Source organism: Abramis brama (assembly GCF_963993115.1).
Source record: "Abramis brama genome assembly, chromosome: 4".
Classification (NCBI taxonomy): Eukaryota; Metazoa; Chordata; class Actinopteri; order Cypriniformes; family Leuciscidae; genus Abramis; species Abramis brama.
Genome location: NC_139966.1, coordinates 26,344,851 through 26,405,798, shown reverse-complemented (window position 1 = coordinate 26,405,798; position 60,948 = coordinate 26,344,851). Strand labels below are relative to the sequence as shown.

General features: G+C 37.7%; 1 pseudogene across 1 annotated transcript; it reads right to left on the bottom strand.

Moving 5' to 3' along the window:
• Positions 1 to 365: 365 nt before the first annotated feature.
• Positions 366 to 42,398, bottom strand: LOC311080535 (NLR family CARD domain-containing protein 3-like; annotated as a pseudogene). Its single transcript, XR_014609581.1, has 8 exons — positions 42,342 to 42,398; positions 25,562 to 25,889; positions 25,347 to 25,409; positions 20,455 to 22,207; positions 19,007 to 19,259; positions 9,057 to 9,230; positions 4,682 to 4,728; positions 366 to 1,551 (listed from the first exon to the last, which is right to left on the bottom strand). The product of XR_014609581.1 is annotated as an NLR family CARD domain-containing protein 3-like (transcript).
• Between the last annotated feature and the right edge of the window lie 18,550 nt (positions 42,399 to 60,948).

Below are 60,948 nucleotides of genomic sequence, written 5' to 3'. Positions count from 1 at the left end.
GCCCCCACAGTCACCAGATCTCAACCCAATAGAGCATCTTTGGGATGTGGTGGAACGGGAGCTTCGTGCCCTGGATGTGCATCCCACAAATCTCCATCAACTGCAAGATGCTATCCTATCAATATGGGCCAACATTTCTAAAGAATGCTTTCAGCACCTTGTTGAATCAATGCCACGTAGAATTAAGGCAGTTCTGAAGGCGAAAGGAGGTCAAACACAGTATTAGTATGGTGTTCCTAATAATCCTTTAGGTGAGTATATATATATATATATATATATGTGTATATATATATATGTATGTGTAACGTCAACGGGTTGAAGAAGACGAAGGTCAAGCGAAGATACAAGCGAAGGTCAAGCGAAGATACAAAATACTCAATATTTATTTCCATAGGCAAAATCCAAACAAACACGAAACTATGAGGCGCCACGTAGGATTTAAATCAAACTTCGCTTATCAATACATACATAACACGTGCATATACACCTATAAATTACTCGCATATACATGTATACTATTGGATGTTCAAAATACATATATGAAATACACGTGCACACTAATATGAAATCCATACCAATACATATTATGTTAGTAATGAATGCATATACATATAAACTTGACGCACGCATACACCTATAAACACTCGCACATACATATAAACTTCCATGCATATACACCTATAAACACTCGCACATACATAAAAACTCGATGCGCGCATACACATCCATAGAACACTCGCGCATACATACAAAATAAAACGTGGATGTGTGCTTTAGTTGTGTATATATGTATACTTTTCAGTGCAAACGGAAGTGTGTAAAAGTCATTTTTTTGTCATTTTGATAGTTTGTTTTCCAATTTGAAATGAAATACGCATAAACGAGAAAACGGCCCCTTATTCGTTTTTTTTTTTTTTTTTTTTTAAAGCCTAAAGCCTCTTACGTTGTTGATTTATATTTCAAACAACAATTCGACATTTGCTCGCAATGTTTTTCTGATTCATCAACACAGTTTCACTGACGATCTTGTATAAACCCTAAACCCAGGATAGAGCGGTTGAATGAATGTGGTCTGGACTGTGTGGATGAGGCTCATTGTGTCAGAAACGCTGTAGAAGGACAGAGTTCCTGCACTGTGATCCACATACACTCCTATTCTACTGTGATCCACATACACTCCTATTCTACTGTTGATGGGCTTTACAGGGAGTTTAGTCTCTATCGTATTGTGAATGAATGAGTAACTGGAGCAAGAACAGTCCAAACTCCAGGACTGATCATTATATCCAAACACACACTCAATACCTGATCCCTTCCTGCTGATGCTCTTATATGACACTGATATACACACACCAATATCTCCACTCCACTCAATCTCCCAGTAAAAGCGTCCACACACACACTCTCTACACAACACCTGACGCACATCAAATCTGTCTGGATGATCAGGATACGGCTGCTCTGTGAAAGTGTTAGTAATCACTCTGTTCCCCTCAGACAGACGGAGGTGTTTATTCACTGTGTTCAGATCCAGAGTGAACTGATGGGAATCTGATGGAGAGAAAACACATCAGAATCAAGAATTATGAATCTGTCTGATATTTTATTATAGCTGATCTCTTCATGTTCAATATATCAGCAGTGTCTCAGTACAGTTTACCAGATATGTGTGTGAATGCATTGTACTTAGTTACACTTTATAATAACTTTCATTAATAAATCATTAACAAACATTATACAATGCTTATATATATATATATATATATATATATATATATATATATATATATATATATATATATATATTCAATTAGCTAGAAATATTAGATGAGTGCTTGTTCTTGTTTACAAATTAACTTAATCTGTTAAGTAAATTTACATAATAAGTAAATTAAAATGCTTACAAATGTTATTAAACTTTCCATTCATATGATCATACACTTCTTGAAAATCTACAAATGCCATTAAACTTCATATATTAACTAATGCACTTTTTTACATTTACAAAAGTACAAATGCAAAAAGGTATTTGGTAGCTATGAGTGATGTGCTTACGAGTTATTGAATAATATGGTCAAATTAAGAATGTGTGTGTAACGATGAGGCAGGAACGAAGCGGAGAGAGAATCCACATGCAAGCACTACTTTAATGAAACAGACAGGAAATCCAGGGCAAACAATGGAACACAGAACTCAGGACAGGAACATGGAATCAGCTACAACGACCAACAAACAACAACTGAAGCACAGAGGTTTAAATACACAGGCAAACAAGCTAAACAAGATAACAAGGGGGCGTGGTTAATCAGAAAAGAAAAACTACAAAAGACTACAAAACATGGCACAGGACAGGAAATAACAAAAGTCCACACAAGACAAGAGGAACACAAGACCGAAATCATGACAGTGTGAAGTGCTTTTACTAATTAAGCAAATTTTTTCACAATATTTGTTATATAAAAAATATAAAAAAAGAGCATTCTGTAATAAATTACCTTAAGTTTAAAGATAGCATTCAAATATACATTACCAAATAAACTTTTAATCATTGTATAATTTCTTTTAAAATAATTTGTAGATTTTCAGTCTTGATCGTGTGAATTGAAAGTTTAATGGGCTTTGTAAACATTTAAATTTACATTAAATAATGATCTGTTAATCATTGTATAAAGTTTAATAAGTTCATTAATAAACAATAACAACATTACAACACATTATCTCATATTTCTAGCCATGTGAATATATATTAACTAATGATGTATTGAGCATTATATGTTTGTTAATGATTTACTAATGAAAGTTATTACAGTGTTACAATGTGAGTGTGTTTGTGTAACGTCAGCGGGTTGAAGAAGAAGAAGGTCGTCCAGCGAAGATACAAAATACTCAATATTTATTTCCATAGGCAGAATCCAAACAAACTCGAAACAGTGTGCGTGCACAGAGTGCTAACTACACAAACAATAACCAGCAATGAAAAGGAGTGAGAGGGGAACTTAAACACACAGATAATGACGATGATGATGATGAGGGTGATGAGGAGCAGGTGCAGGTGATGATGACAGAGGATTCTGGGAAGTGTAGTGAAGACACAGATGATGAAGAAGGCGGTGAATGTGACATAACGAATGTGGGGTGGGCATCCTTGAGTCAGTGACCGGTGGGAGAACAGGGACAGGACAGACAGGAGACTCCAGGATGGTATCGCTGACCGTGGCGGAGCAGGCTGAGGAGGAGACCATGACGGTGCCGGTTGAGCAGGGGGCCACGGCGGTGCAGACTGAGCAGGGGGCCATGGCGGTGAAGACCCTTCGGGCGGCCACGGTGGTGAAGACCCTTCGGGCGGCCATGACGGTGAGGACCCTTCGGGCGGCCATGGCGGTGAGGACCCTTCGGGTGGCCATGGCGGAGAGGACTTTTCTGGTGGCCGTGGGCCCTTGGGTGGCCACGGCGAGGACCTATGGCCCCCCCCCCAAAAAAAATTCTTGGGGAGAGTGACGGCGTCAAGACAAGCCTCTGGGACAGGCTCTGGAACAGGATCTGGGACCGGGACAGGCACAGTCTCTGGCTGGGCAGACGGGACGAGCGGAGAGGGCTCTGTGCTGGACGGGACGAGCGTAGAGGGCTCTGTGCTGGACGGGACCAGCGGTGAGGGCTCTGTGCTGGACGGGACCAGCGGTGAAGGCTCTGGGCTGGACGGGACCAGCGGCGAAGAGGGCTTTGAGCTGGGTGGGACCAGCGGCGAAGAGGGCTTTGAGCTGGGCGGGACCAGCTGTGAAGAGGGCTTTGAGCTGGGCGGGACCAACGGCGAAGGGAGCTTCAAGCTCGGCGGGATAAAAGAAAACAAAAGCTCTGCGGGCATGCCGCTGTCAGTCTCTAGCTCGGCGGGCATGATGCTCACTGTCACAGGCGCGGCGGGCATGACGCTCACTGTCTCAGGTCTCAAGCATACTGCCTTGGGCTCGGCAGATCTGGCATGAAGTGCGGGCTCGGCTGGACTATAGGTGAGGATGGATGGCGTGGCGAAGATGGCTGGAGACGGTGGCGTTCCGGACCAGGACGCAACACTCACCAGACACTGGAACACAGTCTCTCTCCAAGATAGTCCGGTGGTGTCTGGGAGGTCGAGGGGACGATGGAATGTGATCCCGATCCGGAACAGGGTGCTGAGGGGTTTCATCCTCCAGGGAACTGCTGAGGGCGAGATGAAAAAACTTTCTGGAGAAGTCCAGGATATCGTGGTTCCCCTGAGCCAGGTTGATGAACTGGATGCGTTCCTCCATATTTGTGGCTGGTTATTCTGTAACGTCAACGGGTGGATGAAGACGAAGGTCAAGCGAAGATACAAAATACTCAATATTTATTTCCATAGGCAGAATCCAAACAAACTCGAAACAGTGCGCGTGCACAGAGTGCTAACTACACAAACAATAACCAGCAATGAAAAGGAGTGAGAGGGGAACTTAAATACACAGATAATGACAAAGACAACAGGTGACGGTGATGATGATGAGGGTGATGAGGAGCAGGTGCAGGTGATGATGACAGAGGATTCTGGGATGTGTAGTGAAGACACAGACGATGAAGAAGGTGGTGAATGTGACAGTTTGTGAGTGAGAGAGAGTGGGAGTTTGTGTGTGTGTGTGTGTGTGTGTGTGTGTGTGTGTGTGTGTGTACATACACTTGTGTAGTCCTGCTGTAATCCTGATCTCTCCTCCATGATCCACACTACAAAACACACAGTGTCACAGTTAATCAGTAAACACTCACACATAAGCACACACAGATTTATCTATATTAGTGACCCTTCCATTGTCTTTATATCAGGTTAGTAATAGACACACAGCAGTGCAGGGCTGTAGGCGATTTATCACGTTATATTTTCAATTATGATTTCTAATTTCATCTGTAAGTTGCAGTTGGCGGTCAGTTTGAGCGTAAATGTATGTTTTTGACTAACTGTTTCACTTTTGATGTGATTTCTAGCAAGAAATGAGTACTGTAGTAATGAAATATTGTCTTAGTTTATCATCACAGCTCTGTCGATTTAGTTGTACATCATTAGACAGTCATAGGCCTTTATCACAGCGGAATTGGTTAGTATCGATTCTTCCGGTTAAGTTTATTTCATTTCATTCACCTAGTTGAATAAACCTCTTAAAATAAGCATCCACAGGATAATTTCAAAATCCAGACATTTTCAGAGACAGGATAAGAGATATTCTGATGATTACACTGATGAATACATAAGCCGATCTGAGAAAGTGATTATTTCAGTCAAATTCATTTAAAAATGTAAATTCAACAGTTATGAAATATGATTAGTAAGAGAAAAACACTGTTAATGAGAAGTCGAGCACTGGACTGCAGTAGGTTAGTTGCGAAATAAATAAATAATTCAGAATGAACATTCGGAAGTGAACATTTCAGCAGGTTAAAGATAAAAGAAACTCCTCAGTTTCGAAATGAATACTGCACACAAGCGTATTATCCCGCATACTATTTTAAAAGAAGGACCATCCTGCAGTATCAGTCACACCCATGCTTTCCTCAATAGTTGTTGTGTCGGAAAGTCATGAAAACTGAGGTACGGGTGTCGTTTGTTTAGAATTAGAGCAGCCGGGAACGCTTCAGTAACACCGGCGAGAGGATTCATCCATTAGTTTCGATTGTGTTGTGATGGGACCAGAAGAAGTGATACACTGCTTCACTTACCAAATATGGGAAGTGTGATAAAGGTCTATTCTGCCACAGAAGCCTGTCTAAAGTCTGTTTCGCCCTCTAACATATTTTCATAACAATATATTATTGTACAGTGCTAACTGACATAGCCTTTAAATAAAATTAGTAAATTATATTTTCTGCCTTATTCTGTGATAAAAAAATTACATTGTATAAAATTCATGATGATTTAATGCAGAAATGTTTGTAGTACATATAATTGTCATTAGAAACAAAATAAATAGAATATAGTCTTTCTTAGCCACTTAAAAGCAAGAGATAATAAAAATAAAACCTGTCAATCAGACAAAGCTCAGAATAAACTGGTATTACACTGGACACTGTCCTCCTAACTTTTGAAATGATGGCTATGCCTCTGATGGTTGACCTTGACATAAAATTAATACACATTAAATTAATAAGAATTATTATATGAAGCAGCACAACTGTTTTTAACATTGATACTAATCAGAAAAATATCTTGAGCATCAAATCAGAATGATTTCTGAAGGATCATGTGACACTGAAGACGTTAATGATGCAGAAAATTCAACTTTGATCACAGGAAAAAGTTACATTTTAATATATACTGAACAAAATTATATACGCAACACTTTTGCCCCCATTTTTCATGAGCTGAACTCAGATCTAAGACTTTTTCTATGTACACAAAAGGCCTATTTCTCTCAAATATTGTTCACAAACCTGTCTAAATCTGTGTTAGTGAGCGTTTCTCCTTTTCTGAGATAATTCATCCACCTCACAGGTGTGGCATATCAAGATGCTGATTAGACAGCATGATTATTTAGGCTCAATTCCAATTCACCCCTTGCCCCTACCCCTTGGCCCTACCCCTCCATTTTGCGCGTTCACGTCTAGGGGTAGGGTGTCCCGATTCTTGTTCTTGCGATAGATGGGTAGGGCTACATAGCCCTCGAAACAGAGATTTTTCAGAGGCACACTCCGAACGGAGGGCTACGAGAAAGTTCCCAGAATACATAGCGAATCACCAGTGAGATGGCTTCATAAACGGCTAAAAGTATTTTGTATTTGTATTTTAAATAAATTTCCATGTATTTATGCCCATCTCTGTTCACGGTATTCCATCTTATCAGACCAGCACACATATCACACAATCTAGCTAGGCTAACTGCAACACAATATGTTAATATGTTTGCTGTCCATCCTACATACCACAGACGTATCCATCAGCATTCGCAGGCGTTGAAGACGTCTCCGTTTTCTTGTCCGAGTTGCGGCAGACAAGTGCAGAAAGATGCATACAGCCCATACAACAGAGATTGCCACAGCGGAGGACGGCATATTGGTATCGTTGTTGTTACGCAACTGCTCAGAGACAAGACGTAGAGATCCAAATGCAGCTTTATTAGGGTTAATCCAGACACGTAATCCAAGAAACAGGCAATGGTCGAAACACAGGTAAGCAGTCCAAACGAACAAACAAACAAACAAACCGGGAAACACAGACAGGGGTCAGAGGCAGGAGAATAATCCGAGGAACAGGCAGGGGAAAGCGGAAACAGGAAACAGGAAACCATGAAGAAACGCTCAGGAGTGCAGTGTAACAACATACAAAACTTCGCGGAGAGTGAATGGGTGAACAGGGTACAAATAGGCTAGGGAGACTAACAGGGTGACGAGACACAGGTGAATGCAATCAGTGAAGATGAGGCAGTGAATTATGGGAAATGTAGTGCGTGGCTGATTGTGACGGTTGTCAGTCGTTGTCATGGAGAAATCCTGTAAAAACTCGTCGCTTCTGTAACGTCAGAGCCATCGTTGACGACTGATGACGTATCGGGTTCATGAAGGGTTGTTCCATTTCGTAGGGGAATATTTAAACCCCTTGGCCATTGTAACTCTGTTTTAAGGGCCAAGGGATACACTCGAAAACAAGGGTTAGGGGCAAGGGGTGAACCTTAGGCTGGCCACAATAAAAGGCCACTCTAAAATGTGCAGTTTTATCACACAGCACAATGCCACAGATATCACAAGTTTTGAGGGAGCGTGCAATTGGCATGCTGACAGCAGTAATGTCCACCAGAGCTGTTGCCTGTGGATTGAATTTTCATTTCTCTACCATAAGCCATCTCCAAAGGAGTTTCAGAGAATTTGGCAGTACATCCAACTGGCCTCACAACCGCAGACCACGTGTAACCACACCAGCCCAGGACCTCCACATCCAGCATCTTCATCTCCAAGATTGTCTGAGACCAGGCATCCGGACAGCTGCTGCAACAATCGGTTTGCATAACCAAAGAATTTCTGCACAAACTGTCAGAATCAATCCCTGTCGCCACTTTGAAGTGCGTTCCACTTTGTCAAGTGGGTGAGGGAAGTTTATATGGAAAGACCCTCGACCCTTCGATTTTGACCGAGGGAGCGAGTCTACTCTGATGTACACTTCAAGCAGCTCTATATCCCACAATTCAACATGATTGTGATATCACAACAGATCGCACATAACTGAAGTGTACGATATCAAGCGTAGCGTTAGTTCTGGCAGATCACGTTAGTCAAGCTTGCATCAGCTGATCCACGTCTACCTATAGGAATATGACGCCTATCACTGTATACATATATGTTTCTTCAGTATTATCAGTCATACTACATAAGTTGCGAAACTATTTTACTGAAGAAGTCGCTGGGCAGAACTTACAAGTTTCTGTGCACGTGTATGTCAGTGTGTGTCTGTATTGTATGTGTGGGCATTTATATGGGAGAAAGAGCGGGAGAAAGCATATAAAACGTTTATGTGAAAATCATGAAAATGTTTTGTCATTTTTTATCTTATTTGATATTTATTTGTCTGGTCAGTATCTTTGTGGGTTTTGGTTCTTTTGCTGTTGTAGGCTGTAAGGACCTTTGAAATAACTGAAATAATTTGGTGAAGTGCTATCAAACTCTAATCCAGACCTGACTAGAACTACTTTAACTGTGTATTTACTGGAAATAATTGCGCACATGTATGAAAGAAATAACGTCTAACTGTTTTGCAGGGGCCGGCAAAAGCTCAACTATCGCTCTAGACAAGGCGGGGGCGGGATGGAAGTGGCATTACTAGGAAGAATAAAGGAATGTTAATTTATATTAAGAATAACTAATGGGTTGATAACCTGTTGATATAAGAGTAATAATTCCAAACGAATGTCCAATAAATAAATAAATAAAATTTACATTTTATTTTAAATTGCTGTCCTGACTGTGCTGCCACCCTAGACAATTTCACTTATAGGCACTTGCCGGCCCTGCTGGTTTGTAATAAGTGAATGCTGTTTGAGTTGTTTAATCAAAACTCTTCCTGCTATACATACTTGAGTGTATCTAGTCTGTAGTCTGGATGGTTGAGTTTATCAGAGAGCAGCTTGACTCCTGAATCTCCTGGATGATTGTAGCTCAGATCCAGCTCTCTCAGGTGTGAAGGGTTTGAACTCAGAGCTGAAGACACATAACCACAGCCTTCCTCTGTCACCATACAGCCAGATAATCTACAAAGACACACATCAACAATCCACATGACATTAGTTTGGTATTCAGTGACTATCACACACTGACCTGAGCAGTTTGTATTTGCAACTGTTGTCTTGTCACAAAAGTAACAAGAGTCTGTGGAAGTGTGAATGATTAAAAGTTAATTTACTTTTCTAAATGTAGTTAAGTCATCAGACACATTTATACTTAAATACTTTATTTAATAACTTCAAATTAAATAACTAAAGCTTTTATACTAACAGAAAACCTCAGGGAGCTAATGACAGTAAAACACTAGTGACACACCTTAATGTTTCTTAATTAAGTTTCATAAGTTCTTATACAGACTTAATAAGTTCTTAAACTTAAAACTTTTAGAACAAGTTTTTATACAGTTCTCATTACAAATTTGGGAAAATGTTTGGCACGTTGCATTTTCAAATCCATGTTATGAGTGGCCCAAAAACAGAGATCCAGTATTGTTAGGTTCTTCGATGCTCCTCACGGAGTTGCTGTCATAGCAACAGGTCCATAAGCTCAAACCTGCTTGGGACCTGCTTATTTCATATAAAAAAATTATTAGTTTGCATCTTTTTTTAAGCAGTGAGGTGATACTTAACCCTCTGGGGACCAAAAACGCGCCTGCGCGTTTTGCTCGTTTTTTTTTTTTTTAGCAATGAAAAACACTAAATGCTCTGTTAATTTTGATCTTTCATTTTCGTGTAATACATCAATCGATCCTTTTCAGTTTCTATTTTTTTTCTGTATACTCACAATAAAAATAAAGTGTTTTGCTTTTTGACAAATAAAGAAAAATTAACATGATGCGATTTCTGCCTACTCTCTGTCAGTAAACTCCCATTTGAAACGCGTTCGAAAATGATCTATAACTCCGCGAAAATTCAGTCAAACAGGCAAACAGACCCATGGGCATAAAGCTTGAGATCGCATCTTTTAAATTAAGTAATTTATATAAAAAACAAATATTCTCAGCTTCTGTAATCTGTATAAAAAGAGAGCGACTCCAGTCGAGCTCATTACGAGCTAATTCACAAGTAATGTGACCACTCCCCGGAGAGCGCGTGCTATTCAAACGCAAATTCTGAGAACTATTTCAGACCTGTGAAACGCCCACATCAGCTGTAAACAAAGCGCGTCGCGATGGAGTGAGGCATAATATAGCCTACCTTATGGAGAAAAGATTCCTCAGAACAGTGCTGATATGAGGAGCAATATCTCCTGATATGAGGAGCAGATCCCGCTGAGGAGTGAGGTAGGCTGTTTTCTTTTCTCAAGTGTGGAATAACGTTATGGAATAATGTTAGTGTAGGCCTATGCAAACCGCAAAAAGATGAATCGCATTTCTATAATATGACTCGCCTTTCTGTGAGATGAATGAAGGGGACATATTTGTAAAAACTGTTTAGCCTAAATATGAATCGCGCGTCTGTGTGTGAAAGAATAAACTGCTTTGCTATAGCCTACTGAGATGAGTAAAAATCGACTGGAATATGTTGAAATAAAATGTATTTGTATAAGCAACGTATTAAACTGCAAATTAGCATTTATATGCCCTAATATTTCATAAAAACAACATTACAGTCAGTCACTTGTTGACTAGATTTGGGTACAGTTTTTAGGCTACTGTAGAATATACTGCCACATCAAATAAGCTTTTGTTTAGCAATTTCTGCTCATATCTAACGTTATAAAAAATAAAGTCATAGACTAAGATGTTAGATGTTCCAATGTTGGCTATATTCAAACTAATGAATAGGCCTACATATGATAAAATGTAATCTTTAATCCTATAATCTTTTTTCTTTTTCTTTTTTACAAAGAAAGAGTACACTTGAAATATTGTTGAAATTGTAATTATTGTTGTAATTGTAACATTTTTAATAAAATAGCAAAACATATTTACAAGAGAGATGTAAGCGAAATCTTAAATGGTCAATATAAGTCTTCTTCTAAATACATCTTTTGTCCTTGCATTGTGGCTCAGTCAGTGTCACATCTGAATGAATGGCTCATTAGGCAGAGTCATTATGCAGAGTGGGTAGGACGTTGTAATCTAAGGTGTAAACTACTCCTCCCCCTCGCATATTGGCTTTCCAAGCAAAACCTGTTTTACACCATTTAAATCAATGTATTTTTTTTGTGAACGATAAAGCAAGACTATTTTCACATCATTTTGAAGCTAGAACTCAAAGGGACAACATCCATTAGTCAAAAGTCTTGTGGACACATATTTAATATGTGTTTTGTGGTCTTAATTCAGCAACTTTCATTTTAATTTTTTCAAATAACCACGCATAAACATTATTCTCTTAAAAATACAAACATCTACATACACGTTGCTCGCATATTATGGTAGCCCTGTTTGTTCTATATAGAGTGAATTTACACCTTTGCCATTAACATGTTTATAAATAACTGAAAAAAGCACAAATGTCAAGGCATGTCAGAACATCTCAAGGGCCCAGAAAACACCTTGGTCCCCAGAGGGTTAAAGTCTGTCACAGCCACTACTCCTTTCTCACATGAGTACCTTATTGAACCAGGAACAATAATAATTTACAAACTAATTTGAAAATAACATAATTTTGTGTAGTTTTGTGAGGTAATAATTACCAAATAATTTTATTAGAGTCTTATACACATGAAGTACAGTTAGTGTAGGGACGCATTTTTTATATTTTTTTTGTCTGTTTCTGACACGTGCCTTTGCCTTGAATAAAATAAATTCATTGTCCATACCTTCTGAATACATGTGTATATGCCAAATCCATTTATTGTCCATTTGGCATTGCAAACAACAAATAAAACAAAAAATAAAAACTGCAAACTGCTACTTTGACTTACTACTAAAAAATCGAAATATTTAATTCAAAATTTCAAAACTGTTGGGCATGAGCACAGTCTTGCACACTACAACGCTCAACACAGCACGGTCAAAAAGTTTGTTTGACCTTCCATATGCGCACTTGTAACTCATCACCTTATTTAAATATAGTCAAAATACTCATACGTCCTCTAGTGTCAAAAAATACAATTCAATATAATGGCTCCAACAGTTAGTCTAAGCCCTGCTGTGCATCAGTTTGAATGGTGACAGCTATTATGGGAGTGGCTTGATGCAGCGCATGCAGGAGATGCAGATAAGTTTGTAAAATATACTGTCTGCTGTGCTATCAAACTTTAAAGCTGTAGTCGGCAAGTCTGGCAGATTGAGGGGATTTAGCCAAAATTTGTAATGTTTACAACTCTCATGCCCCTCCCCCACCACCACCGAGCACCCTCCCATCGAGTTCGTGCTCGTCAGTGCGTGTGCACCAGATTTTCTGTGAATGCGTCCGTCTCTTCAGCATCGATCAACACCATGGAGTACTCGGTGGTAGGCTGCCCTGGCTAATCTACCCATAGATAGCAATAACCGAGGAATTGGAAGCTTGTTAGTAGATTTTCTCTCCGCCATCATGCTTCGTACAATCCAACACACCTGCGAAATTCAGGCGTGTGCATGTGGGGGGAGGAGGGGGATCTGTGGTGTGTGCACAAACTGTGATTGACAGTCAGATCTCACACAGCCCTGTGCTGATTGGACCAGAAGAACCGGGAGCAGTGGATTTTTGCAAAACAAATAACAGGCTCTAGGTGGAGGTAGAAGCGCAGGTTTTTTCGAAAACCGGCTGATTTATGTTGTTCTGTCGGAGCATAGTGTCGGTTTCAGTGAATATGATCAAAAAAATCTTGCTGACTGCAGCTTTAATTAATGCTGTCACATAACAAATCTGCTTCACAGGTAAAATTAAATGAATAATTACAACAAATTACAAAAATGTTCAAACCTGTACAAATACTAGAATTAATTATCGTGAAATAATTAAAATAATTGGGAATCATGTAGCTGTCACAGGTAGCTGAGGAAGGAAGATGCTTATCACTAAATATAGTCAACAGAGTGTTCTGGTGACAAACATGTAGACAAGCATGACATTAAACAATAACTGACAAAGAGTAGAACAGAACAGGGAGTATAAATACACAAAAAAGGTAAATGAGGGAACTAAACAGCCACAGGTGGAGGAAGATGAACTCTAACGAGCTTGGCTGTTTCCTTTTAAAGGTCCAGACATTTTTTTTTTGTCAGGTGTGTGATGTTCTCCTCATATGATGTCATTATGTTGCTGTCTTGCCGCCAGCCAATAGCAGCATTGCTGATGATGGGTTTAAATATCGATATATCCAATGAACACAAGAACAAACGGTAATCTCAAACAACTTAATTCAGATATTTTAACACTAGAACTACCAAGGCAGTCATTATGACGTTTTTTTAATTTTGCAATGTAATAACTTTGTTGAAATAAAACCCATATAGCTATAGTACCCTGACTTTTCTTAAATGTGTGCATATTTTATTCTAACATTGTTATTTTATTAAAATGCCAAACACAAAATAGTTAATCCCATCTTTGAAGATGCGCGTCACCATTTCTTTTCTAGCACGTTACTTTTTTTTCTAGTTGTTTATATATGCTATTGCTAAGCTAAAACTTATCTTTATATGAAGGTAAAATGATTCCATAAAGAATCTCATGCTCAGGGTAAGATTTGTGAAAGTGTACATAAGATATCAAGCGTAAATTAAATTGGCAATGTGCAAGATAAGATTTGTATAAAATATTTGCCTCATTTTACTGTTATTCGTAAGTGTAATACATGTATTGTGAAACTGCAGCATCATGCTAACGCATAATAAATATGATCTGTATTCTTCTGACACTTTTGGCACGTTTTTTTCTGCCAAAATACGTCCTAAAGCATTGCAGGCCTGTGAACAGCAATTGGCAAGCGAAAACAGTGGAGTCAGGAACTGCAAAACAGATTGACCACATAAAATCAACCTTTGTTTAAAAAAATTAACTGTTGCAAATGTCTAAATGACTTCTTGTGTACATGGGACAAAAAAGTTCCTGAAATAACCCGATTTGTACAGTTCCGTCTTTCTTTTAGCTGCGCTTACAGTTTTGGCAAAATTCTCTCTCGTTGAGTGTCAAATGAGCTTCTCGCTGACTCTTGATTTACTCTTATCTGATTGGTTCAATAAATACGCCAGATGCCAGAACTCATCTTTATGTTAATTTGGCTCAGCATCATTCTCGTTGCTGAAATGGTACTTTTAATGTATTAATACATAAATAAATAAATCATGATTGCTTAATAAGCTGTGTACCATTAGCTCAGGCTGACTGACATTCAAACTGAATGAACTCTTACACAATTATATATTACTAAAAAAGATTGTAGGCCAATTAGGTAGGCATAGAATATAGAATATGACAGACATTCAAAGCTTCATTCTAAAACCTCAATAGAAGCTTTGAATGTAAATATGACATGACATGACAAAAATGACATTCAGTATAGTCTAGTGAACGGTCAGAATGACCGCTATGGCCATTCTAGTACTTTGTACTAATACTCTGCCTTTAGACAGTGCTGACGTTACGTGCTTGTGACGTATGTTTTCAAATTACTGAGAGAGCAGTTGGCTGTCATTTTGTGCAGATTCTCCAGAGCGACGACACAGTTGTTCCAATGATTGGTTTGGTTATCCGCTCGACAAACGATCACATATGATTGGTGTTTTTTCGAGATACGGGACTGGTTTATTTGAAAAGCTTCAGTTCCAGTAATGGTTGTTTTCATGTAGCCGCAATGTTATAGTATCATGTGTATCAAAATAAAACTGATGGACAAAATATAGATCCCAGTTCAAGGGTAGCCTATTGATGTTAAGTCTAGATGTATGTTTAGAAATAATGTTTTTATTTATGTTTGGTTGTTTTCATGTGATATAATGTTTTCTAATATAATTGTTTATATGTTTTTCCCTTAGGTTGGCACAATAGAGGTTAAAGTATGTCATGTTTAAGTGGCTACAGAGATGGTGGAGATGAGGGGTGCAAACGTGGAGACTCAGACATGCTATGTGCAAGATTCATCTGGACATATCAAACTGCAGTTGTGGGTGGGACAGATTGGGTTGGTGCTATGTGGTCATTCATATCAGATACACAATCTGAGCACACAGGAATATCTGGCATGTGTGTTCCCAACCACAACTCACAATACTGAAATTGTGGAAATCAAAGAGGTGGCTGGAGCAAGTTCCTTTGGACAGTCTGAAGTCGAGGAAGAGCAGGTGACCACTTACACTGGGAGCATCGTTCATGCTGAGATTGCCGTATCAAAAAGGTGCACAAAATGCCAGGTGTGGCAGCTTGATTTCAATACCGCTTTACAGTTCCACAGATGCCAATGGTGTAAATCTTCAGAAAGCCCCAAAAAATTACCAGTATACAGCCAGTGGACGAGTCACGCTCTTACAAGTTGGTAACGAAATGGATCTGAATGTGACAAATTCAGTCATAAGGCGTTACCTGGTGGCATCATTCATTTGCTTATTGAAGGGCAAAATGTCGAGGAGCATCTGATGTGCGGTGAGGCATGGAAAGTAAAAATCCAACTTGATGTTGTTGTTGGAATTGAAAAAGTGGTGGGACATGCGGTGCAAATGGCTGAAGAAAGTGAGAAGTCAGAAGAGCAAGAGCTTGCAGGAGCAATGGCCGCTATGTAAAGTGAAATATTTTAACGCATTTCTGCAAGTAAGTCGTGAAGAGTTCAGACATGTTGTCGTTTTCACTGTCGAGAAGCAGGCAACTTTTGAAGAGGGCGAAAAAAATAAGAGTCCAGTTAAGCTCATGAGAATCAAAAGACGCGTTTTCGTAAAGAAGAAAATTGTTGTCGAGTGTGTAAATATTAACTAAGTTTATGTTGTTAAGGTGCGGATGGAGGCAACATTTAATGCGGCAAGTCCACAGAGATGGTTGTGGTCAACGACATTGGTTTCACCTTCAATGAGTCTCCACAGAGTGCCAAAAGAACAGTGTCTGAGGCTAAAGCCATGGCAGCACGACAGCAGGTAACTATAAAAGGGGTATAATTGCACATTGTCGATGTAAGGGCAAAAATATGAGGTGAATTGACGAATAACTGTTGAAGTGGGGGAGGGGATAGAATAGACATTGGGGTATTGGTAAAAGTAGCATGTATTAGTTTGTTCTTTTGACATGTATAGGAAAGAAAAGTTGTGTGTGTGTGTGTTTGTGTCAGCAGGGCAGTCACATCGCGTTTTCTTGTTATGTCACGCTTTAATGGTTTAAAAGTATTTGCATGAATACGCGCGTTATTATGATGTAAAAAACGCACTAGTACTTTTTATATTAGTGCTGTCAACATTAACGCATGCAATTGATTTTTGTCCAATAACGCGTTAAAATATTAGTGCAATAACGTATAATTATTTTTTTCTGTCATCCTTTACCTAGATTTACATTATATAATCACGCTCTTATTCGTGCAAATGGTTTTAAATTATTCAAGTGCGACAAGACCACAGGGAATGCACTGTCTGTGAATGACGTGTAATGTTACATACACACACGATGCAGAGAAATATTAGTCAGTATCATGCACACAGACAGACAACACGGTGGAGTCCATCGAGTTCTCTTTTGAACTTGAACTAACACACACACACACACTAAGATCCTGTCTGATCGATTGCTCCTGTCTGCTTTGCTGTTGATTTGCGTCTGTAAGCTCCGTATTGCTTTTTGTTTTGAATCTCTATTTACTATAATTCCTTGTTGTTTATATTGCTAAATATAATTTACTCAGGCAATATTAGACTTATTATATTAGATATTAATATTAGATATTATTTTTTCGGTGCATCGATGTTGTGCTGTACTTAGAGCCTGCTCGCACAGGTAATTTAGCCGATTTAATTTGATTTGCATGTGAAATGCAAATCCTGTCTGCAGTGTGGCCTTTCTGGAGTTATTTATGTTATTTCTTAGTTTTATTGATCCAAAATGTTTTTATACATTTTCTTCTATATCTTTGTGTGATTTTCTGTACATCGCGGCTTTGAAATGTTAAAGCACCGCCCTACTATACCGCCCTACGAATTATTAACTACTATATCATATTTATTCTTAAATACAGTATTTTCTATTAAAAATAATAATAATAATGAAATAGTGTTATTACAATAGCCATACTTCTTATTTTGGAATATATATATATATATATATATATATATATATTTATTATTTACTACTAATAATTATAATAAATATTCACAGTTGCTTTTTTCTTTCTTTTTTTTTTAAAGTGACCAGATGCCACTGAGTCCTGCTGAGTCAAACTTTCACACAAGTCTCTTCTTTTTTCTTAGAGCTGTACCAACATCAAGCTGTTCAACTACACTGGACTGATATTCTACATGAACATGGTAAATTAAGCTCCATCACTGAAGAAAAAACTGCCCTGTCATCTGTAGTCAGTGCATGGGAAAAGAAAAAGTAAAAACCTTGGAAATGGCAGGTATCTTGAACAGGAACTAGCTGTTCAAGTCTCAGTGTGCTCAATGTGCCTTTTGACTTTCGTTATGTATATTTGGATTATGCCTTTTAAATAAAATACAATAAAAAGCCATTCTTTAAATCTCCTCACATTCTTTTTAGAAAGTTCAGTCACATTCATCTTGATATCCCATTAGGGGAGGGGTCATTGTCTTCCCAGGTGTGAAATACATCAATATTCATGATCATTCACGCCGCCTTGCTACAGCCTTTCTAGCACAAACATGACTTAGAAATTTTAAATAAATATATTGTTTTATGTAAATGATTTGGCAGGATGATTTTCATATAGATTCGAAGCAAAAAATTCTAGGCTACAAGATTCAACCCCTTTGAAAGTCTGAACAAATATTCAGTAGGGGTCCAATGCCTTATTTCAGTGACTTAATTTTTTTTTATATACAGTATATATATATATATTTTTCACTAACCAAACATAAATGCCATTTTCTCAAAACTACAAACTCTGGCATACATGCTGCTCACATATTATTGTAGCAGGGTTTGTGCTGAATACAGTGTAATCAGACTTTAGCCAAGATAATGTTATTTTACGTAAAAGAAATAAGCACAAATATCACGGCATGTCAAAACATTTCTAGGGACCAGAAAACACCTCAGACCCCAGAGGGTTTGAGTGTAACAGGTGTAGCTGTTTTAATGGGCGGGGCTGATGCAACTCAAAGCGTGGATATAAGCGGTGTGGAACGCTTGCTCAGAGTTCTCCCTCCTGCTTCCTTGTGTGATAGAGCGCGTGCACCAAAACAGTGGTGTGTTGTCCAGCTGGTTGGACGAGTTGGGCTTCCATTCATGTGTAAGCTCCTTGTGAGCGGCTCGAATTGTTAGCGGTATAGGCCGGTAACTGTAGTAGCCTAGTCTGCAATTTTAGTAGAGACTGTGAGAGGTCGGAGGCACTATTTTCTCCTGTTTATTGGTCAGCAGGGAGGTAAGAATTGTATCTTTGTTTGTTATTTAATTCCAGGAAAGACTACCTAAAATTAGTTAGAAAACCCCATTTTTGTCTGTTGTTTTGGCCGACTATACCTCAACCTAAGTTATTAATTGACCTTTCTTTTCGAAAGAATCTTACCCCTATGTAACAATAAATATTGACTATTTGACCACTTGTGTTGTGGAGTATTTGTGGGAGCAAGAGACGGAACTCCGGGCGATGCCTATTTTCGGGTGTCGCTCTCCATGTTCGTGCAAGTGGCACCAAACAGTACTCCATAACTGAATGAATTAGGTGAACAAGTGCACTACTATTACATAATTGAACCCTTAAAATATCTTACCTGTCCAGCAGAAAAAAAGCCGCCTCTGCGTTTGTTTTGAACCCCTTTAAAGCACGGAGTTTACGCCACCTTTCAAAAGCGCTTCCGATATTTAGCCTTGTTTTCGCAAGGGCCACTCCGAAGTCCAAAGTCCACTCCAGAATCCTGGAGGTTATTGTTACTCAGGTCCAGCTCTTTTAGGACACAGTTTGTGGATTGTAGAACTGAAGACAAACTCGTACAACAATGAACAGTGAGATTACAGCTATGTAGCCTGTGTAAATAACAAAACAAAAAGCAAATATTAATGATTATCAGGTAGGTTTTAAAAGGGTTTATAATCTGGACTGTAGATAACTTGAAAAAACCTTTGAATGTAGTGATGTAAGCAAAGTCAAAACAATTTTCTTTTTATAAAACATCAAAACAGTATTTTCAGTTACTTTAATTTATGATAACCTCCATTCAAGACTTGGAAGTAAAATGTTTAAAATAATTTTCAATGTCCCACCATTACACCTGGAATTGTTTTGAAAACTTCTGACGTAAGAATATCTCATTACATAGTTGAAACGTTTGCCAACAATGTGAAACATTTTTGTTTTTTTTAAATAAAATGAAACAAGTTGTAATGTCTTACTGATGATGAAACAAGTTGTAATGTCTTACTGATGACAAAACAAAATATCTCATAATAAAACTATTACATAGAATGACTATGAAGATCAAAACAATAACAAAAGCATCATTCTCTATATGCTTTCTTCCTTCCGATAATCCAATGCATTAACCCCAGGAATTCAGAAGCAAAGGAAAGAACAGCAAATCACAACTATCACAACTTTTACTTTTGACTGCGGGGCTCAGTACATCAAATGATCTGTAACAGACAAAGCAATAGTAACACATGGTAAAAACATTGTTACACTTGTGTCTTGTGACATTGCTGTCAGATCAAATATAGTCTAACGATAGTCTATATATAGTCTGAATGTAGTCTAATTTTCACAGCTTGACACTGCAAAACATCTTTGTAAATCTAAGAGGTACTTTGGTTTTGTTTGCTTGAGTAATCCTGTGTTTTTACTACAAGACACGTGTGAATTGATGGGATGGGCGGAAAGACGGCATTGATCTTTTTCTGTAGAGATGGTTACATGACACAATAATGTAACAAAATCTGAAACTAGGAAGTTTTGAGTTAAAAAACTTACAGGATATTTTTATAGTATAATGACCTCTCATATGTCAAAAGATCAGGGAAAATTTGATTTCTCAATTGACAACACCTTTAAAAAGTGGTTAAAACTCAAGACTCATCTTGTCTGATGATGGAGATACATTGGCATTTAATATCATAACACACATTGATACATTTAAAGTCTTGGCTAATAAGTCAACCGAGTAAAATAAAGCCCCAATTAAAATGACTAACAGAGTATATAAATGAATGTAAAGGAGACTCTTACAATGCTCTTCTGGTGTTTTTGATCACTGGTAGTAGTCTCATCAGTGCTTCATCAGATCTTCTGTATTTCTGCAGTTCAAACTTTTCCTGAGTCTCTTCAGACATGAGGAGCACAAACACCAGACCAGACCACTGAGCAGAGGAGAGATTATGTGCTGAAAGATTTCCTGAGCTCAGATTCTTCTGGATTTCCTTCACAAAGTCATCTTTCAGTTCATTGAGACAGTGGAAGAGATTGATGGTCCTCTCTACTGATTCCTCCTTCTCTATTTTCTTTTTGATATAGTCAGCAGTGTTTTTGATGTTCAGACCCAGGAGGAATCGGAGGAAAAGGTCCAGGTGTCCGTTCTCGCTTTGTAAAGCCTTATTGACTGCAGCCGTATGAAGCTTGAACAGTGGCTTTTTGGACAGTTTCCATGCCAGTTTTTCTGTCCAGGATTCAATAAATGGGTTTGTTTTCTTGTCTTTGCCCATCAAAAACACATAAAGAGCTGCCAGGAATTCCTGTACGCTGAGATGTACGAAGCTGTAAACATTTCTTCGTAAAAGTATTTCTTCCTTAAACATTTCAGTGCATAACCCAGAGTACACTGACCCTTCGCTGACATCTAGTCCACATTCCTCAAGATCTTCTTTGTAGAAAATCAGGTTTCCTTTCTCCAGCTGTTGAAAGGCCAGTTTCCCAAGCTTTAGAATAATCTCATCAAAAGACCTTGTATTAGCTTTAGGTTCAGGGTCATCACAGTATTTTTTTTCCATCTGTTGCTGCTGAGAAATTAAGAACCTTGTGTACATCCCTGTGAGAGTTGTGGGAGTTTTGTTATTGTTCTCTCGATACAGTATAGGCTGAAGAACAGTGAGCGAGATCCAGCAGAAGACAGGGATATGGCACATGATGTACAGGCTCCTGACTTTCCTGATGTGACGGATAATGTTTTCAGAAACCTCAGGACTGCTGTTATTTTTGAAGTATTTCTCTTTCTGCTCATCGTTAAATCCTCGCACCTCTGTCACTTGATCAATGTAGTCACGGGGTATCGGACCGGCTGCTGCTGGTCTGGATGTGATCCAGATGAGGGCAGAGGGGACCAGGTGTGTCTTGATAAGGTTTATTATTATTTTACTCACTGTTGTTTTTTCTTTAACATCTGTACATGTGTCATCCTCTTTAAAGTTCAAAGTGCAGCGACATTCATCCAACCCATCAAAGATGAACATGACCTTACCGTCACCTTCAGGAAGAGAGGGCAATTCTTCAGGACTACTAAAGAAGTATTTGTTAATCAGGTCCATGAGACTGTACTCTTCTTTAATCAAATTCAGTTTACGGAATGGAAATGGAAATATGAAGACTATATCCTGATTTTCTATTCCTTCAGCCCAGTCAAGGATGAATTTATTGACAGAGACAGTTTTTCCCACTCCTGCGATCCCCATTGTCAGCACTTTTCTGTTTCGTCGACTCGTGTCACACTGGACTTTAAACATGTCATCACACTTGATTGGCTTCTCCTTGGCAGTCGATCGGTTGTGATTTGATTCGATCTGTATCACCTCATGGTCGTTCACTTTTCCTCCAGTTTCATTCTCCACCACATATAAATCAGTGTAAATATCATTTAGGAATTCCCGATAGCCCTTCTGTGAATTACCAACCAATATCCGCTCATAGTCCTGTTTTAATTTGTCCTTCAGTTTGCAGCTGGTTTTTGTATAATCATAAACAGTAGCTTGACTGTTGTCTGCAGTTGAGACTTTAAGAAAAAGGGGAAAAGACAGCAAAGACTAAGTGATCACGTATTCATAAATTTATTATAAAACCTATATATGAATTATAATCTGGCCTGAAATTCCCATTACAAAAATAACTACAGAACATGTGTGATAAAAACCGTGCTTCTACTATATTCAGATTAATCACACTCGTACTGCAATAGTGTTTACATGCACATCTTACACTGATTATGCTGAAGTTGACAAAGACCTTGACTTGAATGCAGTTGGTTTCAATTTAAAAAAATTCTGAATAACATCCTTTTTCTAATTCCTTTCTGAGCATTTATTGTATTGTCACTATTGGACTCAGATCAACTTCAGTTCATGCTGACCAAAATTATTAAAATCTTTTTGATCAAACCATTGACAACTAGCACACCAAACAAGACATGAAGCAGAATTATGGTTAGGATAGGGTTATTGAAATTAGCCTGTGCATGTAGACATTCCTTGCAGAAGTTTTCATTTAGGGATTAAGTCCCTTGTAAACCCTTTAATCATGACTAGACACTGTTCTATTAAATGAATTAATGTATTTAATTCATTTAATTCTATTAAATGTATTAGTTGGTATAAGAGCTGCTGCAACAGGCTGCCGCATACACACAGCGCCCTCTAGGGAAATTGAGCTGGGCCACAAACATAGAGACGACTCTGTCATTTTTTTATATATGTCATCTCAATTTCTTGAGGAGATTGAGATCTTTTGGAGTTCGGGGAGAAATGCTCTGTTCCTTTTATGAATCGGTTGTGACGACAGTACTTTTCTATGCTGTTGTATGATGGGGAAGTGGAATCAGGATCAGCAATGCAAACAGACTGAATAAACTTATAAAGAAAGCCAGCTCTGTGTTGGGGACTACCCTTGACCCGCTGGAGGTGGTGATGGAGAGGAGAATTCTGGCCAAACTCTGTCATTTTGTGTGAAACTGCTCACCCTTTAAATGGTATCGTTGGTGCACAGGAGAGTACATTTAGTAGGAGTACATTTAGTAGGAGGTTGATTCCTCCTCAGTGTAAGAAGGAGAGATATTTTAGGACTTTTATTCCTGCTGTGATTAGGCTGTACAACCACACCCTTATTTGAAGTATGTGCAGAATAGTGAGGGTATATGTATGTATATGCATTTATATGGATAGAAGTGTGCATTTGCCTTTAGTCTAAAGCTAAAATACGGGATGCCCTGAATTTCCTTCGGGATTAATAAAGTATCAATCTAAATCTAAATCTATTTTTACACAGAAAAAGCAGCACAGAAACCAAATCTGATGTGGCATAAAACCACGAATATGTGGGGATAGTTCACCCAAAAATGAAAGTTCTGTCATAATTTACTTGACCTCAAGTTGTTCCAAACCTGTATAAATGTCTTTGTTCTGCTGAACACAAAGGAAGGTATTTTGAAGATTGTTTGTAACCAAACAAACAGCTGTGGGGCACCATTGACTTTGATAGTATTTTTTTTTCCTAGAATAGAATTCAATGGTGAATAGCTCACTGCTGTTAATTGGTGGTTTGCTACACTATGTAATTACAGGACAAAAAAGCGTCTGAGACGACGTAAAGTACATGAATCGGATTAAACTTGATGTGTTTTATCCAGCTGATGTGGGCGTTCACAAGTTTGCATGGATTGCCTCAGATCATTTGCGTTAGAATAGCGTGCACTCACCGTGGGTGTGTTCACATTAGCAGATAATGAGCTGAAATTAGAACGACTGACATCTCTCTCTTTTCATACAGATTACGTAAACAGAGAATATTTGTTTTTATTTTGAATTAGATAATTTAATAGTAGACACTTAAATGATTATAAAGATTTATTACATGGCTTGGTTGAATTCCAATGTAGAATGCGGTCTGTTATTTCTTGATAACAGACCGCTGCGAAGTATAACACACCGTTGCCATGAAAAACAGAGCGTTGCTATGGACGCAGGATTCTAACCGTAGAGACGGAACAGACTATTTTCTTTAGCGGAAGTAAAACAATCATTTTTAAATCAATAAACTCCTTTTTAAATCAATATTTTGTGTCAAATTATTGATTTATTTGGTGGGTAGCCATGTAATAAGCGGGATAATGTAGACCGCCTTGCTCCACATTATCCCTTACATATTACTCATGCCTGGGTGAATAGTATTCGCTGAGCTTTGTTTAAGTTTAGAGACGTGTTCCAGAAAAAAAGTTCACAGAGACGGAGAGGCAGAAAGCACACCCTATTTATTTTCTTTATTTTACAAAAGCACAATGTTTTGTTTCGCTTGTAAGTGGACACATAAAAAAGTAGACATTTTACAATTTATTTTTTCATATTTCTCAAGTCTGTATGACCATAAATGACAGAGTATTTTAAGTCTATTTTGCTGCTATGTGAAAAAAAATCGAGCAAAATGCACAGCGCGTTTGCCGACCCCAGAGGGTTAACTGGCCAAGCCACCAGGGTGGTTCCCCGAGAACTAATAGTTCCCTTAGGAAAATATTCTGGTTGCATTCGCACCACCAGTAGGAACTCTGAAGTGACGTAAGCCACGTTTGTTGTTGTGACTTTTATTTTGACGGCACTGAGAAAGCCAGAGCCTCTTTGTTCATTAGTCTACGATCTGCCTAATACGTTATTAGATAGAACTGTTATACATAGAAAGTAGACAATAATGAAAAGGTATTAGCGTTTGCCATGTGGTTGATGTCCAGTGTTGCTAGCTGAGCAGCTGCATTGGATTTTCTCCTTAGCGTAAAGGTTAAGAGGCCCATCTATACCTGTTTTCCATGTTCGTAGAGTTAGTTTGTGGAATAAATATATACGTTAGAATCTGTTTACAAAGGTTTTTTTTAAATGGCGGGTGCTGGTGTTTCGCGTGCGTTCGGCCAATCAGCAAACAATAACGTCACTGGTAGTTCCTATAGTGCTGATTTAGACCCCACTCTGAAGTAGGAGCTAAATTAGTTCCTCAAAAAGGAGTTCCTAGAACTAAAATCATTCCTAGTTCCTGTGGTGCGAACGCGCCAAAATCCGGGTACTTCTACCAATAGTTCCTCTGGTGCGAAAGCCCCTATTGTTGCTTGATGTTACATTTTCTCTTGTTTCCATGTACAGGCAGTGATTGTTATTTACCCAATTTATCTTCTGAATGAGCTCCAACAGTGGCAGATGTCTTTATATTACCTTCAGCCTGACCTGTGTGTGAGAGAGAGAGATAGAGAGGAGGATCACTCACTAGGAAATATAAATTATATGAAAACATCAGCAAAGTAAAGAGGAAAGATTAAGTCAAACATCATACTGGTAAACAGTCGATCATATTACAGTCGCAGCGAATTAAACATTACCTTGCTTGTGTTTGTTCTCCAGCTGCTCAGCCAGTTCATTCTGGTTCATCTTTCTCAGGATCTCCACTGTGATCTTCACAGCTTCTTCTGGTCCAAAACACTCCACCGTCTTATCCACAGTTTTTAACCTATCTGCATTCTCCATTACATAATTTGATATACTCTCATGTTTTTTTAAGCGCCACTGAAACTCCTTTAGATCAGCTTCTACCAATTCCTTTAGTGTGTTCAGAAGCTGCTCTTCAACAGATGCCATCGTCTTTCACCGATTCACAGCTATCTCTTTCCAGAAAAGGGTGGTGCTATTACAGCTTGTGCCTCGGATACTCTGCCAGCAACAAATAAAACATGAAACGTTTATTTTTTGCATGTTTAAATAGCCTTGCCAGTTTAAAGTTCTGATATATGGTTTTCTGAGTGTAAAACACAAAGCATGTGCACAGAAAGCATGCTTTTTGCATCAACTGTCAAATACAAACAGTTCATATAAACACAGTCAGTTATATCTTTGAACATAATCAGCTGGGAAAGAAATTGGATGTATATCAGTATATTAAATCTGTGAAATGGTGTCTCTTGGACATGGCGGCAATACTAATGCAACTCAACCAGGCCTCATCCCTGTATGCCTTGGGCCGGAATTACTTGAGGAATGAGGAATATTGTGAAAGAAATGTTATTTTGCTTGCTTTTAAGGTAATGCCATATATGCTGGAATATAAAGACACTTGAATGCTATGTGATTGAAAAGTACTTGAAATACTTAAAATGATATTGATGAATGGTATAAAAAATATTTGACTTCTTTTGTTTATGATGTAGAGCAGGGGTGCCCAACCCTGCTCCTGCTGATTGACTGTCCTTCACAGTTCATCTCCAACCCTAATCAAACACACCTGCCTTTAATTTTCAAGCGATCCTGAAGATGTTAATTGGTTGCTTCAGGTGTGTTTGATTAGGGTTGGAGATAAACTGTGCAGGAAAGTCGATCGGCAGGAGCAGGGTTGGGCACCCCTGATGTAGAGCAAAAGGTGTGAAATGTAAATTAATGAACTTCATGTTTGTAACTAACTACAAAGGTTAACGAGAGGGCGCACGGTTGTGAAGAGAAATTGTGTAAAAACAACAAGCACAGGTAAGACTAAAATGAGAAAGGGGAGAAGCGCTAGAAGACAACAGAATAAGTGACAGCGAAAGGACATCCGACTTATTAAACATGATTTACAGAGACTGATACCCCTACAACAGGAAGATTGGATAATACAGGACATAGAGGAGTTGATGAATGCAATAAGATTGGAATTCCCCGAAAAGAAGTATAAAAAGACTGAGGAGTAAAGCACCCCTCAGATGCTGCCTGGACTAAGCGTAAAGGTCACCTGATACCAGTAGCGGCTCCTGGCCATAAATTTAGGTAGGGCAGATTCTGAGTCTTAGTGCTAGTTTAAGCTAAACATTTTGCAAGCTTTATATTCTAATCGCTGAACACATCAGAGACACACTTTTGGCAGAATTTTAATGTCCTTGCATTATTCAGCCTGAGGGTGGCACTCTAATGATGATTGACATAGCCTACTTTAGTACACACGTCAAACGCATAGAATGCAATCTTAGAATTGCCTTAATGCATTTATTGCGTCACCCAACTAACAATTTTTGGTTCCCAGAACTGATATCCTAGCATTCTTTACTTGAATAGAACGTTTCCTGTTGGTTTGGAGAACGTTCCCCTTCCCCTAACCCAGTGGTTCTCAAGGTGTGGGAGGTGCACGGATACTGCAGGGCGGGCGTGGGAGATCAGCAGAAAAAAAATATGTGCGTGAATAGTGGGTAGCACTCTGCTTTTATAAAGAGACATTTCGTAAAACTTCAAATAATAGCCCGGGCTTTTATTTTCCCAAATCGCCGAACTGCACCGGCTTGTATTTGAGACAGGCGTCTATATGAGACAGGCCTTTAATTTAGTGTTGAGATGAGCATGACAGTAGAGGTAACCATATATGTGTTTGTGTTTAACAAATTAGTTAATGTCAGAATTAGCCTACTGTATTTCCGTATGTCTAAAGGGGGTTGCACACCAGACGAGAAGCGCAGCGCCACGTCTTTAAAATTCGAACACATTATTCTCTATGAGTGTACATTGTCTAAAATCGTCGTTAATGTATATACTGACTTCACCCTGTGCTGCAATATACATTCAGTTTTACATTCATTTACAGAAATCAGCTGCTTGAATGAAAATTGCTGATGTTATCGGATTTTCAGGTGATATTCTCAGTTAACGGACGCTCTGAGGTAAAGTGAATCTAGACTGCAGACTATAGCAACGATTGTATTTAACTAATATTACCTGTCAGAGTCCCACTCGTAGCGCTGCCTTCATCAGTAGTTTTGGAGGAGGACTTGTGTGGTGAATATGTTGAAGGCTCTGTAGCAGGAGGACGGGATGACTGCACAGGGTCGGTCTTCTTGCTGTCGAAGACGGAGCAACTTTCTGCTCTTATGTTTACTCCGTGCACTGTCAAGTGCTTCATCATATTCGTGGTACCGGTCTTTGCAGCAATTATTTTCCCGCAAATACTGCATCACGCGCTGTTGGCATCAAGCCTGGAGAAATGTAGCCACACTTTTGATTGACTTTTCCACATCTTTAGGGGGTTGGGAAGCTTACACTCTTCACGTGTATCTATGGGGGTTGGGACGCTTACACACTTCACGTGAGCCATGTCTCTGGGCGTAACCGCGTAAACTATTGTTTTTAGTGCTTATTGGCTCACTGACGTTGACGAGTTAACCGCTTTGGTATCGAAATCTGGTACCGAACAAGTCATTTTTTGATACTCGATAGTATCGAGGCAATTCGGTCGGTACCTGAAAAGTATCGAACTCGGTACCCAGCCCTAGTGATTCGGTCCGCTAAAGAGGTGCTTTTCTATGGTGAGCAACTTCTATGTTGGGCTTGTTCCAACGGTGATAAGTTAACATTCTGAAGAAGAACGATTCAGTGTACCGTAAAACTTCAAATAATAGCCGAGTCCCAAATAGACGCCTGTCTCTTTTACACGCCTGGTGTGGCTACAGGTTTGGTTAAATAAAGGCCAGTCTCAAATAGAGGCCCGGTCTGTTTTTAAGTTTCGGGTTGTATTTAATCTTCTAAAACCCATCAGATCGTCTGTTTAAGCCAGTTCTATGGAGCAGATTGCGCAAGCAAGGCAGGCAGAGTTAGCAGAGGCCGGAGAGGGAGAAGTGAAGGAGAGTGACGAGGAGGAGGAATTCGCCAATGAACTTGAAGATCGCGGTGATGATGATAGTGATGAATATAGGGTCCTTTTGTATCACATGATTGCAGTTGTTTTACAGGGTAGCCTTCATTCTTTCTTGTTGATGTGTTTCTGGCAACTAGTTCATAGGCTCGATGGATATTACCGGTAACTTGTATTGTTCAGCCCATGGCTGTCATATCGTTTCATTTTTTTATGCTGCCAATAATCTAAAGGGGGTCGCACTCGCACACCGTATGAGAAGCGCTGCACCGCACTACTCTATGACAACTCGAGGTAACCGCAAACCAGACGTGCACTTTGTCAGTTTATGGCCAGCAATATAGTTATGTTTAAGGATCATGTCTGTACTATGTTATGATTGTACTGTACAGCATTTAACAAACAAAATCGTCTAACTTACTTGTAGTGGTACATGCTTATGTACTATTTAAGTCAACGTTTCTGTGCATGGTGACTTATGCTGTCTTCAGGTGCTCTCAGAATTATCGTAAATACTAGTTTTCTAGTTAAAAAAAAATTGGACATGAACGCCCTTTCAAGTTAACATTTGAATGCAATGAGCTCGTAATCACAACTTCAGAAGTGGGAAGTATGATATTTCTCATAGCACGTGAAGGCAGCATAAGTCCTAATAACTGGGACCTACTATACTGTTTGGCTGTATGGCTATAGATAGCTAGCTAAGTCGATGCTAAAAATGCTTTAAGGTTGACAGTAACTGATCAAGTTAAACTCATATTAAACTAGTTATCTTGTTATAGCGTGCATTTTAAAGCATACATTTTCTACTGCTGGGGACATTATCAGTCAGGAGCAGGCTTGTCTATCTCCTGAAAAAGCAAACATACAAATTTTTTTCAAGAAGAAATGCTGAGTGATTTAAAAGATCATAAGCAGCAGTGAGCCTCACAAAACTAACTGTTCATTACATTTTGTTCCTTTGTGCTTTTTTTGTTACTTTGTGCACTGGCTAAGGAGCATGAGTCAAACTGAAAAAATAAAACAAAGAATAAAAATAAAAAATAAAAAGTTTTTCTGAGGTAATGTGTTATGTAATCTTTTCAGGAACCGGTATCGAAATCAAGGTATCGGTATCGAAATTTTTTGAACGATACCCAGCCCTACGAATCACAAGCTGTATTGTGAACGCGACTCTCCGCTGCTGTGTGTGTTCCGGTGAGAAGACCAATACAGGGTTTCTGCGGATCCTTAAAAAGTCTTAAATTAGATTTGTAAAATTTAAGGCCATAAATAGTCTTATTTTTACTTCTGAAAGATCTTAAATCTGACTTAGTTTTAATTTGGAAAACATTTAGATATGTCTATCTAATTAGCTTAGAGAAGAAGCAAATTGGTAAATGTCAGTTCAATTGTAAGTTCATTCTTTATGTGCGTAGTGGTGTGCGATGTGTATTGTCTATTATGATATTGTTTTAATGATGTACAAGGCACTGTGAGCTGACATCGCTTTTGTCTCTCATGCTTTCACTGCGTGATGTGTGCAGTTATAGGTATGTTCCCAAATGAGTTTGTCTTATATTTATATCATATTATGTTGTTATCATACAATATCACATCAGCAAGAGTGCCGTTTTCCCATGTACAATTGGAAATTGTATTTTATTATTATTTTATTTTATTATTCATTTTATATAACAGTTAAATGAACAATAAATGAACATTGTGAGTTACATTTTATAAACAAAGTTGTCAATATTGTTTGTTTTCCCTTTATTTCGCCAACGAGAATTTCAAAATGAAACAATAGCAGAGTCTCAATGCAACAGACAACGGTGATTTTTTTTTTGACTGAAATCCACGTTTTGAACGAATCAATTTAATGATTCAATGAACAATCACTTGCTTCTTTCCCGATTGAATCAGCCGTTTGAACAAATCGGTTGAATGAATGACTCCCTTTTTAGTTAGCAGTTTTAGTTTCACATTTAAAGTATCCTTTAATTAGAACGTTAAAATTAGAAATCAGTTCATATTTAAATATTAAATAAATAAAAATCTCATAGCTATATTTATGCAATTGTAAATGCAGTGTAAATATATTAATGCCAGTTCTGATGCCGCTTCTGTGTCTCTGCGCTGCAAAGACGGATTTTGATTTAATGATTTAATTTGACTGTTAACAGAGTGGTATTGTGTTAGTATTCTAATATAATTGAATTTGAATGTTAGAATTTGACATAAAAGGTGATGCATACATCTACAAATGTCCATTTATGGGTGAAAATGCCCCGGAAATCAATTTAAGGTGGCAATATTACCCCTTAATAAAAAAAATAAAAAAATCTGTCACTGCTGTGAACTGACCACTGCATAGAATATGAAAAATATGAATATCTCCATGAGCACAAAAACACAATCAGTAAAATATTATCTAATTATTATCAACAAAACTTTGAAAATAGAGACATATTTTTGTCAATGTTGCACACCCCTAACGCACGATATTAATTTTGATTTCTTCGGGTCTTAAAAAATTCTGCAGAAACAGCAAGAAGCTGAGCTCGTAAGGCGCTGTCAAAAGCGGTTATATATTGCCACTTTTATATATTGTTCATCCAAAGCTTCACTGAAATATTTTAATGTTTTTGATTATTTAAATAAAAAGTTACGTTCTGATATATTATTCTCTCTTACTGTTATATGATTCAATGACATTACAAAGTGAAACTATTGCAGGTGTTTTTTTATTGCACAGTTAATTTTAAAAAAATCTTTCCGTTATTATAATTTTTTGTGAAATTATTTGGTAGTCAGAGGTGCGTGTGTGTGGTTGGGGCGAGATTTGTTTAGGGCGCGACCAAAAAAGTTTGAGAACCACTACCCTAACCTAACCAGTACATTCTCAGAATGTTCCCATTACATTCTCAGAATAATCCCAGTACATTCCCCTAACCTCTTCACTCTGATATCATTTACCCAGAAGTACGTCAGTAATCATCCAGCACTGCAACATCCCATATAATATAATCGGCATAGAAGACAGATGAATGGACAACAAAGCCTACAACAAATCATGTCTTGTTTTGATCTGTTGTTTAATCAATAGAGATTATCCAAACACAAAAATCATTATATGGAGGATGAAATAAGATTCAATTTGTCCATTAAAATGTAAGATTTTTTAGAGCTTGTACCACAATATCCCAGATTTTACATATTTTTTCAGCACCAAATAAGAACTTTCTTAGGCTTCACTTTTGACTATTCTTGTGAAAGGCTGGATTTGTGTAACTTCCCATTGTGTTGTAAGCATATCATGGACATACCTAGACAAAACAAGAAGTACTTCTTGCACACACTGACACTCTCAACCAAACCAGCACAAAACCAGAAGTTGAAGATACGCACACACATTTGCTTACACATTTCTTTCTTGTTTCTATATTTCTTGAAATGCCATATATGGTTAGCTTGATCTTCAAGTACTATGATTGGATGGACTGGATATCCTGGATGATTTTTTCTCATCTTGTGTATAATTATGACTCTTCTTCCTTAAAGAGCAACTTGCAGGTTAAATTTATAACTGAATTAATACTTGATACTGTCTGAAGAGGTTTTTTAAAAACACATATGTAGAAATTACTAATGAAATCTAATTGGTTGTAGAGATTTTGATGAAAATGTGCTAGGCTCTGGAATACGCCTTTCCCCCTATAGCAACGCGTCATATGACGTATGCAGAGGTAAATATGAGCTCGCGTTCAGCCAGCGCTCTCATTGTGGGTGTAGTAGTTAGAGCAGTAGTGAGCGACAGAGAAAGTTTTAGATCGAGTTTTAGAGAAGCCATAATGGTAAATTATTGTGTTTGTGCTGGTTGCACAAAATCCAGCCTGTCAGGACATCGTGTCCATCATTTTCCTTCTAGGAAAAACAAGGCTTTTCGTTCTTGGGTGCGTTTTGTTCAGGTGAAGAGAGCAGACTTCACTGCCGCGTCTGTCACCGCACACTCGGTCGTTTGTATTATATGCTCATAATTATATGCCTGTGGGCCATCATAGGCATGCTCGTCGGAGAACTCGGTTTCTTCATTCACATCCATTGTAATTTGTAACCTGAGCTCTTTCAGTGCACGCATCTTCGGGTTCTCCCGCCGGATGTAGGCGCGAGCACAACATCAACTGGCAAACGCAAAGTAAGCGGAACGAAACTGAGCTACTCGTTATTGTGTTTGTGTGGACCGTTTATCAGTTTGGACCAGTGCAGCGCGAGCCTGATCAAGCAACACTGTAACTGCGAGATCCAGTAAATAAAGCATTTGAATTCGCCACTGAAGTAATAACATCGCTGCGAGATCTAGTGAGAAATATTCACATTTCTCCGTTATTAACGGATCAAACAGCGCTGACGTGGAAACCAGGAATAAACATTGTGCAATGAATGAACGAACTATCCAGTGTCCACAGATCAGCAACATTCACCATGGCTTTACTGTAGTAACACTAACTGCAACCATGGAAGTTTGGCATTTTCCACTAAGGCCCAGTATGCATCCACCTCCCTGCAACACTGACTTTCCTCAGCTGTAAACATTGCCTCGCATTTCCCACACAAGCACCTATGGAACAAAAAATGTTAGCAGGAATAAATATCTCTCTGTCTCTCGATGAGAAACCGCTAAGTTATATCACGTAACGTTAGTCTGGGCGGATATTAATGAGCATGACAAACGCCTGATCAAAGCTTAGTTTCTGTTATTGTAAGTTCCAATATGTTCTGTCTAACATTGATCCTGGCCTGTCCCTGCTCTCTTGGCAGCCTAGCAGGCTCATAATTGTATGGCTGTGGTCCGTCAACAATTTCCTCAACGTCCGAAATGTCATTGCAATCCATTTTTCCCTGTTGTTTGAATCGACCGCTCTCCCTCGTGCTACGTCACGACTCTCGCCCGTCACGCCCATTTTCAGATGCGGAAGTAAAATTTTCTCACAAAAACGACTCCATTAATAATTTTTTTTTAAAGAAAATCTAGTTCCTACATTATTTTTCTATACATTGACTTGTTGGGTCTTCTAACCTGCAAGTTGCTCTTTAAAGGCACACTGTGGAGAAATTGTGTTTTTGTCAAACAGCGACCCCTAGAGTCGCTGTGGAATACTTGCACTGTCGTAAATACCCCACAGCTCTGATAATCGAAAGCTAGCAAGACATATGTGGAAATTATTGGACTGGTCTAATTATCAGCAATGGATGAATGAACAGCATGTAAAAAAATGCCATACTACAAGCAAGCGCAACAACATACAACATAGAATGCAAACAAGTTTACAAATAAGAGATTTATTTACTGGCCACTTCATGCGTTTTCTCAGATCGTATTTCTGATTTATCAAAACGATTCCATTTACACCTGGTCACATAAATGTGTTTTTGCGAAACGGATTTAAATCCGATCTTCAATTCTCGCGCTATATGCAGATTTAATCAAGTGCACGTCACCGAAAGCAACAGATATGAGCTGCATTTTATTGATCATCAGCTAAAATTTCAAAATCAAAGACCGCAATAAGAGAGAGCAGTAACAGCCCTGGTAAGATCATTTCGTTTCTTTACTTTTAATGATGATGATTGTGTGATAAGCGTCTGCGACTGCGACTTACTTTCACTTTGATTTGCGATAGTTTGCATGTTGTCTTGATGAATCGATGCTCAGCTGCGGTAATGGGTGTTCCAGTAGCATCGTTATATCTGGCAATAACATATAAACTATTAAAGCTGCAAGCAGCATTTATCGGGGTTCAAGCAGTTAAGGCCTTTAAGGCATTTAAGCACAAAAGCATCAAAAGTTATTAAGATTTATTTAGCAAGCATGTAACCACTGACATAATAGATGGAAAAGACCATTTACAGCCAATACAGGCAATTTGCCATGGGATATATATGGTTTTAAAGCTTTTTAACAGTTATAGCGCCACCTATGGTCCGATCTCCATAAAATTGTTTACTGTGACCTCAAATTGAACCCATACACATGTGTACTGAGTTTGGTGAAGATATCTCATTTACTTCTTGAGTTATAGCCATTTGAGTAAAATAGGCTCCTCCCACAACGATTTGCCACATTCTAGAATTATTTAATATGATTCTAGCATGATTTACTATCATATACCATGTTCCAGAATGATTTATTAGGATTCTAGCATGATTTACCTTGATACACCTCATTTCAGTATTATTTACTATGATTTACAATGTTTCTAGCATGATTAACCACATTACTAGCAATTATGTGAAGTGTCAGTGCAAATGAGGTGATGAACACTGACAAAATATTATTGTGTTATAATAGTTAGTTATATACGTGATTTTTAGTGTGTGTCCAAGTATGAATGCAAAAGCACATGTAAAAGCTCCAAAACTCTGGAATAGCCTTCCTGATACTGTTCGTTGCTCAGACTCGCTCTCCCAGTTTAAAACTAGATTAAAGTCGCATCTCTTCAGCCAGGCATTCATATAATATTTTTAATCTTACAGTTCAAATTACAATCCGGCCTCTAGTTAATAAACGCCAGAGGAGAACTGGCCCCCGACTGAGCCTGGGTTCTCCCAAGGTTTTTTTTTTCTCCATTGGGTCACCTGATGGAGTTTTAGGACACTATTAGGTCACTTGATGGAGTTTTTCGGTTCCTTGCCACTGTTGCCTTTGGCTTGCTCAGTTGGGGATATTCTGGGGATATCTAATTTGATTTTATCAATAAATTCCACTAGAAACAAACCTTGTTGTATTATTTTAATTTAATACTGTAAAGCTGCTTTGATACAATCTGTATTGTGAAAAGCGCTATACAAATATACTTGACTTGACTTGACTTGACTTAAAATATTTCATTATTGAGTAGAATGGCCAGCAGAGGGCACTAGAAGACCACTTATTGGCTCACTTTCACTTTAAACCAGTTTTCTGCACTAAAGCAAACCAGTTTTTCCATGTTAACTCAATGCATGCTTACACACACACACACACACACACACACACACACACACACACACACACACACACATACACACACAGTTTAGTTAACCATGATTTACCATGATATACCACGTTCTAGTATTATTTACCAGGAGATAAACGACAATCTAGTATTATTTACTTTGATTTACCATGTTTCTAGCCTGATTTATCACATTACTAGCAATTATTTGAAGTGTCAGTGCAAATAAAGTGATTAACACTGACAAAATATGATTGTGTTATAAAAGTTATTGCTATATAAGTGATTTTTTTAGTGTGTATTCAAGTATGAATGCAAGCACATGTTGAAATATTTCATTAATAAGTAGAATGGCCAGCAGAGGGCAGTAGAAGACCACTTATTGGCTCACTTTCACTTTAAACCAGTTTTCTGCACTAAAGCAAACCAGTTTATCCATGTTAACTCAATGCATGCTTACACACACACACACACACACACACACACACACACACACACACACACACACACACACACAGACACACACACACAGCATAGTTAACCATGATTTACCATGATTTACCACATTACTAGCAATTATTTGAAGTGTCAGTGCAAATAAAGTGATTAACACTGACAAAATATGATTGTGTTATAATAGTTATTGCTATATAAGTGATTTTTAGTGTGTATTCAAGTATAAATGCAAGCACATGTGGAAAAATTTAATTAATAAGTAGAATGGCCAGCAGAGGGCAGTAGAAGACCACTTATTGGCTCACTTTCACTTTAAACCTCATGATTTTGACCAGTTTTCTGCACTAAAGCAAACCAGTGTTTCCATGTTAACTCAATAATGCATACTTGCTACATATGCTACACACAATAATGCTACACACACACACACACACACACACACACACACACACACAAATGTTTTAGTGATATTGGTGTCACATTCACCTTCATCACATTCACCTTCTGTCTTCATCACATTCACTATCTGTCGTCATCACCTGCACCTGCTCCTCATCACCCTCCTCATCATCACCTGCTCCTCATCATCATAACCGTCACCTGTTGTCCTTGTCTTGATCTGTGTATTTAAGTTCCCCTCTCATCCATTATCATTGTCGGTTATTGTTTGTGCACTAGCACTCTGTTATGTTTGTTTTCATGTTGGAAAATAAAACCTTTGTTATATTTGTACCACACACACACACACACACACACACACACACACACACACACACACACACCATCATTTATCATGATTTACCATGGCTGATACCAATACTAATATGAGAAAATGACTATTTTAAACAGCGGGGGGCAGTAAAATACCACTTATTGGCTTAACATGCCATTAATTCATATCATTTTCACCTTTTTAACTGTTATAGAGGCAAATTTTGTCCGATCTGTCTGAAAATTTTCATGCTTGTTCAGGGTGATATTTCACACGTTCTGACTTGTTTTTAAGAAGGTCTGAGCATTGATTAAAGAGATATAGGCTTTCGGGGACACTTGGTAAAGGCCAGATTTTGAAGTGAACCTATTATAGCTATCCAAATGAAGTAGTTCAACTTTTTCTGACAATTATTGATCTAGTGAGTCCAGAGAATTGTATTGCACTAGTTTTGAACATTATGATATGAAAATTATATGATCAGAGATGGAAAAGACCATTTACAGCCAATACAGGCAGTTTACCATAGGAAATATATGATTTTAAAGCTTTTTAACAGTTATAGCGCCACCTATCGTCCGATCTCCATAGAATTTTTCATGCTTGTTAATGATGTTATGTCACATATGCTGACCACTTTTTGTGAAGTTCTGAGTTTTTATTTAGGATTTATAGGCTTTTTAATGTATTTTGACACGCCCATTTTATAAATGACCCTATTAGAGCCATCCAAATGCAAAAGTTCAACTTTTTTTTGATAGTTTTTGATCTAGAGAGTCCAGAGAATTGTCCTAGACTGGTCTGGTTCCGATCGGGCGAAAAACCTAGGACTAGTTCGCAAAAGTAGGTTTTTAACATGTTTGCGAATATTTAATGAACGGTTTGATTGACAGCAATGGTTCTTGAGGCAAAGTTGTTCAGGATGAGGAGATCTATCAAATGATATGCATATTGTGTGGATATTTGTAACACCACGTGATTACAGAGCCATAAAACTCGTTAGCGCCAACTAGTGGCCGATTTCTTTCAAAATTCTTACAGACCTCTAGGGCCTTGAGTCGAACATGCCCATCGAGTTTCGTTCCGATCGGCCTCCGTTAACCTTGTCTAATAGGTGCTCAAATTTCATTGGCCGATGGCGGCCATGTTTTTTGAGATACGCCAATGTCCTCATACACATACATGGCACCTTGGACCAAGACACTGCATACCAATTTTCAAGTCAATCGGACTAACGGTCAGGTGGTTATAGCCTGTTTTATGTTTTTTTCATGTTATAGCGCCACCATGTGGCCAATCGCCGCGGTTTTTTTACTGTGACCTCAGATTGACCTCTTACACATGTGTACCAAGTTTGGTGAAGATACCTCATTTACTTCTGGAGTTATAGCCATTTTAGTAAAATAGGCCCTGCCCACGACGTACGTTTTGGCGCCCCTTAGCGTCCGTGAATCGAAATTTCAACTTTTTTTCGATAGTTTTTGATATTCAGACTCAAGAGAACATTTCTGCACTGGATTGGTTCCGATCGGGCGAAAAACCTAGGACTAGTTCGCAAAAGTAGGTTTTTGACAAAATTCAAAATGGCGGAAAATCTATCATGGCGGAAATGAAATCGGAGATATACGTTTTGTTCGTCAGGCGTCCAGCTTTCCAATGATATAAGACACTTGAGTCTACGACATACGGTCTAGTAGTTATGAGCAGTTTTGCGCTTTTGGTTGCTATAGCGCCACCTATGGGCCAATCGGGGTCATACTTTTATAGGTTCTCCCCAAATTGAGGACTACCATTTGGCCAAGTTTCAAGGTTCCAGCTCTTACGGTTTGGTCTGCACGATGCGTTTAAGGGGAAAATAATAATAATAATAATAATAATAATAAAAATCAGTACAATTACAATAGGGTTTCAGCACTTCGTGCTTGAACCCCTAATAACATGATCTCACACTTTTTTTTTATTATTTTTTTACATTTTTGGGAGGAGTACAATTTACATATGTGGTTTCAACAACCAGATGCACACTTGTCCAGTTTCGTCTGGAATGCGTCTCAGACCTCCTCCAGAAGTGGTTTGAGCGGTCGGATTCAAATCCGTCTTGAATGCGTTTCGGAGGACATTTACACCTGGTCTTTTCACGATCAGATAGCTATCCGATCTGAGAAAACGCATGAAGTGGCCAGGTGTAAACAGCCCCCATGACAAAAACAAATGCACGAAAGCCGAAAACAAACGCTGGTTGGCCTCTCACGTCCATAGACAGTATATAAACGCTCACGTCCAAATTTTAGGAAGTGGTGGGGGAAGTGACGCGTGACATATGCCGTAAAGCAGTCGAATTTTGTAGTTCTTTTTGTGCTCGGGTTACTACCCAAACCCCGAAGTTACGTAGTGCCAGTAAAAGCGATACAGACCCCGTCAGGCTACGGCAGACGTGTCATTCAACCTATTGTAAGTCGATGTACCATCACAAGGGTCTTGGAAATATATTATGAAGGTTGAAAAGCTACATAGTGTTCCTTTAATAAACTTGAGAATGTTATGGTACTGCACTGTGTCTGCCTGATCATTCTCCCGAGATCTTGTACCTGTTTCTAACTGATGACTGAGAACACTGAGGGTACAGATAATCTACCTAAATTTGAATTCTAACACAACTTCAACGCAATCTTGTGAAATGTTCTGAAATGTATTCACAGACATTAAAAATGAATAAACAATTATTTGACTTAAACTAGGATAATTTAATTTCTTACCACTGAATTGAGCTGTTTAGTGGGACATACTTCTTCCTTTTCGTCAGTAAAGAAAAACTCAGTTTACATCATGTTTTATTCAATTACACTTGTCATATCTCTCTGAAATCACTATTTAGTAATAAGTAATTATTCAATAAATATATTAGTTAGTCACTCAGTCAGTTAAACTAAATGACCATTCATTTTTAAATTAGGCGAGTGCATGCGGCTTTCTGTGGAAGACGAGAGAAAGCATGTGCAGATCAGATGCACACAGCCTTGGCTTAATATTTTTATCTATGAAATTGGATTTATCCGACCATTATAAAGTGTTTTTTGACTGATCTAATTTCTACATTTTATTAAATGCTGTATTATACTAGTTTCAGATATATAATTCTCAAAATATAGTTTATGGTTATGAAAAATTAGACATTTCAGCATTAGAATAATGTATTCGAATAATATTGAACAATGTGCATCCGCCATTTTCACTGGATGTTAATGAACTCTCATGCACAAAGAAAATGACTGTGTTTGTCAATCACCAGAGCTAGGCAGAAAAACTAAAGGAGTGCAAAAACTAAGTTTTACATTTCATTATTAATTTTTGTACTTCTATAACACGAGATGCTTTTCAGTTTTGTAGCTGATTGTGACCCAATAACTTAACAAAAATGAGCTATGCAAGAGCGCATTCTGTTTACTGCTTAACACTCCAAAGGAGGCTGTATTGTACCAACTACCTCAGGGAGGATTGAATGCCACTCAGTGGAACAAACTGTAATTTGCACTACTGTTTGTTTAAAATAAACGAAAAGAAACCTAGTATTGGGGATGTGATGCTTTTTCCTGTTGTACTGAACTCGTATCGAACCATGACCCCAAAAACGAGGTACATACCAAACCATGACTTCTGTATGTGTCATTCCTAGTAGTTAAATATGCATTTATTTTATTACTCTTATGTATTTTATGCTCATTGTTTGAGTATGAAATGTGTTTCACTAGTTCGCCTGACCATTCAGCCTTAAAGGTTAATAGTAGGGGTGTAACGATACGTGTATTCGTACCGGACCGTTTCGGTACAGGGCTTTCGGTTCGGTGCACGTGTGTACCGAATGACTGAATGCAATATTTTGTGTGCGGAACATAGGTACATTTTCGTGTTTCCACACGAACATATTAAGTGGCGGAAGCCCTCGCGTTCAGCGCAAATCCCGCCCTGCAGCTGATTCTAAAGTTTTACCAGAGCCCGTCTGGTTTTAGTTTTACCCGTCGTCACTGTAACCTAAACCAATGAAATCGACTGCAGGGCGAAAAAAAGATTTTCCGCTCCGTGTGCGCCGCCGCACTCTCCGTTCCGTGTGTGTGTGTGCGTGTGTCTGCGCGCTGGCGCTGCGGTCTCTGCTCAATGTTCAATGTTCGACTCCGTGTTTGCGCTGCGCGTTCTGCTCTGTCGTTAACGGCCCAAACACTCCAATCATGTACCGATCATGCACTGGAAAAGCAAAGTCCGCTCAAATAAGGTGACATTTCTCAGTAGTAGACTTCTGTTTGCTGAGCTGGTATAGTCACGCTAGCAACAATGGTAAAATGACCTGCTCTGATCACATGCTCTGGTAATAATAGCTTTGTGGGAATATATTTTATTTTGATAATTAGTAAAAAAAATGAAAAAAAAAATCTTAAATTGATTGTTGATTGATTATTGAAAAATAATAATACATTGATATATATATGTTTAATATTATTTTAATATAGGGCTATTTTCTGTTCCTTTTTTCCCCCGGTGTTTCATTTAATTAGGTGATTCTAAGTTTAATTATTAATGATTACAAGCTTGGAGGAATTGCAATTAATTACAGCAAATTGTGCAATTAAAGTTCATTTTTTTCCCAGTCTTAATTTTTAAATATGAGCAGGCCTACAAGCTGGGATTGGTAATGCTGCACTGTAATCATAGTTATTTATTTATATTTTTCATTAAATTTATTATGTGATATTGGTTTGAGACTGAGAGTATTTTATTTAGTGGAGAACTTTGCAGCAGTATTTTATTTCTTATTCTTTTTTTTATTTTATATATATTTTAGTATATTTTATTAAAGTGTTTAAAAAAAGTGTAAACAAATTGTTAAAAAAAAGTTTATAGTAATAAACAACCTGCAGTTTAATGTTTGCATTTCTTTCCCTTACTGTACCGAAAATAAACCGAATCGTGACTTTAAAACCGAGGTACGAACCGAACCGTGATTTTTGCGTACCGTTACAACCCTAGTTAATAGTAAACTAACTTGCCTTGTTGTCCTTGGAGGTGGCTCGAGTTAAACCCCTCGAGTTAAATTGCACATAAGAGTAAACTATTTAAATTCTGATCAATTATTTCTCAATGAAATAAATATTGTTTTAGTGCTGAAAACTTCAGAGGTTTTCAGCACGTGTGGAACCCCAGGTTATGTCAGTCAATCATAAATCATTGTAATTCAGCCCTACTTTTCCCATCTCACATTTCACTCATCTTCTTTCAAAAGTGAACAAATTGTATGCATTTATGGAAGCTTTATTTTTGCAGTTGGAGTTTTCTATATTTGAAAATTCATGAAAACAACTAAAGAAACATGAAACACTCACCTCAACAATATTTGTAGATCTTTCTTTTTTCTCTTCTGAACTATTGAGTTCGTTCTTGTGAAGGAACTGAAACTGCTTTTTAGGAAGAGACATACGTCAGACGTCAGCAAACACTCAATCTGATCTGGTTTGTTATTCAGAAAGTTGTATTTTTGTACTTTTTTTTTGTATTTTGCTAAGTTTTGAACATTTTAATGTGTATTACTATGTTTTCATAGTTTGCCTTTCAATTTGAAATGAAATGAGTAGAAAAAAACTGCCTTCATTCAAATTTTAAAAAAATACAAATAATAAAAGGTAATTAATAGATGAATAAGGCATTATTTTATGTTTTTAGATTCTGTAGTAGAAAAATGGATAATCAGCTTGAATATAGTTTATTACATAGGAAACGCCCCTTTCCTTTGATTGATCATCCAAAGATGAACCCATGCTGTCATCAGTTGTTCCTCAGTTCTGTGCATCAGAAAAATAGTCATTCACTGTTATAATTCTACAGATTAAAGTGTATTTGCAGCTACATATAAGGATGTGTCCAAAGCCAAATACTATATTTGTAAATATATGGAGCATCAATTAACAAGGGTCGAGCAGTTCAAAACCTTTATGCCCTCTATGGCAACCTAAAACGTAGGGTTGACATCATTACATATCTATGATGGTGAATATGCAAAGACACACACACACAAAATGAAAGACTTAGTAATACTTAATAAATTTTAAGCATTTATTAATCAGTCAATGTTAGAAACTGATAGAAACAAAGATTAGACTTAAAGATTTATTTTTTTCTAGTGGACCACAGTATTATTACAGCCTTCATCGTTCAGTGGACCATACTTTGTCAATGTCTCCCCAAACTGAGACGTACCATCTGGCCAGGCTTCATGTCTCTAGGCCTTATGGTTTGGTCTGCACGATTAGTTTTAAGGCAGAATAATAATAATAATTAAAGCTGCTAGCAGCATTTAGCGGGGTTCAAGCAGTCAAGGCAGTCAAGGCAGTTAAGCATCAAAAGACATTAAGTTTTATGTAGCAAGCATTTAACCATTGACATCATAGATGGAATAGACCATGTTTTAGCATGATTTACCATGATATACCACATTTTAGTGTGATTTTTTTCATGATTTACCATGTTCCAGTATGATTTACCATGAATCTAGCATGATTTACCATAGTTTACCATGATTTATCTTAGTTTACTTTGATTTAACCATGATATATCACATTCTAGAATGATTTACCAGGATTCTAGCATGATTTACCTTATTTACTATGATTTACCATGTTTCTAGTGTTATTTACCATGATTTACCACGTTGCTAGCAATTATGTGAAGTATCAGAACAAATGAAGTGATAAACTCTGACAAAATATGATTGTGTTATAATAGTAATTGTTATCTAAGGGATTTTTTAGTGTCTAAATATATGAATGCAAAAGCACATGTGAAAAGACTATTAATAAGTAGAATGGCCAGCAGAGGGCAGTAGGAGACCACTTATTGGCACATTTTCATTTTAAACTACTTGGTTTCACTAGTATTCTGCACTAAAGCAAACAAGTTTTTCATGTTAACTCCATAATGCATGCACACACACACATTTTTGGGATATGTTATTGTGAAAGTGTTTTTAATGGTATATAAGCATTTCACACACACACACAGACATTTTTGGGATATGTTATTGTGAAAATCTCTTTTAATGGTTTATAAGCATTTCACAATAAAAAAATAGCTTTAAGCATTTGTTTGTTAGCCAATGCTGAAAGCTGATAAAAAAGATAAAAAATGTCTAATACTGCTGCTCCTTCTAGTGGACAACAGTGGTATTACAGGTATCATAGGATTTCGGGGACACTTGGTCAAACTACATATTGAAGTGACCCTATTATAGCCATCCAAATGAAGAAGTTATACCTTTTCTGATAATTATTGATCTAGAGAGTCCAGAGAATTGTACTGCACTGGTTTTGAACATTATGATACGTACATTATATGATCCAAATCAATGCAGAAATACTCACTAGTGCACTTGTCACAAGTGACTACTTCAACCTTTTTTTTTTTTTTTTGTAGATACAATGTCTATTTTATTCTTTAAAACACTACTCAAGATTCATCAATGTTGTCAATGTGTAAATATTTGCAAAACCCACAAATACATCTGAAGTCTTGAAATCAAGTGTAGAAATTATTTTTTTATATAATTCATTATTATCAACAAACTTTTGCATCTAGTTAACACCTTGTAACATTTGTTTATTGCCATTTCGGTTATTCTATATGCTACACGAAAGATGATCATGCATTAGGTCTTTCTTATAATAGGTTTTAACTGTACTAAATCATTAAGGTATCTTTACTAAGCATTTTTTACCCAAAAATTGTCCTTCAACATCTGCAGCGACCATTTTCTGCCTCATTTTACATCTAGAAATATCAGCAGCAAAATTATTAGACATAATATACTTGCCATAAGCTGTCATTTACTTTTGTTTGTACAAGCTGAAACGTATACAAAATGCGTAGAAAAAATAAACTCAACATTTGCTGAATGCACACATTTTTATTGCAGACATTTGACAATACTCTTGTAAGTTTTCTCAGCTTTGCTGTACATTATATTGCTGTTGTACAGTTAACAGATTCAGGTCTGCTTTGATTGAAATATTTTAAAATACAACAATTTAAAAATAAATAAAATATGGCAACAATTTTAGTTTCTCTGCAACACAATTTCTTATTTAAAACAAGCAAGCCACACCGTGCTGTGTGATTGCATGGTTGAACAGACAGAAGTTATTGAAAAAGCAAATCACAAAATAAAAAAATAAAACAGAGCAATGGACACTTGTAACAGATGAGAAGTATTGAGGGCACTGTTACAGTTCAACAGCACCTTGCCAGTGGTGCAGCAAGTGGTCCTTTATAGTCCTTCAAACAAAGCGTCCAGGTGTGCAGCGTCTTCTCCCTCTAACTCTAACCTCTAATGGCTGAATCTTCTGTTGTTTTGTGTGCCGTGTCTTCCAGTGCTACAGACGGTCCTGAACTGCTGCTGGCACTTTTGTCGGTAAAGGAGACTTTAGCAACAAACTCCCTCCATGTTTGGATGCACATCTCGTCGTGCACAAGAATGTCTGCAACCAGACTGTGGGAATCGACCGATTCACCTGCCTCCAATTGTAGTAAATCGCAAATCTGAACATCATCTAGATGAATCTTTTGCAGTGCAGATTTCACCATAATGCTGACATGGCCTCGAAACTCAACTTTTGTTTGTTTTGCAAAATGATTGGCATTCGTTGCAGCGAGTCATCAAAGTACTTGAGTTTACTGTTTGTAACAAGTGGTGTTTAGGGCAAAAGTGCTCCACCTTTATTTCTGCGTCCACTATTTCTCCTACCACTGTCTGCAGGTCAGTGTCTGTGAATTTTTTAGCTGCACCGCAATCTTTTATCTGGCTGATGGTCGTCTGCACGGTGGTGCTCAGCGTGGCCATTCCTTTGAACTGTCTCACAGACACGTTGTCTAGTCTGTACCAGGAGCCTTGCACCAGGTCATGCTGACCCCCAGAGAGTGAGCAACAGCAAATCATTGGCATCCGCAACTACGACACTCTTTCGTCGCACCCTTTGCCCCCGAACAACGGTCTCCTTCTCCTCCAAAGCATGTATCATCTTGATGTTGACCGTGACCTACAAAAATAAACGTACAAATAATCACTGTTGGAACACTACTTTATGTACATTCATAGTAACACAACATGTAATGTTTGTCTCCAATTAGACGCTTATAATATCTGTAATCTCATTAATGGCCTACACACCTTTTCTCTTATACCTACATGGTTCCACTATATATATATTTTTGTAAGTGCAGCACCTTTTGAAGTTTACAGCTTTTTCCACATCACCTGTTTCTCTCGGCACCCTATTTTAATCATTTACTGTACAGTTCTTTAAATGAATAGCATAGCTCACTCAAATTATAATTGAAATAATTTGAGGGTTAGTAAATGACAAACCTGTATGTAATGTAATGTTTTCTGCTGAATACAAAATGAAATATGTAGAAGATTCTGAATAAGCAAAGACTTGATGGACCCCATTGACTTCCATAGTATTTTTTCCCTAATGTGGAAGTCAATGTTGTGCACAAACTGTCTGGTTGTCGACAATATTCAAAATATCTTATTTCGCGTTTAGCTGAAGAAAGAGGGTGAGTCAATGATGCCAGAATTTTAATTTGTGGTTATATTCCTTTAAAGAGGTAGTTAACCCTCTGAGGTCGACAAACGCGCCGACGCGTTTTGCCGGATTTTCTCCACATTGTAGCACTATAAACTTAAATTACTCCATCATTTATGGTCATACAGAAAAAAGAAATATAAAAAAAGAATCTGTGATATTTCTCCTTTTGTATGTGTCCACTTACAATCAAATCAAAACATTGTGCTTTTGTAAAATAAAGAAAATAAACAGGGTGTGCGTTCTGCCTCTCTGTCGCGGTGAACTTTTTTTTCTTGAGCACGTCTATAAACTGAAACAAAACTCAGCGAATACTTGTCACACATTTATGAGCCATATACCTTTATAAACATTTAAGTGTGTACTTTTAAATGATCGGATTCAAAACGAAAACAAATATTCTCTGTTTAAGTAATTTGTATAAAACCAACAAGATGTCCAGCTTCTCAAACGCTTGCTCATTACAGTTAATTTGGCCACGCCTACTCGCGCAAAAGATATTCACATGCAAATCTCCACATGGAACGCGAACGCGCTCGTTACCTCAACAACAAAACACTTCACTTCACTTTTCGTCGAGTTTGAAAGACGTGCCTGAGCTTACATTGGATTTAGGCTACCTCAGAAGAAGAAGAACGCGATTTGAAGACAAGAAAGATAAGGTAAGAAATTCTTACATAGCCTAGTTTGTTATTGTTGCATAAATGTCACGTTGCAGCTGAACTGTTGCTAGATATATGGGGAATATTATAATATTTAGACCCGTGTTTACTGTGTTTGTGGATATCTGCTCAAACATAGATATGTTTATGGTAACCATAATGTTTTATATTTGAGAGTGATCGCGTTTGAATGTATCATATTTTGCAAGCGATCGCGTTTGAATGTATCATATTTTGCAAGCGATCACGTTTGAATGTATCATATTTTGGATGAAAGCAAAACGCACCAAACGGCTTCATGTTTTTATTATTATCTCATTTCATATCATCATAACGGATGGAAACATTTGAAGTAACATGATAATCAATATATTTTTCTCTAGCTTCTTTTGGAAGATGTATAGGCTGCTATAGGTTATTTATTGTTATTATTATTTTATCCGCACTGCGCATATACCTTATGCCTACAAGGCACAACAAACCTGGTGTTCATTATATTATATATCGTTGGAAATGTGTGTGTGTGTGTGTATTCTGTGAATTTTAAAAAGGAATTTTAAAAAGCAATTTTAACCAGAAAAATCTAATATTTATTTCCAAAATCGTGCAGGCCTTTCTCTTGATATCAGTATGTTCACTTTTTTTTTTTTCAGGTCCCAGATGCCACTGAGGACTTCAACATTCACATGAGTCTCAGTACGTGAACATGGTAAAGTGAAAATCTTGGAAATGAAAGGTATGTACAGTGTTTTTAGGAATGGCACAAAGGTCTCTGTCTTTGAAGTGCTTTTTTGGCATTTGTTGTGTATCTTTGGATTATGTTGTGTTGTAAATAAATCCAAACAATTTAAAAGCCATTATTTTTTAAATCTCCTCATTTACAGTATTGTGCAAGGTTGCTCAGAATGATAGGGGCCTGATAGCTCCTAATAGGGCCGTTAGGGGAGGTTCTTTGTCTTTCTCAGGTGAGAAAAGCTTACATATTAATGACCTCTCGCATAAGGCTTTTTCACACAAAACACGTCGTAAAATTTTTAAATCAATATATTGTCTTATCTGAATGAGCAGTCAGGGTGATTTTCACATAGTTTTGCAGCAAATATTCTAGGCTACGTCATACAATTTTCAAAAGTCTTGTGAAGAAATAATCAGTATGGGTTTCATGGCCTTATTTCAGTGAGAATTTTTTTTTGTATTTTCAAAAACCACGCATAAATGTCATTATCTCAAAACTACAAACTTTTACATACATGCTGCTGATATATTATTGTAGCAGAGTTTGTGCTGAATACAGTGTAATTAGACTTTAGCCATGAAAATGTCACAAGTAACAGAAATAACCAGAAATGTCAGAGCATGTCAGAACACCTCCAGGGCCCAGAAAACAGCTCAGACCTCAGAGGGTTAACTCAAAAACAAACATTGTGTAATTCCATACCCACTATCCGTTCATCTACCGTTACAACATTCACGAACATTTCAATAAAAAATGTAAGAGCTTTCTGTCCGTCCATTGATTTTGTCAGCAACTTAATTTGTGTTCCACACAAACACATTTTTTGGAAGTTTGAAAACAAATGTTTTACACTTACCCTCCGAAACTCTCGCAAATCTTTGATGATGTCACTGAGCACCCTGACTGTGCTGCTTGGAATCAATTTGTCCTCAAATGCAAAGGCCAAGCGCCGAACGATCGACGCCTTTGACTTGCTGTTGACAAGTATGTCGTTTGTGTTCTTTATCTGCTTTGAGGGTGAAAACCCTACACCACTGAGCTTCATTGGAGTCCTGCAAAACACACAAAACATCTTCATTCAGTTTTTGCATTTCATGCACAATACAACCTGCATTCCCGCTTCACATTCCTCTTCCATTTACTATACACAACAACAGTTCCCTTAAACACTCTTCTTAGTTTGTAACATTTCAATTTACTTCATTTGTACACATCCAATATTAAATTTAAACGTTCTACATGTAACAACCGCTGAATGACAAAGCATTCTTTAGAAATGTTGGCCCATATTGATAGGATAGCATCTTGCAGTTGATGGAGATTTGTGGGATGCACATCCAGGGCACAAAGCTCCCGTTCCACCACATCCCAAAGATGCTCTATTGGGTTGAGATCTGGTGACTGTGGGGGCAATTTTAGTACAGTGAACTCACTGTCATCTTCAAGAAACCAATTTGAAATGATTCGAGCTTTGTGACATGGTGCATTATCCTGCTGGAAGTAGTCATCAGAGGATGGGTACATGGTGGTCATAAAGGGATGGACATGGTCAGAAACAATGCTCAGGTGAGCCGTGGCATTTAAACGATGCCCAATTGGCACTAAGGGGCCTAAAGTGTGCCAAGAAAACATCCCCCACACCATTACACCACCACCACCAGCCTGCACAGTGGTAACAAGGCATGATGGATCCATGTTCTCATTCTGTTTACGCCAAATTCTGACTCTACCATCTGAATGTCTCAACAGAAATCGAGACTCATCAGACCAGGCAACATTTTTCCAGTCTTCAGAAGTGAGTGAACAGATTTTTTTTATTCATCTCTGTTCAAAAGTTATGATGTCGCAAACTTAACAAGGTCCACCCAAAATCGGCTAAGAGGCTGTATCTCGGCCAAAGTTTGATCAATCGAAACGAAAATTGGTACACTTCATCGGAAGCATGATCTGAGGTTCCATGCCAAATTTGAGAACAGCGCCACCTACAGGTCATGAGATCTGGAAAAATGCTATTTGTGTCAATAACTTTTGAACAGTTTGTCAGAAAATCATAAAAAAAATCAAAAAAAAATCATATCATGTGGTATCTATGGATTCCTTGGGTCATGCCGAATCCGACAATACCGATTTTTTTGCCAGGATGGGATGTACCACATGTCCGCCATTTTGAATTTTGTCATAATTTGCAATAACGTTAAAACTATTTGACATATCTTCACAAAATTTTGAATGGATCATCGCCACAATGTCCTGAAGGTACATGAGAAGATTGAACACAGCGCCACCTAGTGTTCCAAAAATATAAGGTCTTTTGCAAAAAAGCTTATAACTTTTGAAAACATTGTTCAAATTTTGATTTCTTTATGCCATTACGTTCCGTGGCTTATGCAGATTCCGACGACATCTCATTTGTCATTTTCCAACAATGTGACTGTCCGCCATATTGGAACAAATGAAAAACATTTTTTACGCTACTCCTCTTTCAAATCTTGCTCAATTTTGTCCAAAATTTGATCAGATGATCTTTGGACCAAGCCGCACAGAAGTGAGTGAACAGATTTTTGATTTCCACTACCGTTCCAGAGATATTCATCTTCAAAGTTGACCTAGCCTGCGTTTTTTGCCTTATGCTAGTTAACCTAGCATAATAATTGGTTAGCATCCTAACCAGATGCCATTCTTTCTAATGTGGCTCTTCAGCTATCAGGATAACCATAAGCTACATTAGCATTAAGCTAGCTTAACATGCTAATCTCATTAACATGTATTCTTACACTGAAACCTTTCCTCTGCAGCTTTGTAAAACATGTCCTCTGGGTGGCGCAATCTGGTCAACCATGCGTCATGAATCCTGAACCATTCTGGTCGTGGGTTCGAGACCAGTGTGTGGTGACTTTGAAATTGTGTATGAAATTGTCATTTGAACTCCTTTATTATCTGGGTAAGAGCTGTACTAATGTTTCTAACACTGGGGTAAGAAATGTGTTTTTTTTTCTACATTCTGTGTTCGTTCTCATCAGAACTTCTGTTCATTTTGATTTCATCCTATCTGTACCTCTGATCCCATCAGTTCTTCATGTAAATTCTATTTCTGCAGTTTTTGCTCTTCTGGCTCCGCATTGCGCAACAGCCCTACTGTGCTACAGCGGCTTGGCCCCGTATTGCTGCTTGCAGCTATATTTATTATTAGGGGCCAGCCCCTATTGTATCTGTTAGTTTTCTTATTATTCTTCTTCTTCTTCTTCCACCAATGGAAGTCTATGGCAGCCCTATGAACCGTACATAGGAAAATGATGAAATTTGGTACACTTCTAGTGATGCTAATGAATAGTAATTGGACCAATTTTTGAGCCTCTAGGACCAACTCTATAGCGCCACCACCAGTTAAAAATTTCAAAATTTAAATGGTTATAACTTCTGAACCCTTTGATCTAGAGACATGAAACTTAGTACATCTGATTCCTCTCATCATCGTGATCACAACCAATACCTTACATTAAGACTCCGCCCATTACAGTAGTGGCCATTTTGAAAAGTACAGTATTCAGTTTTTTGCTACTTCTCATTCTTCTCAAAATAAGTGCAGATGATCTTCTGTCTGAGCTGCACAGAACCATATATTTTTATTTATCTTCATTCAATAGTTATGGTATCACAAATTTAACAAGGTCAACCCAAAATTGCTTCAGAGGCTAACCCTTACCCTTCATCGGAACCATGATCTGAGGGGCCATTCAGAACTTAGGAACAGTGCCACCTACAAGTCATAAGATTCTGTTACAGACATAGTGTCTTTCTGAGAAGTAACACATTAGAATATAATATGTGGCACATTTATATATTCACACTTGAATAATGGAATTTTGGCATCTTTGTAAAAACCATCCAAAAAAAACGTTTTACCAATGGTCCAACTAGATGAGTAACAGTCACATCACCCAGAGATTGTGAGTTTGAGCCCTGTGTAGGACAACTTAAAGCCTTATAAAATTGTTCCATTATTATCCAGGTAAGCATTATTTTAATCTTTCTTTGGGGATTAGAAATGTTGTTCATTCTATGTTGATTTTCACCTGAAGTCTTCAGTATCCAGAAAGTTTTGTGATCAAATAGGATTGTTATAGCAGTCATTGACTTTCTACTATTCTTGCAATGTATGCAGTTTTCTTCATATTAATAAACTTTTATTTGCATATTTTGTGATTCTCATCTCAATTTCTTTTTGTGCATTGTGTGTAATGAGCTAGAGAACAGAAGGGTGTGATTGGATGTTTGTGATGGTCTAAGTAAACCTCTTTTTTTAAATAAGGCTGGATTTTATAAATTTCAAGTTAACTGCATAAAGGTTTAAAGCAAACAAATGCATTGGATCAACTATTGTCAATGGGCAAAGTGCATAATTTCTACCTGTTCCAAAAGAGCATCTGACAATTATACTTTATTTCCAAGTATATAATAAAGATTTTTTTTAAAACAATCCATACAAGAATAGCATAATTACCATTCAGGTTGGACAACATTATAACAGTTGTCCTGAAGACAGTCACTTACAATTAGTCGAAACAATATAAAAACGACTGTTGAATAATAGCCTACTACAAATTAAATTAAAATGATGTAACTGCTACCATCCACTAAGCTCTTTTATTACATACTTTTTGTTAAAGACACCAAGTTTGTGTATGATCAATTAATATACTAAATAGTGCATATATCCATTCAGTACAAGTAGAAAATCAATAGAGTTTAAAATGAAGTATAAGACTACAGAGACAAAATATATTTCAATCATTTTATTTAAAAAAAAATATTACATTTTTATTTTGAACATGTTGTGCCTTAATACCCCAGTGAGCAAGCCAAAAGGCGACAGTGGCAAGGAAAAACTCCCTTAGATAGCATTGTGGAACATCATAGATCAAGGGGTGGAGCATAATCAGCATAGTGGTAAAGGAAGAAACCTTGAGAGGAACCAGACTCAGCAGGGGCAGGCCATCCTCTTTTGGCTGGCACATATTAAAAGTAACTATACATACTGTAGGCCAAATGTAATACAAGCCATCCATTCAACACTGTGGAGATTATGTATTCAGTTGTAAAATAACTTAATTGACTATTGACTGCCTGCATATGTTTCAAGTTCTTTCAGAACATTTTCTGAATTGATAGATGAGAAGAATGTTGTCACTATTGCTAGAAGGGGAAAAGCAATAATGAAAATCACAAAATGATACATTTTCATTAACAAGTTTGAATATATTCATTGTACATTACCATTTTATCAGTTGTACACTTTACAGAAGTTCATACTGCAGAGAATCTTTTAATTGGTATATGGGAGGAAGTTATGACTTCAGTGCATTTCAGATATCTGAAAACATTACATTCATTGAACAAAGTCCTTGAAAAATTAAGGGTTCACAGAACATAGACATTGTCTCATAGCTTACCTTTTTGTAAGTAGCGGGCATTTGTGGACCATAGAATATCACCAGTAGTTCTTGCAGCTGTTGCACAAATATGAAAGTGTAGTATTAGTAGATCAATCAGGGCTTGAATGAAAGCATTTAAGATTTAGTTTAGCAGACATGCAATGAGCTTTACATTTTTATCAGTTGTGCATTTCTTTATAGGAGTTCATGGAGCAGAGAATCTTGTGATGGGTATATGGAGGAAGTTAAGAGTTCAGTTCATTCAGAAATCTGCAGAGATTACATGCATTTAACAAACTGCTTGGTGAAAGTGAAGGGTTATATTCAAAAACATATTGCCATTAATTTAGAAAATATCGGTTAACTGAAATTGACACGCTTTCATTTAAGCTTTGCAGACATAAAATAAAAAACCTTTTTTGATCAGCTGTGTGCTTCTTTATAGGAGTTCATGGAGCAGAACATCTTGTGATGGGTATATGGAGGAAGTTATGACTTCTGTGAATTTCAAAAACCTGAAAATATTACATTCATTCAACAAAGTGCTATAAGTGAAATATTCACATTAAATATTTCAGAACTAACAGACATTGTCTGTTAACTTACCTTTTGTGGACATTTGTATAGGGATATGTGGACTTCAAAATATCAACAGCAGTTATTGAGTTGTGGCACTAATCTGAAATTGTACCATAAGTAGATTAATCAGTGCTTGTATAAATGTCAACAACTTAACAAAAAACATGTTTTTACTGCTGTTACTGCTCCACCAGTAACAAACAAGCGAAACGGTTCAGGATTTTCTCCATGCAGTTTTTGTAAACACCAGTCGCGAACTTTGTAAAATATCGCAGACTGTTTAGCATTTAATGATCTTAGTAAACCCAATGCTTCATCTCGAGACATTGCAGCATTACTGTTCTCAATTGTGAATGCAGTTCAAGGGTTTGCTACAAGATCTGGAATAAGTGTGTCAGAATCATCTTCTTCAGGAAGTACGTTATTCTTCTTTAGCTCAATACATTCATGGCGCTCCTTCTCTGTTTCAGGACACAATGCAGCCCAAGCATCTTCCAAATCAACACCCAGCTCCAAGACCTGTTGAGCTCTGTCCATTTCATTGCTGTCCTTTTCAAACAGTGCTCGATTAGAATCAACAATAGATTTTACTTCAGTCACATTACTTCCACATTTCACAGCACCACTGTTGTAGAAATCCTCATAAGTGTGGAACTTCTCAGGCTTCAGCTGACAATCTTCAAAATGTGGTAAAAAAAAAGTTGTAGCAGTGAATGATAGTACTTTTCTGGATCTTTTGTTGGTGAAAATCTTGGATACCTTATTACTGCAGGTTCAGTTCGAGTTCTTCTTACCATATACCCACAATTGTTGTTAAGCTTGATCACATTTTCTTTGTTTTGTGAAGATAGCTCAGATGTTGACAATATCCTGTATTCTGAACAAAAACTGCCCAGACATAGAATGTCAAAATGTTCTGTTTTTCGTCTACTCTTGTATCGGTCAACCAAACTATTCATCCAAAAAAGGCAAAGGCAAACTCATCTTCACAGGATCGGTTCCAATTGGAATAAACTGGACTTTGCGAGAGCATTCTTTCAAGTGCATACCTGTTAGGCGATACACTGCCTCTTGTGCTGAAACTTCTCTGTTGTGTAGATATACACTTCCCAACATTTTTAATGATGATCTTGCTTCAAGATTTCCATTCATAGCTTCATTCTGTGCACGTTGCAACAACAGTCCCATTTCTTGTTCTGCTTTTGTGATGTAACTAATAATATAAACCACTACAGAGTAAGCATCTGTGACATACTGGATATCCATGTTGCCTTACCATGCGCGCAATAAATGAGGGTTATATTGATTTACCCAAACATCTTTTGGACTTCGTTTCAAGACGACACTTTTCTTTTTAGAACATTTCTTGTACGCCTTCTCAAACACAGCTTGATTAATTCCAATGGATTGGAAAAAGGCATCTGTTGAATCAAAATTGACTCCAGATTCTGTTAACGCAGTTTTGATTTTCTTCAGAATTGCACTTGCAGTCTCATTTCCATCATTGCCTTTCAAGTCATCTCGTATGGCTCTTGTTATAAATGTGCGGCTAGATGGAGGTCGTGGAAAATTAAATCTACACACTGTGTTTTTCTTCCGGCATGTCTTGGAATGTCTGCTGCTGTGCTTTTGAACACTGTTCACAGTCTCAAAGTTCTGCGTCGTCATCTCCTGGTGTCTCACAAGTGATGTAATGATCTATGAAAGCAGCAACCAAAGCATCATTGTCTTCATTGTCTTCATTTAACTTTGGAGCATTTTCAACCCAAAACAGACAATGAACATGAGGAGATCCACGCTGTTGAAACTCTACACGATAAAAGTAGTCTTTTATCTTTCCAATAGGTTGATCAAGTGACATAATGACATCTTTCAAAAAACAATGCCATCTATAATCAAACATCCTTGCAGCAGTGACTGGGTTTAGTCTAATTAGTCCACATTTCTCAGACCAGTCAAGCTCATCAACACTGACATTTTTCTGTTCTTGCTCCAGGATGGTGTTGATCATTTCAGGCCATCTGAGATCAGCAGAGCTAAAGGATGCAAAGAAAGTTGGAATACCTAGTTGTCTTATCAGTGCAAAAAGGTCTTTTTGAGTTGATTGCCAATAGGGTGGCGTTCCACGGACTGGTCTCAAAAACTTGTATCCTTCATCCTAATTCAACATTTTAGCCAATGACTCTGGGTTTGTGAGCATATCCGAGGTTACTTCTTTCAACAACCTCTTGTCCGACCCTTTTCGCAAAGCAATGGAAACATTAGATACAATTTGATCCAACTCCGACATATATTGTGCATAGAAAATGAAGTCTGTGCTTCGTGCAAAACGTCCATCTGCGTTGAGGATTCGTGCATTTAGATATTGTGACAGTGTGATTTTTTTCTCTCTCTCATCATGGAATGTTGGACCACCAGTTGGGAAGAGAACAGGGAAACATTTTGCTTCATTGCTTTTATCAGACAGTAATTTAACAGGATTGTTACCTTCAGCTGGTGCCACATTTAATACATCTTGAAAATGCTGATCAATTACTTCTGAACCAAGATCCACAGGTTGTAAACGTGTCTGACAAAAGACCACTTTGCTCTTTGATGCAAGTCAAGTCTTCCTCTGGCTGTTCTTCAGGATCATTTTCCTCTTCACTCTTTTCAGCTTCAGCTTGTTCCTCCATTTCATCAGCAACATTCTCTTCTGGTTCATTCAAAGAGTTGATCCACTGTTCATTAATCTCCACATCCTTGTACCATTTATTGCACCTGATCAAAGATTTCAGAGCATTTCTAACACGATCAGTGTGTACATGCTTGTACTCATAATGCCCCTTGTAGGTTAACTTGCGCTTCAGCTTTATCCTTATCATCTTGTCATCACATTCATTTCGTGGAAGAATATTTGACACATCTGCATTATTTACAGGAACACACACCACAGGTCCATGGCAGCCATTTTGTTTTCCACGGGGAAGACAGAGTAACTTCCAAAAAGGAATATTACGTGCAACGAGATGTTGTTCCAAGGAGTTAAGACACTTTAGTTGATTTGGAATGTCCAGCAAATGCATATTGTTAGCAACACTCTCTTCAGGCAGTTTTCCACTGATGATTTTTCGATGACAGGTTGGACAAATCCACAATTTGCACCTTGGAGAAAAACCAGAAGGATTATGACATTTTTCATCACAAACATGCACATACCTCAGTGTGATGCATCTTCTCTCCAAAGCAGCAACTTTTTCTGCTTTGTCTTCGTAGCATTCTGGTTTGCATTCAGTAACCTGCTTTCTGAAAAGTAAACGGTGACAGACACAGCACACAAACTCTGGACCTCTACTCACTTCTTGACGAAAACTGGCGATGGTAACACCAATGTCTTTGTGTTTTTCCCTTTTTTTTTGCATATACCTCACAGCCTTTTTGTATTGTACTGACATGAAAGTGATATTTCTTCTTAGAATACTCACGCACTGTTGCTTTAAAGTCCAGGTTTTGAAGATATTTCTTCTTAGAATTCTCACGCACTCTTGCTTTAAAGTCCAGGTTTTGAAGATATTTCTTCTTGGAATACTCCCGTACAGTTGCCTGAAATGAGACATTATTTTTATATTTCATTCGAGAATACTGGCAAACATGTTTCTGAAACTGAACATCACAGTATTTTGTTTTGGCATAGTCAATTTTATTCTGCCTGAAATCAATGTCATTATCATACTTGGACTTCTGATACTTCCGTTTTTTCTGTCTGTACTCACTGTTTAAGTATCTCTCTTGGTCATACTGTGCAGCATCGCTTACCTTCCTTTTACGCAGACATGGCATTCTCACCTCATTTGAAGTGGCATTCCCACACTTTCCTGCACAAATGTCTTGATCTCTGTGCTTAACACATGTCACAACTTCATAATGATTACCATTACAGTTTTTCAAATATATTGTAAATATATATTCAAGTAGTTCTCTACTGAAGTATACTCACTTCTCACATACCTCTTAAATATTGAAGCATTCATTTTCAGGTGTTTGACAACTGCACGACGAATCTTCAAATGCTTGTCCTCACTTCCACAAATTGCATATGCCAGTGATCTGAAAAAGCAGTTACCATCTGGTTTGATACTCTTTGTCTGACACGGACCTGCAATGGGACCAAAGTTTGTTGCAACATCACAGTCACTGTTATCATTTGTCAGAAGCAAGAGTTCACATAAAGCTTGCTGATCTCTAAGAGTCAAGGGAGAAAAAAATATTTCTGGATATTGAAACATCAGTAATTATTATGTCATCTACTACAACATTTTCAACATGAGATTTTTTAACCCGTTTCTCAGAGACCTGCTCATCCTGCTTTTTTCTTCTCCCCCTTTTTCCTTTACACACTGATAACATGTTATATAATGTTTGATATAATGTCAATAATGTTCCAATGCCGCAACATGTTACACACTGGCTGCGGCATTGGAACATTATTGCTTCTTGTGTTTTGAACTACAACCTCAGGTAATTGAAAGTCAGATGACCTTACCTCAGTAGTCAAATCTCAAATCATGGCGCAATTACCCCAAATGACTGCGCCATCTCATTAATGTAGTCGTACAAAGATTCTATGGTGCTGTGATAAGCAACACAACTTGTCTCTGTCATGTTAGCATGAGAATCAACAAAGGCATACCATGAACCCTCCTTAATAACTGCACACGTGTTGGCACAAATACATAAAAGGAAAGCATCAGCACTCAGTAGAGCTCGCTGAAGAGCAACATCAACTGGCATGGCCACATTCATTAAGGCTTCATCATAGTCATCAACATTAACAAATCCAGTGAGAGACTCTGCATACTCTATGTAAAATACAGTATTACCCAGCACATGTCTCCTTGGTAATTCATGGACTGCAATGTAATTCCTACCCACAACTTCTCGGTCATTTATGTTACCCTGATTTCGTAACCGTTCATAAAGGTGTGTTCCTGCCACTAAGACACCATCAAGATCTTGTCTCGTCCAAGTCAGCACGTTCTTCATCTTGCTTGTCAACACTGCTGTCAGACTGATGGCACCACACTGTCTGCCACGTGAATTTCCAAATCGGGCATCACCTTGATGAAGGAACCTTGAAGCACTGATCTCTGTGGAAATTCAGAGCATACAGCTGAAACATTCAAAGCATTATCATGAAGTTTCATAGAAATTAGGTTTTGTGGGTTTTGTCTCATTTTTCAGTTTTGTTCAGTTTTCTCAGTTGTAAAAGTTTCAAAGGTTTCAAAGGTTTGTACAGTTTCAAAAGCGTAAAGGTTTTGCTGAAGAGGACTTTCTATTCTCATTCTCCCTCTTTCCAGACGGCTCGTCTGGGCCATTTGTTTAAGGGGAAGCGGCGGAACCCCTGCCATTTTTTCAAGAGGAAGCGGCCGAACCTCTGCCGAAAGAACCTGCATATCCTCCACCAGAAGATTCTCCTGGATTTGAGGGTGCGATGTTCTTTGGTATGGGTTACACGATGGTCTCCCGGTAAAAGGGAAGAGTCTTCCCTGTATGTCAAAGGGACATGATGTTCCCTGTGCCTTTTTCTTTAGAGGAGGCGGCCGAACCTCTGCCAATTTATTAAGAGGAAGTGGCCGAACCTCCGTTTTAAGAGAAAGCGGTGAAGTCTCTGCCTGACTAGTTTTAAGAGGAGGCGGTGCAGCCTCTGTTTGCCTTTTTTTTCAAGAGGAAGTGGCGGAACCTCTGTATTTGCACACCGTTGCTGCGCAAGCTTCTTGGCTATGCGGGCCCTTTTCTTAGGTCGTGGCATCTGTAAATATAAACAAGAAGATTATGTATACTTGCATAACTGAAGTTGCCAGTTTTACAAAACACCCAAAAATACTTCACTTCATTACACTATACTGATTTTCTATCCAATTTCACATAGAAATATTTAACAATTCTGAAATAAATAAGTGTTTACTTGAAAATTAAGATATTTGATATGAGTGTATGTGAATATATATAGAATTTAACTTAATGTCTGTTAACATACATATATATATATATATATATATATATATATATTCACATAAACACTTATCAAATATTCTAATTTAATTATATATATATGCATGAAGACTTCAGATGCAAAAGCCTCTAAATGCCATCTGACATTTTCTTTTAAAATGATCATTTTTATCAAGCTTGTATGTTTATGTTCAGTTATTTCACTTTTATGTCAATGAAAATTACCTATTAATCGTCATTAAAGTGAAATAACTGATCCAAAATAAAAAAGCTTGATAATAAAAATGCTCATATATATATATATATATATATATATATATATATATGTGTGTGTCTTAGTCTTAGCCTAAACAATGCTGTTTATATAAATGTTTGTAGAAGCATGTGACAGCCCTTCATGAGAGCAGCCATTTTGTCAACATTCATTAAAAATACACAAAAAACTCTGATCTCTAAAATTCTTTCTACAACATACCCATAAGTTTCATACAAAAGAACTAAAATTGTACACTGATGTAATTTCAAAACACATTGCTTAATTTATGACCTGCTTAACCTCACCTTGTCAAGAAACACAGAAAATAGTCTCCTTTTTTGCCTGTCTTATAAACCCTCACTAATTGCTCAACTTAATTACACTAATTGCATTACACTAATTACACCACTTAACCAATCAAATAACCAATTACTAATCATTATTATTATTATTACACTGTAGCCTCTCCTCTGCAGCGGTTTAGTTCAGCATCTTCTAAGTGGTGCAATATGTTAATCCACATGCTACAAATCCTGAGCCATTCTGATCATGGGTTCAAATCTCATATGGTATATGACCATACTGCAAAAGTATTCCTCTCATTAAAGTGAGCACAAATAGTTGTGGTAAGATCGAGGCTTTGTGAAACAGTTGAACCAAATGTTCCATAATGCTTTGAATCAATCTGACACCTAAT